Source organism: Pocillopora damicornis, chromosome 9 (genome assembly GCF_964200805.1).
Source record: "Pocillopora damicornis chromosome 9, jaPocDami1.2, whole genome shotgun sequence".
NCBI classification, from domain to species: Eukaryota; Metazoa; Cnidaria; class Anthozoa; order Scleractinia; family Pocilloporidae; genus Pocillopora; species Pocillopora damicornis.
In genome coordinates, this window is record NC_142678.1 from 1755219 (window position 1) to 1826150 (window position 70932).

General features: G+C 39.4%; 4 protein-coding genes and 3 long non-coding RNA genes across 8 annotated transcripts; all 7 read right to left on the bottom strand.

Moving 5' to 3' along the window:
* Nucleotides 1–229: 229 nt before the first annotated feature.
* Nucleotides 230–11233, bottom strand: LOC113681095 (sperm-associated antigen 16 protein). Its single transcript, XM_027198165.2, has 20 exons — nucleotides 11142–11233; nucleotides 10640–10686; nucleotides 9742–9772; nucleotides 8699–8766; nucleotides 8396–8431; nucleotides 8200–8285; nucleotides 7514–7582; nucleotides 6937–7005; nucleotides 6699–6806; nucleotides 6063–6123; nucleotides 5831–5887; nucleotides 5626–5686; nucleotides 5032–5129; nucleotides 4433–4566; nucleotides 3959–4036; nucleotides 3294–3359; nucleotides 2679–2864; nucleotides 2043–2169; nucleotides 1525–1590; nucleotides 230–821 (listed from the first exon to the last, which is right to left on the bottom strand). The coding sequence occupies exons 1-20, from the start codon at nucleotides 11173–11175 to the stop codon at nucleotides 519–521; spliced, it is 1785 nt and encodes a 594-aa protein (XP_027053966.2). The 5' UTR covers nucleotides 11176–11233; the 3' UTR covers nucleotides 230–518.
* A 344-nt stretch (nucleotides 11234–11577) lies between these two features.
* Nucleotides 11578–18770, bottom strand: LOC113680972 (uncharacterized). 2 transcript variants are annotated; one of them, XM_089182935.1, is made up of 9 exons: nucleotides 18607–18770; nucleotides 16881–18382; nucleotides 16269–16306; nucleotides 14661–16144; nucleotides 14089–14341; nucleotides 13725–13791; nucleotides 13133–13231; nucleotides 12722–12787; nucleotides 11578–12638 (listed from the first exon to the last, which is right to left on the bottom strand). In XM_089182935.1, the coding sequence occupies exons 2-9, from the start codon at nucleotides 18340–18342 to the stop codon at nucleotides 12355–12357; spliced, it is 3753 nt and encodes a 1250-aa protein (XP_089039061.1). In that variant the 5' UTR covers nucleotides 18343–18382; nucleotides 18607–18770; the 3' UTR covers nucleotides 11578–12354. The 2 variants fall into 2 exon arrangements, with proteins under 2 accessions (XP_089039061.1, XP_089039062.1); XM_089182936.1 differs by lacking the exon at nucleotides 13725–13791.
* Nucleotides 18771–26481: 7711 nt separating this feature from the next.
* On the bottom strand, nucleotides 26482–28537 carry LOC149039574 (uncharacterized). The gene is made up of 2 exons (XR_016179868.1): nucleotides 28392–28537; nucleotides 26482–27021 (listed from the first exon to the last, which is right to left on the bottom strand). It is a non-coding gene; the product is annotated as an uncharacterized LOC149039574 (long non-coding RNA).
* Nucleotides 28538–32012: 3475 nt separating this feature from the next.
* Nucleotides 32013–35065, bottom strand: LOC149039575 (uncharacterized). The gene is made up of 2 exons (XR_016180053.1): nucleotides 34878–35065; nucleotides 32013–33995 (listed from the first exon to the last, which is right to left on the bottom strand). It is a non-coding gene; the product is annotated as an uncharacterized LOC149039575 (long non-coding RNA).
* A 2380-nt stretch (nucleotides 35066–37445) lies between these two features.
* Nucleotides 37446–44403, bottom strand: LOC149039576 (uncharacterized). Its single transcript, XM_089182937.1, has 9 exons — nucleotides 42129–44403; nucleotides 41484–41521; nucleotides 39873–41359; nucleotides 39308–39557; nucleotides 38947–39013; nucleotides 38577–38624; nucleotides 38353–38454; nucleotides 37927–37995; nucleotides 37446–37841 (listed from the first exon to the last, which is right to left on the bottom strand). The coding sequence occupies exons 1-9, from the start codon at nucleotides 42343–42345 to the stop codon at nucleotides 37558–37560; spliced, it is 2562 nt and encodes an 853-aa protein (XP_089039063.1). The 5' UTR covers nucleotides 42346–44403; the 3' UTR covers nucleotides 37446–37557.
* A 13097-nt stretch (nucleotides 44404–57500) lies between these two features.
* Nucleotides 57501–60494, bottom strand: LOC149039577 (uncharacterized). The gene is made up of 2 exons (XR_016179584.1): nucleotides 60322–60494; nucleotides 57501–59438 (listed from the first exon to the last, which is right to left on the bottom strand). It is a non-coding gene; the product is annotated as an uncharacterized LOC149039577 (long non-coding RNA).
* Nucleotides 60495–63323: 2829 nt separating this feature from the next.
* LOC149039578 (uncharacterized) lies at nucleotides 63324–68681 on the bottom strand. Its single transcript, XM_089182939.1, has 5 exons — nucleotides 67639–68681; nucleotides 66991–67028; nucleotides 65383–66866; nucleotides 64484–65063; nucleotides 63324–63462 (listed from the first exon to the last, which is right to left on the bottom strand). Exons 1-4 carry the CDS (start codon nucleotides 67853–67855, stop codon nucleotides 64724–64726), a joined length of 2079 nt encoding a protein of 692 aa, XP_089039065.1. The 5' UTR covers nucleotides 67856–68681; the 3' UTR covers nucleotides 63324–63462; nucleotides 64484–64723.
* Between the last annotated feature and the right edge of the window lie 2251 nt (nucleotides 68682–70932).

Below are 70932 nucleotides of genomic sequence, written 5' to 3' on the forward strand. Positions count from 1 at the left end.
GGGATACCGGCACCGCCTAGAATTGTTCTCTGACTTACTGAAACTTATCCTCAATATTACAGAGGTGCAAAAAATATTATCTGTCCCTTATAACAGACAAAAGGCGTTTACATGTAAGGGCATGCAGTCTAAGGTAGATAAGTATACAAGTAACCAGACTTTTTACAAATGATCTCTCAGCTTTTCTGATGTAAATTATGGTTATGATTACAAACCTTGTCAACAGGACTCGTACGCAATAAACCAATATATTTATTTTAAAAAACTCCGTGCAACACAACAACAATATAAAGATATATCGCCTTTGATAGCCTGCCGTGTTTTTAATCACATCACCTTTGAAATCAAGTTCACTAAACTGGGCACGGTTTTTATTTCAACGTGCTGTAAACATGACAACAATTTACTGTTAGCCGCTTACAAAGGAAACAGTCCTCTTAAGTGCAGATATCTCAGTTATTATCAGCGACTATCGAAAATTATATACAGTAGTTACAAGTTGATTTTCGATGTTCGCTCTATGACCATATTCGTACAGTTCCGTCTGATCCACCGCTAACCAAGAACTCTCCTACACGATCAAACAATACACTTTGTACTGCATCCTCATGCGCAGTGAGCTCAGGAGCCTGGCCTGTCGCCACTTCAATCATCTTGACCGTCCCATCATTACTTGCGACTCCAAGGACTGTGCCGCTAGGGTCAAAGTCTAGGCGGTTGGCCGGGTGGGGCCCGAGATCTACAGTTTTCATGCAGGCCACAGTTCGCACGTCCCACATTTTGACAACACCATATGCATCACACGAGGCAACGGTATCACCCTGAGAAGCGTTCAAAAATGGGGTTTAATTATTATACAACCTAATCCTGGGAGAATATATAATTTGTATATTTGTTTGTGTGTGTGTAAGTTTTTGGTCTGTTTGTATTTTCTTTTTCTTTTTCCACGAAGAATCCATCAATAAACCTATCGGGAACCTGGCAACAACAATGTAATTTTTTTCTCTACTCGTTCAAATGACAGAAAACTTTATCCGACGGATAAATCACTACCTCGCGTATTTGTTAACAAAAACCACTGCGTTATCCACTGGGTGGTGATTTATCGAGTGGATAATTTTATCCACCCTTTGAACAACCAGGTCCAAAACTATTCCCGTTTTCTCGGTTTTGTAATAGCGCAAAACAAGAACAATTACCCTCTTACAGTTGTCCGCTTAGAACAACAGATCGTGCCATCTGGCGTTGGAGTTTTGCGGCTATACCTTTCTGTGGACTATCTTAAATTTGCAAAATAAAATGTTGCAGAAAGCTATCACCTACAGTCTTGAAAAAGAAATCGAGGAAAGTACGCAGAGGATAGGGGAAGGCTTGTGGTTTAGTATGGTTGCGTTTTTAGTCCTTTGGGTTAAAGAACTTTAAGATTTGATAGAGTTCAGTAAAATGTCTCTGGTAACCCTAATTATCTGATTATAATACCAATCGTATAGAGCATAGAAATACAATCAATCTGTATCCGCTTACCTTCAGATTAAACACCACGTGATTGCAGGAGTGCATGTGTCCGTAAAACGTCTGAGCGCAGAGTCCCTAAGGAAAGCAAGCCACGTCATGAACTTTCCGTGAAAAGTTTAAGGTGCAGGGCAACGTCAACTGAATAATCATTTAAATGAAGTACATTGCAAGAATTCAGTTAGCTAGCAAGAACTTCATGTCCCTTAAAATTAAACCGGTCAGTTAAGAGAACAGAGAGATATTGTTTGGCCGAACTGCTAAGTTCTTTAAGCAATGGCAGAAATTCTTCACGCTCCGACAATAACTGGTTAGGAGGCGTGCGAAGGATCGCAAACAACGGTGCAAATTATAGCTCTCACCATCATTGCTTCACAAATACATCGCGAACTTCTTACAAATTCTACCGTGTCGAGTTGGGTAACTCCGCTCGCCTACCGGAGGAACGAACTTGCATGTAAGCCTGATCTTTAAGTTGCCTTTGCGTGTTACTTGTTCATAAATAAATATAAACAAAGAAATTTCCTTACCGTTCTGGCGTCCCACAAAGAGAGCGTTTTATCAGCAGAGCAGGTCAGCAACGTGTTAGAGTATGGAAGGAACACTATACTATTTACAGAGTCAGCGTGACCGCGCAAAGTGTGTCGGCAGCGCTCACTGTGACAAGGAAAAAATTTTGACTTTCTGTCAAGCAAAACTTTTCTCAAAAATCACTTTAACCCTTTCACTCCCATGCGTGACCAAAACAGAATTTCTCCTAACTATATCTATACAATATCATACAGACAAGTGATGGGAATAGAGAGAAATTTCAATTGTGGGATTACTAACTGATTCGATACCATATTCTTCTAACTAATATAATGAGAATCGTTTGGCAGACAGTAAGGAGAATTACTAAGGAGATCTTGGGAGTTAAAGGGTTAGGGTACGTCTATTTCTTGATTGTAAGCCTTAGTTTAATCAACCTTTGCGAATTGCTTCTCAAGCCCCCATTTTGAAGTTTGCGTGAAGTACTTCCAATCAGCCAAGATAGTTTTTTTGCCTAAACCCTTAGTTTTGCAGCTAGTATCATTAGTCTTGCCACAAAATCTATTCCATATTGAAAGCTTAAACTTTACGGTAATTACTATGTCGCAGCGTAAGTTAGAGGAGTGAGAAATTACCTGTTGACATCCCAGACTTTAGAGGTGTTATCCATGGAACACGAAGCCAGAAAATCACCACACGAGTGCCAGGAACAGCCCCACACCGCATGGGTGTGGTCAGTGAAGGTCAGCACACATTCCGCTTTGGAAAAATCCCAGATCTTAACTGTCCCATCACCGGATGAAGTGGCCAGACGAGCGCCCCTGCAAAGACAACACGGCTCATGAAAAGGGGACTGGTTATACGGCCAGCAGTGCATGCGCAGCGCAAGTGCATTTACGTGAGCGCGAGCTAAGAAGTTTTTACTGTGAAAGTAAAGTGTTTACATTGACCGGCCAAGTTTCGAACCCAGACCCCTCAACCCAGAGTTCAGCGCACCGACCATTAGGCCACTTGTTCTCCCACGAAACACTCAACAAATTTTCTATGCTTCCAACTAGAGGCACGTCCAGCACCTATCATTTTCTATATCGCCTGTCAAAGTAGTATCATCATTTAACATTGCTTTTTTTCTTCAGGCAGCTTCTATCACACTCCATTTACTTGGTTAACAACGAAATTCCAACTCAAAATAAAAGTAAAACGTGGAAATAAGAAATAAAAAGATAAATAACTCAATTGTCAGGTCATACCCGGGGTGAAAGTCACAGTCGGAGAGCCAATCCTTGTGTCCTTCACCTGTCATAATGATGTCACCACTGAAACAAAATTTCAAAATTGAATAAAACAGATAACATTTTTTGACGGTGGATAACATTTAAGAGAACAAACGACCCTTCCAAGTGAGCTGTGGTTCATGGAATTGCACAAAAAAAAGCCCAAGAAAATTCCGGGTCCTTCAACCACATACTAATTGGCGCTACCACCGACTGTACTACGAAGACATATTTTGAGAGCGATGAAAATTCTAAAGGATTCTCCAAAACCGTGAAGGACTCAGATCTCTTTAGAGAGAACGAAAAACCCTCTGAAACAGGGTAACTGTTATTCGAAGAGTTTAAAGATAATTTCTTCTTTCAGTGCACGTAAATAAACATCACTTTATACAAGCTTCATGCGCCTATGAATCGAAGTTTTCCGCATACGCAAACAGTTGTCCACAAACGCGGTGGCTAATGCGTTGACATAAAAGTGTATTGGTTTTCTTCGGGTCGACGCGTTTGCAACCCGATTGAGTATTCGTTTATTTTCAGCGCAGTACCATCGACTCTGTACTTTTAAGGAGCACTGCTCACAGAATTCCATTTTCGACGACAAAAAAATTACAAAATTGATGATGCCCGAAAAGGCAGTTCACCTTGGCACACCCCACATCTTCCAGCTCCAGTCATCACTGACTGTGGCCAACACTTGTTTTCTAGGATGCAGAGCAAGTCTGTAAAAGGAACCAAGAGATGTGTCAAGGCTTGAAACCAGAAATTTAAACATAAGAATTCTAATACTGCAAACGAGGAACGATACCAGAGGCTGCTTTTCGGTTGAGGATTATTGAAGAAGCATTAAGAGGAGCAGCCTTGAGTGACAAAATCACACGTCCCTGTACTATAAAACCAAGTTAACGAGATGAGCACGCGATTGGCGTGTTTGACAAAAGGTGGTTCCCTTCGTCGTGGTAGTACTAGTCTCCCACGACCTCATAATTTTGCATCTGATTGGTTAAGACATGGCGTAAGACTTTTCTTGACTAACCACAGAGCAGAGTAAAGAAAAACTATTCCACCCCGGAACACTTTCGGCAGTGGATTACATATTGCCATGAGAAAGTTCTTACCCGCTGACTGGTAGGTTATGAGCACTGATGGTATGCGTCAATCTAAAGCCACCTGAACGAGTCAAATGCGCAGACGGGCCCCTGTGATGTGCAAGCTGAGGATTGACTCGACTGTCAGCAGGGAATTCTGAATCCTGAAATTAAACAAGAATTACATTTTGTACCTTGCAGTATGAAACATTTTCGTCAATTTTCATTGTAAGGGCACATACAGTAGCTCTGTAAGGTGACGCGAACATCAGGAAGAAAATGTATTTAGTTAACTGCTAAAGAACAAGAGAATATTCTCTTAAAGATAATTATTGCCGTCTAATTCAACTCAACACGTCCACAGACAGTCGTGAGTATATCAACAGAATAATTAAAGGATCAGCGAGTCATAAGACCCAAGACCATACAGGTCTGCATTATCTCACTAGCTGTAAACGAGATTCTGAAACAGCTCTCTTGTTAATATTGACATACTATACATGTACAGTCCCATCGTCTCGATTTTTTGTGGTCTGCTAATTTTAATGTTGTGGAGCCTTTCATAAAGTATTTATCATTATCCAATTGTCTAACTCCGAAAAAAGGGTCCTGTTTTAGTGAAAATATACCTTTGGATGTTTACTCTGCACCATCAGATGAGGATCAGCTTCATCTCTGCGTCCAGCTGAGGGGCGATACTGTGACACTTTTTTCTGAACCTCTCCCCCTTCAGTTGAACAAAACAAGATTAAAATAAAAAATAATTTAGATTTTAGCATTAGCACTTCCATGGGTAGCTCGTTGTCCAGTGTTTCCCACTTAAATTTGAAGTTGGAGGGTTTGTTTAAGTAGCCAGTGTACAAAACCAAAGAACCGGAAAAAAAAAAAAAAAAAAAAAGGAAACCCGTAGCAGGGAAGTGAACTGATAACAAAGTTTCACACAATCTTCAAGTTACTTTTATGTTGTGTGGGTCTGAAAATCGAACCCAGGCCACAACAGGGATGGGTGAGTTCTCATGCAATGGTACTATCCTTCTATCCTTGTACATCCAGTATGCAGTTCTTTGTCAAGAGCGGTTTTTTTTTTCTTGTTTTAGGTCTTGTTTTTCCAGCTTGATTTGTTTTTGTCCTGTTTTGCACAAGGTGTAAGTGCAGTTTCTTGAGACAAGAACCCCTTCATGACAGATTGGTAAATTAACGCTTTCATTTTTAACATCACAAACCTTGAGTGACCTCTGATTGGTTCCCTCCAACTTGATGAAGAGTTGTCTGAAGCCCAGTCATCTAAAAGAAAAAAAAAGGGGTTGGGTAAATCACTTTACAAAAGAGTTTCATAAACTGTAGACAATGCACATGAGAATATTAAAAAAGGTCAAAATAACTTGACACTGCTATATGAGACAAAAAAAAAACAATGTCACAACTGACCTGTCCAACTGCTCTGTCTCTTTCAAGTTTGGTCAACATTTTCTCCTTCATGGCCACCTGCAGGAAATTAAAAATAAATAGATACATTTTTTTAAAAAAGAAAAGGAAATCACTGTATTTGAAAGCTGTTCAATTCTAAATGAGGAATCGACTTGTAAAGTCTTTTCAAAATTGAATTCAAATATTGATAAAAGCTTAAATATAATTATTATTAATAGTACAATTACAGTACCTCGTATTTGTGTTTCAGAGTCTGAAGGGTGGGCTCATAGGAGGAATAGTGCTTCTTCAGTCTAAGACACAAAACAGCATTGTTACAGTACTGAACAGCATTGTTACAGTACTGTAAATTGCAAACTTATCAGAAAAATCAGAAGTGACTGGCTTGAGATATTTTCATAACTCATGTTAGCAGTGAAACAAAGCTGTCAGACTTATGCCTAAGTGCAGTTGTTACAACATTTACGAGGCAGCCAAAATCACAGCCTAGCATTGTGCTTTTAAGTGGTTGGATCTAATTGTCTCACATCTAGTATAAAATAACCACAAAAGCATAGCTCAAATCAAAGAAATCAATCAACAGAATACCTGCAATTGGTTAACTTTAAGTTAAAGAATATTCTGTTTTTCTTTCCATTATTTTGTTTACTTTCAAAGTTTTCTACCAAGATGTCATTGTTTTGGTAAATTGAAAGTAACAAAAGTTGCTTTGAATGTTTTTATTCCTTTAATATTTTTCTTGGGGAATTAGTGCAGAGCTGACAAATAGCAACCCACCTGCATGTGTCTCACATCTGACTGCAATGTTCAGCAATATACATACAAGCTACTTTTATGTTGGTTTAAACAAGTACATGTAATAAGGTACCTTTTAATGTCAGTAATAAGCCTGTTCTTCTCTTGAACAACTCTCTTGTGGTGCATGCGATGAAAATCTCTTTCTTTTTTCAACCTGACAAATGTCTGCTTTGCCTTTCTGCCAAGTAAAAAGAGGGGTTAGGAAATAAGTAGGTAAAAGTTTCTTACACAAACCTGCCTCAACTGATAATTTTCAACAAAGAGTTTATTTAGGAAGCTGGGGGGGGGGGGGGGGGGAGTTTACTTACTCAGCAGCTTCCTTGAATTTATTTACTTCTTGACGGAGAGTAGACACCATGTCATCCAACTGCTGGTTTCTACAAAAATAAATACCGCAAAAATTTTTCGGTTATGTTATTATTGTGTATATGTCATTTGTAACAACTTCACTGTATTGCACAGTACATGCATCTCATTTGTTAAAGATTCAAAGGAGAAGTACTGTACAGCCATATGCTTTAAAATTGAGTCTTGATGAAAGAGCTCTAATGCATAAATTAATCCTAAATTGATTGATTCATAAATTTTGCATGCTGCAAACATATGGGAAATTTTAGAACATATGATATTAAAGGGTGGACTGATCAGAGGACATTAACATGAAACCAGTTTACCCACTAACATCAGCATGCAAATTCTCCATACCTTTCTAAATACATCTGCAAAGGTGCTGACAGGGAGAATTTGTTTGACAATCAAAAGCTTCTTTAGTTAATGATCATTTCCTTTATTCATGTAACCTTATTGATTGATTCAGGGTTGATGTTGTAAGGAGAATTTGGTTGTTAGTCACTCCTTGTAATCAAAGCATTTACACTAACTTACTTCACATAAATGTCTGGTACAACTCTCACATCTTCTTCATTAAGTAATCCTTTTTGCAACAACTCATACCTAAAAGTGTCACAACCAAAGATTTAAATAACCAAACATATTTTTGAAAAGAGGTAATGGTCAAAAACCAATTTTAAACTAAGATTACTGACAAATCTGTCCTTGTACAAATATTCAGCTCACCACTCAGTGTCACAACCCAAGATTTACATACCCAAGCATATTTCACAAGAAAGCAACAATCAAAAACCCATTCTTAACTAAGATTACTGACAAATCTGTCCTTGTACAAATATTCAGCTCACCACTCAGTGTTACAACCAAAGATTTACATACCCAAACATATTTTTAAAAAAAAGCAATAATCAAAAACCAGTTCTTAACTAAGATTGCTGACAAATCTGTCCTTGTACAGATATTCAGCTCACCACTCAATGACACAACCCAAGATTTACATTCCCAAGCATATTTTTAAAAAAAGTCAAAAATTAAAAACCAATTCTAAAGTAAGAATTTACTGATGAATCTGTCCTTGTATAAATATTCAGCTTACCACTCAGTGTCATAACTGAAGATTTAAATTCCCTAGCACATTTTAAAAAGGAAGCAATCAATCAAAAACCAATTCTAAACGAAGATTACTGATTAATCTGTCGTTGTATAAATATTCAGCTTACCACTCAGTCTGAAAACAATCTAGTGTTCTTGTCATTCCCATTTTAACAAGAAAATTCCTCACAAAATCTTCCACAATCTCTGGTCTCTGGTAATAAGCCAAAAAAATAAGAATTAATTGTACAATGAAACCAGTATTTGCCTTCTCTAAAACAGGAAAGTTCTAGTAATTAGTTAACATAAATTAATGCTACTTACTGTTGTAACTGTTGCTTTCACTGGCTCAGTCTTTTGCTGTTGATTAAATCATATACAAGAGTTATGTTGCTTTTCATTCAGTTACAAAACTTTAGCATGTGTACATGTACTTTCATGCCTGCACATTTGCTGAATATATATCTTTACAGGATACAAGAAAACATCTTTTCCCTTTAACTCATGGTTATTATATCTTTTGTGCACTGTCTTAAAAATTATCTCATGCGAAATTTTTTTTCACATGCACCAACACTGGGCAATCCCATTTAACAACTCACAATTTACAAGTAACTTACAACATACCGCTAACAATTCATCACTAGTCTTTTCTTGCACTGTTGTAAAAGCTGTTTCCAAATCCTCATCTCCATCTGTTCAGAGAAGCAAAGTCACCAGAACAGGAAAATTCAATACCAATACTGTATACTCATAAACAAATACAGTGGAAGGAGACTGTTATAGGATATGTACACCTGTAAAAATGCAATAGGCTACACAGATCTCTTACATTATTGACAAGCCCAATTTCTAATCTATTATATTCAAGTAAATGTGTTTTTCTGGCCTCAAATCTCCCCTTAAAAAAACAAGATCAAGAACTTAAAGCTTTGCTGAATCCATATAAATCAATAATGTCTTCCATTATGAAAGAGCCCCATACAGCTACTTGTACAAGTACCTTTCAGGCCTCCTATTTCAACCGAACTGTTAAACTCTGGAACTACGTCTGTACCTTATCACCCCCGTCCAAGTTTTCTAACCCGACCACCTTTCAAACTTTTGTAGCAAAACACATGTTCTCTCTTGTCCGTTCAGTTTTTGATGTTAATAGTCCGTGCACGTGGTCAATTGTTAGGTCGTGTCCCTCTCATTGATTTTTAGTTATCTAGCACTTTTTCACTGTAAGTTTTTACATTTTTCATTTTTTTTTTTTTTTTTTTCGTTTTTATTAAGGGTAGTGCCCCGCATGGGACTCCATGTCCCGTTCGCACTGACCCTTTTGGCGTATGTCTATCCATTTTTTGTCTCTTTCCTTGTATATGTATTCATTTTGAGCTTGTAGACGTACCCAATAAAGCTGTTAAATAAATAAATAAATAAATAAATAAATAAAAGTACATCTGTGGCTTTATGTCTGTGACAAAAATTTAGCTTAATGGGGTTTTGAAATCTTGTGAGAAAATTCCATGTGGTAGACTGAGAATTCTCCCAGGTCCCCTGTGGGATGTACACCCTAACAGATATTAATTAGACTTTTCAAGTTTTTATTTTTAAGAAATGACCTCCAGTAAGCACTTGAAGCAGGTGATCACTGAGAACAAATAAAGTAAACTTTTCATGCTTACCTATAACATAATACTCATCTTCCAAGGGAACCTAGAGCAATACAAAGTAAGACAATTCATTTAAAAAAAATGCAACAACAAAATATGAAATGCAAGGGGAGACAAAAAAATATTTTCACTTTATTTGGGGTAACAGGTGAAAGATTGATCTTCACAGGATAACAGCAAAACATTTAGGTCACTGTAGAAAAAGAAGTTTTAAAAAATTATGGCCTCAATGGGATTTAAACCCATACATATGTTTCCAAGAGACTAGTTGGGGTACTATCAATGGAAAAAGGGGGTGGTTTTCTAAAGAAACTGTGGTACTGCTTAGTGGGAGAGTATAACAAGGTAATTAAGTATTATCATCTGTGTTGATAATGTAAATTGGCCACCATAAAGAGTTTCAAGGCTGACATTATTTCATTCTGACAAAGGGCTAGCACTCGAAGCAATAGCTTTGAAACTCTTTATGGTGGCCAATTTGTGTTCTTAACTCAGTTGATAATACTAAATTACCCCATTGTACCATCAGCAGTGCCAGGGAGCCACAAGTTAGCAGCAAAGCAAGTCTAAATGGGTTCTTTGCTCCCAACAAAAGAATCCGACTTCTAATTTGACTTGCTTCCAACAAGTGGCTCTGTAGCTTATTTGTTCAAGGCAGTCAACAAGGCACATGTTTGCATCCCATCAAAGTTACAAATTTCAGACTTCTTTCTCACCAATGACTCTAATTACAGTTGACCTCTGAGGTTCAATTTGTCAATAATAAGCACAGTTGAGATCTGCACTCAGAGATTAAGATCTCTGCTGTAAAAGAATATATCAACCACATCATTTGAAACAACTGGAAAAGAAACCTGACAGGTTTGAAAAATTGTGAACCATGGCAAAAACTTTAAACCACAAGCGTTACCTCTTCATAAGCAAACTCGTCATCACTGTCTTCCGCTACTGTCACCTCTGATTAAAACGTTAAAGATAAAAATATTGCAAGAATTGTCTCATTGTTTCCAAATTCAATACAAGTTACGAGGTAAAATTAAACGTTTAAGATTACAACCACAAGAACTACCGATAGTTTCAGTGTTTTCCTACTGTAATACCCTGTCCAAACTACAAATGAAAGCTGAGCAAATTTACTTGACTGCTTTGACAGTAGCAAGGACCATTTTAAGGCAAGTCACTCAAAAGTTGCTTCAGTGCAGTATGAACTCAGCCTATTAACAGTTCACTAGTGTTTGAGCTCAACACACATCATCACCTAGACGTTTTTACGACAATAAAAATTGACATTATCGGCGTATTGCGTCACGTCAATTGCGAACACACTTCACTTTACCACACATTCGAGTCTTCATCATAATTCTAGCGGGGGAAATAGTGGAGGAGAGTACAAAGGCACACAAAAAGGATACGTTCAAGATAGAAGACTCCTTGTTCGTCCGCCATTTTTGTTTCTTGTCGTTGCTAAGGGTGACGTCGATACACCATCAACTGACCAGCGGTTCTGTTATCGACCTTGCACTATTTCATGTCAAGGTCACTAAGCGAAACCTAAGGTTAACGAGAAAGGGGCGCCCACTACGAAGTGGAAATAGCATACTTGTGTGGAAGTAGCATAAAAAGCTGCGTTCACACAGAAATATAACAAAGACGACGAAAAGTGTGAAAAATTATACGACTGTGTAATACCGTCCGATTTTTTCATTTATCTTTTTTTTTCCCCGTTGAAAATATTGTGCTCCGTCGTTTTTGCTTCCGTACTTGCTATCCATTTCCCCATGCTGTTAGATAGAGGCTCTCCCATAAATTTCCCATAAAAGCTACTTATAATCACACCATTTATAGTCGTACATTCAAATAAATTTTATTGAAAAAAGTATAGAGTTTTACATGCGATTCAACACTAATTAACGCGCATTACACCTAATACCTTTCAACACTACATGTATTTGCGTTGCACCAATGTTTATGGCCAACTAAACCATTTTAATACAAAGAAGAATTGTGATGTTTCCATATGGTTCGAAACTCTTTTTAACGTATTTTTATAAATTGCGTAATAGACTTTTACACTATCTAAATTTGTCAGTGAAGTTTTTCGCGGGTTTTAAGACTAGAAAATATCTATTTTTAAATGTTAATACCTTACATTATTACATTCCAAGCTCAAAAATTAAATTAGGCAAATAGTACTGAAAATTTTGGGGCTACAAATAAATGGAAAAACATCCGTATAATTCTAATTATAATCACTCGCCGTACGTCTGATAAGTTACAGATGACAGATGACGTCATGATGCGGTAACTGAGTTTGTCATTGATGTTCTGACCACATATTGACGTCTTCTTTGATCTTTTACTGTACAGACCCACGGCAACATGGAATCTATTTACATCATACAATGATAAAATAACATATGTTTGTAACGATGACGTCATCTTTGCGTCAATCCTCCAATAGTTTGAAAGTAAAAAGCAATCAAAACGCGTGTATAATTCAGCTTACTATGGAAAAGTCAATGAAAGCCCTTTATTACACACATGAAGTTATAAACATAGCTTCCGCTGGTGAGAAAGAAGTCCATTTCCTAATTATCAGTCACTCTCATAACGAGGATAGTATTCTTAGCGAAAGCAAAATCTTTCAGCTAAGTCTCTTCGATTTAAACACTCGTGGCACAATGCTTGGCACAGAAAACGATACGTGGCATTCGAAGCGTTTTTTTCCTTCCACAAACGTAACATTTGATGAGCCTTATCAAAATAATCACGTCTCCTTTGATCAATGTTATCAAGGTCTTCCACGCGAATACCCAGCAGGAGTCCAAGCCTCCTCCAGTCTTCTGAGATGGAGTTCGACAGTCCCGCGTGATCATCTCTACTTAGAATGCCTTCTTTTAAAATTTTCCCTAAGAGTATTGAAAGGAATGTCATAAAAGAGCGCGGTGGAAGAATGGAAAAACTAGAATTTTATTAGAGAATATTAACATACCTGCGAGAGACACTTCCTCGGGAATGAACGTCTCCCCTCCTTGGTATATCTCTGGTCTTTCGAAATCTGCAAATAAAGAGTGTATGATTGGATTCAAACTTGACCGCGTTGAATCTTGGTTAAACGAGGAAACAATGGAAAGAAATCAAAGCTATGGAGACAAAAGAACTCTTTAAGTAAGGTGGGGGGGGGGGGTAGGAAGGGAGGGGCTTCTAAAAATTTTAGGGGGTAGAAGATGGGGCGTTCATTCGAGGTTAAACATTTAAATGAACTTTCAGCTGATAGCAGGGGTGCTCGAGGGGAGGCACTGATTCGGAGATCTTCGGCTTGAACTCAGTCCCTTACGTGCCTTTGAATTTTACATTGTTTATAATCTGTACCATCGTGACCTAAAAATGTGACATCTCTTACCTGTGCGAGAAACCTGAGCAGGAACCACTGATTGCCCAGTCTGGTGCGGTAGATCTTGCTTTCCGAAATGAACAGAACTGCATTGTGCCAAAGAGATCCCTGAGGAATATAAAAAACCATCAGTTCTGTTTCATTCTCCAACATTCCTGATCAAGTCCCTCGGTTATCGGAGACGAGAAAAAAAGCAGGCACCCCAAAACGAGTGAGGGTCACGCAACCTGTTTGTTGCTCTCCAGCTCTTTCACTCCTCTCCACAGATTGAGAGCCTAGTTAAGGCAAAAGTATGTGGCTCAAGGGGCCTACGAGTTTTGAAAAACACTCATTGCTCAGATATTATTTGATTTCACAGGAAAATGAGCTTGTCTACTTGCCTTCAACTTAAGAATGTCGGCCATAAAGTGTATACGCACTCTAAGCTCCACAATGTATCAAATTAGTTCGCTTGTCCTAATGACGACAGGGGCAATAAAAGCATAACTTCGTCCTCTTGGTCAGTAAATCTTGAGTTTTTGTGACAAACGTAAGACAACCAAGAAAAAAATTAATCAAAACTTTGCGCACGTTTCAAGCAAAACTAGTTATAATTAGTTACCCTCAGTCTGAGGAAAGCTTTGTAAAGACTTGCCATTGTGGTTTTTACCATTGATATCGTCCAAGACCTAAAGGCAAATAAATTACTCGCAGTGTAAGTATTCTCCAAATAATCATACAAAGGGGAAATTCGGCCACTATGAGGACAAAAAAGCTTTCGGGCAAAGTCCTGAGAGTCCTGAGATCAACTGAAACGTCAAATAGGAAACAAAAGGAACGTATTTCTTCGAAGTTTTGAATATTATCATTTTCCAGTCTTTAGGCCACTCGGTGTCATATCAAGGTCTGACCAAACCTGATTCCAAACCCCTTCGCTGGTTAAATACAACGAAAACCTGATCGCAAGGAACTTGGATTAGCTTTACCTGACTCCAAGTCTCGGGCGGACAAAACGTTGGACCCCTCAGAGTACGCGAGCAAACGAAAGGCTTTCTAGTCAAGGAAACATAATGCGCACAATCATCATGGCAACATTCTACTTCCGCATGCCAATAACACTTTCCGGTTCCACGAACAAACTGGCGCGGACACAAACTGCATTTAGCGCAGAGATCCCATGATACTGTTTGCAGCCAATGACACTCCTCGTGCAGCCTCTCCAAACTTGTCTTCAAAAAGCTAAAAGAGAGGGAGAGACTTTTGTCAAAGGGGTTGATATCTTTTCTTACAAATCTTTCACGTGGATACGTTAATCTCCAGAAAGTTCGTAATGTACAAAATGTTCACCTGAGAGAAATGAAGTAAACTGTAGCCTCCGTTAAAACAACATCTTGAGTATGACGTCCATTACACTATCAAAGGGTTAACGATGTTATGAAAAAACCCTAACTTGTCGGATCAATTCACATCGCATCAAAAACCACTTCCGATTTCACGAACTGGAATTCATGTAAAAGTTACCAACCGAATATAGAATGACTCACTTACGTGCACCTACCTTAAGACCTCTGAGCAAACTTTAGGCTCGATCACAACAGGGTCCAGACTTGGATCGGTGTAATTCCAAACGTGTACTTTGATCACACGCTTGTAGCAAACAAAATCAACTGCAGTGTGATCTCCCACAAAGAAACGAGCAAAGTTTGCCCAGAGCTTTGGTTGATCACAGGCAATTCGTCTTTGTACAAATTCGAAGAAAAAGACAACCATTCTTGAAAATAGACCACCAGGGACGTACTGAGTGGTGAATGTGACATAAACGGGTGCAGGGCCTGAGTTAACAGAAACGTTCGGCATAAAGGCGTCGTCAGGTGTGGAGGTCAACATGCACGGAACAAGATACACGGAACCGCCATCTTTTCCCGTATATTCACAAAGAAGGTTGAACTTCTTCATGAGAAAAAGTAAAGACTCTTTGATGTCGCCAACGCCCAGTTTTGTGCAAGAGTAATCAAGCAGTTTTGCATCAAGAATGCCGTACTTGCCAAGATCTTTGCGGAGATTAGAAATGAGTGTTTTCTCTTCTTTCTGTTTTTCAACCGTTATTATCTGACACAAAACATCAATCAACCACTTTGGACTCAAAAAAACCAGACTATCTGGATCGTCAGCCCTACCATGATAAACCACTGAACCACGATCGTGCAAAAACTGTAAAAGTACTTCATAGTCATCTTCGACCTCAAATTTGCAAATTTCGTCACAGATATTCTTTCGGAAGTCTTGCCTTGTGACATAATTAGTCCCCGCGCTTACTAGATTACGAACTACATTTTCCACTTGAAGCCACTTTAAAGGAACCACATCTTTTGTATGTGGCAAGGTATCTGCAACCTTCAGAATCTCTTTCCGTAAGGCAACAACTTCGGGATCTTCTTCCTCTAGTTCCTTACCAGCAAGAGTGTTGTTCACTGCAAATGTTTTTCCGATTATGTGTTCACTAAACTCTCTTGCTGTGTCACAAATAATGTCCTTTACACTCGTAGTCACGATTTCGGGGTCTTTTACAAGGTCGGCGCGTGTTCCAACCAAAATGACAGGTGGTAATACGTCGCCGTTCTTTTCGTGTTTGAAGGAATTCACCATGTCCATCCACCTCATAATGTGATCTAGGTTTGTGTCATTCTTGTCAGGAGATGAAATCTTAACTTCGTCGCAACCAGGCTCTTTCACCAAACATTGGGCTATGGCAGAAAGATCTTTGGTAGGATCAACCACTAGCAGATAAACTGCTTCACGCGAAGCGAGAATAGGATGAATAGCACGGTAAATGGCTTGACCACCAAAATCCATGCAAACTGGCCAAATGCCGTCATCCTTCACTGACTCTATCCCCGAGAGGTTTTCAGTGGTAAGTCGCACCACTTCATCGGGCATGTCACTGTTTCGCTTCTCATTATGCCCGTTGTCCCCTTGTCTTGTCGGAGAAGTTTTATCTGAGTTCACCCGAGTCCTCGGTTCTCTGTCATGATCCTGCTTTCCCTGAATTGAACCGAAAACACAAACATGTCAATTCAATTCGCAAAGTTGGAATGGAAGTTGGCCATTCATAAAAAGCTTAAATATCACCTTTTAATATGAATGAATAATAAAATGTATTAAAAACCTTTGGTGAGCTCTTTGGTCCAACCTCATTGAAGGATTCTGAAAAACAATTAGCTTTGATTAACTCCAGTTAACCTAGCAATACTTCGCTGTTGTGCTGTGGTTGTCGTTGCCGTCTTTTTCCCCCCCTTTGTCTTTTGCTTTACTTTGACGGCTTGTTTTTCAGGTTTAAAAACGTAAGATTATAATTTTGCGTGTCGCGTAAAGTTGTAGAATACTCGAAAAAATTCCGTACGGATCTGCTGTTTTCCTTGTTACGATGAAGTCGTGAGCTTAGCCATGCATACTGATTTACAAATAACATGATGTGATCAAAGATTGTTCTAGAAGCATATCTACATGAGTGAAACTCATGTCAAGCTGTTGTTGGTATCACTCGATAAGCCGTAAACAAAGATGTGTTGCAGACCTGCCGAGAAAACGGGTTAAATAACGACGTAAAAACCTATTTTAAAAAAACGTCGTTACTTGTGTGCGAGGTGTTGAATTTTAAAACTCCAACGATAAGCTATCTCCTTCCGGTCTTAGTAGCAACTTGTAAAAGGTAATGTAACGTGCTACCTCCGTGATTTGCTAGCGGAAAGTTTTTCAACAACACAAAAACCATACATACCCAGGTTTGATCCTATTTCACCGATCATTCCCTCAGTTCTCTGTGTCTCATCAGTCTCCGTATTCTTCGTAACTTCGCTGTCCACGTAAATTTCGTTTGGTGGTTCAGTTAATAATTGGTTACTAATATTTAGAGCACATTTGTAATGGAAGGTACTTTTTTCTTGTTCCTCTTTGGAATTCTTCCATGGATTTTCACTAACATGTTTTAGAGGCATGTCTATTTGCACCCCCAATGTGCTCGATTCATCTTGTCGGAATAGTTCACCTTTCAGAGAACGTAACACACTAGTTTTGCCAACCCGGTCTTGGCCAATCAACAAGATTTTAGCCCGCTTATCGAATGTCTTTCCCGTTTCAAGAGCTCTCTGATAAGCGGTCTTCGCGATGGATCCTCTGGCCAAAATATAAGGCGGGACTGAGTGCACAGTTTGGAACTTGCTTAAAGAAGGGAAATCAGCTCTTTCAGTCCTATTATTTGTGCGAAGAATGGTTTGCACTCTCTCCTTTGCCTGTATAGGGATACCAATGACAAGATAGATGTTGTCCAGACTTCTGTAACACCCTGCCAGAATTATATTTTTAGGTCCCGACCTCTTCGCAAGAATGTAATGCGCAAGCCCAAAGTTATCCTTTGCTCGCACAAGATCACCAAGGAAACTACATACGGTCCCCAAGCCAGAGTAAGAAAGAGCCACGAGAACGTGCTCAGGTCCAAAATTCTTCAAACAAATATTTAGCGCACGACTATAACAGTCCTTTGCTTCCTGAAATTCACTACAGGCAAGAAATACGTTCCCTAAGCCATGGTAAGAAAGAGCCACGAGAACGTGCTCAGGTCCAAAATTCTTCAAACAAATATTTAACGCACGACCATAACAGTCCTTTGCTTCCTGAAATTCACCACAGGCAAGAAATACGTTCCCCAAGCCATGGTAAGAACATGCCACTTCAACATGCTCAGGTCCTAAATTCTTCAAAAGAATATTCAGCGCACGACCATGATAGTCCTTTGCTTGCTGTAATTCACCAAGGACACCACATACGTTCCCCAAGCAGTTGTAAGAAGTTGCCACATCAACATGCTCAGGTCCTAAATTCTTCAAACGAATATTCAGCGAACGACCATGATAGTCCCTTGCTTCCTGAAATTCACCACAAGCAAGAAATACGGTTCCCAAGCCGTAGTAAGAACATGCCACTTCAACATGCTCAGCTCCTAAATTCTTCAAAAGAATATTCAGCGCACAACCATGATAGTCCTTTGCTTGCTGCAATTCACCAAGGACAATACATAAGGTCGCCAAGTCACGGTAAGAAGCTGCCACGTAAACATGCTCAGGTCCTAAATTCTTCAAACGAAAATCCAGCTCACGAACACGATTGTATTTCGCTTGCTGAACATCACCAAGGAACCCAGATACGGTTCCCTTGATACTGTAAGAGGTTGCTGCGACAGTCATGCTCAGGTTCACCCTTCTTCAAAGGAATCAAGAGTTTTTTCTGAATAAAAAGATGAGAATAGAACACAAATAGTGAATGGTTTTGACTGAAAAAGAAACAATATTACTGAAGAAATTCTTATCTGACAATTGTTAGGAACGACCTCCTAGGCCAGTTACCTGAAGGGTTACAAATTCTACAACTTTCAAGAGGAGACAACGAAGGCTTTGTGTCATTTGAGAAAAGCAAAAAAGTTAACGGAAGTTTTAGATGCAAAAGATTACCTGGTGGAGATGGGTTTACATTCGAGTTCTGCTCGTCTTTTTTTAAGCTTACTAGCACTGAACTCGCAAATTCTCTCAATACTGGCCGTGAAGATACTTAACCATCAATTTCGCAACGAAGAGTGGTAATAAGTCTCGGTTATACCAACAGACACCTCTGAAAACTGCAAAAGAACAACTTAGTTAGCGTTTACACAACGGACAGTCACGATTTTTCACGCGTTTGGCTTATTTTCCTTGACACAAAAATATTAGAGAAATGTTTCCGGTGTTCACGATTCCTTGTATTCCACAAGTCAGATCTTACATATAACACTTTCTCTGTAGATTCTATAACTCTATCATATAGAGAGATCTCTCAAACATGCTAAAATAATTATGAAGAGATTAAACAACGAGAATTTCCTTTCAAATTTTTTCACAAAATTATCGTACTGACAGAAGAACTTTCCCATTTCCAAACATTAAAATTGATTTGTATTAAGATGGTGAATTTTATTATTTAAGCCCAGCCTTTAAATGGAAGATGATACAAGCATACTCAGAAAAAATAATAACTCCGAGAGATGTCAATAGGGGTCGACCCGACAACCTTTCGATAAGTAGTTCGAAAGTTTGTCACCATGGACCTAGTTTAATGGCCAAGCCTGTCACGAGTCTCCTATAGCTCAGTGGTAGAGCATTCAAAGAACTAATCGGAAGGTCGTATGTTCCACTCCATTTGGAAGCACTTGTAGTTCTTTTACTCCAAGTACGCCTGTGTCATTCACCACATAACATCTTGTTTGATTAGTATTGTTTGTCAATTGTAGAGATGATTACAATGATCACGGCTTCATAAGTGAAGACAAATGACTGACGTAAAACTATACGCAACAAACTGGATAAAATGTAATGTATGTATTACCACAATTTGTTCAAAATTATGCAATTTTACCGTAATAAGGAAATGGAATGGGCAAAACATGCCACGTTCCACTGTGTAACAGAGCAAAAATATTGACAGAAGACGGTCCTAACCTTGAGTTTGTCTTTTGTTTTGGGCTAATGCCTGCGAGCCTGCCTGCAGTCTCTTAATGGTGCTGATGAATAAAGTAGGTAATTTTCTACAAAAACTTTAGTGCTGTGTCAGTGGGAGAGCATAACAGGGTATTTTAATATTATGAAGAAGGTTTATTAAAAGTATTCAAAAATAGCACCCAAGTGGTGAAATACATGTGAATTTACAAGCATACTTCAAATATTTAAAAAATACGAAAATCTTACATTTGACTTCAAAATTAAGAGTCTAAAGGGACTGGGAATTACAAGAGTCAGTAGTTATATACCAATGAAAAAACGCTTAGGTTTGCTTGACTACAAGGACTGGGCGTTAGACGCCATTGTTGGAAAGAAAGATTTTTTAAATCTTTCGGTCCGGCATTTAAAGAGTGATACATGGTTTTTGTTGCGCAACTCATAAACGTGGCAATCGGCGCGCTTTGGTGGAATAAGGTGGTACAGCCGTGACCCAGGCACACAGATACCGTCCCAAACTTTCTTGCAGAGTTCGTCTCTTCTCACATTTAAGCGAGTGGAGTTTGCAGCCACAATGGCGTCTTTGTAGCTCAGCGCCGGAAATAATATACGCAGAGCTCTTTTCTGAACTCTTTCGATCATGTCCTTGAGGTAAATTGGTAGGCTAGTAGACCAAGTGACGCAGGCGTATTCGAGGACCGATCGTACCAAGGCATAAAATATGTTAATAAGGTCTTCGGGTGGAATTCCGGACCGCTTGAGCACTCTTAAGATGTAAAGACGTTTTGAGGCTTTGGAGACAATCTCACGCACGTGCTCATTCCACCCAAGAGTGTCGCTGATAGTGACTCCAAGGACCTTGTGTGAGGAGACCCGTTCTAAGGGACGTCCATTGACGCACAAAGGGCCAAGATCTGGCCGTGTTTTAAGCGAACAAATCACAAGTTCCTTGCACTTCTTTGGGTTGAGGTTCATATTATTGCGCGACGACCACTGTGCAATGGCGTCAAGATCTTTCTGAAGGGACGATGTACCGCCTGATGGGATGACCTCGGATATTGTTAGGTCATCTACATATTTCCAGTGGCTCGATAGTAATGGAGTTTCAATCGCGAGATCGTTAATCATCAGGAGGAACAGGATGGGGCCAAGCTTAGTGCCCTGCGGGACTCCAGCGTGCACGGGCAACCAAGGGGATACAATGTTCTTAATCTTAACTGCTTGGCGACGGCCATAAAGAAAACTGCAAATCCAACGGATAATAAAACCACGGACCCCAAGGTGGATGAGTTTATTGACTAAGATAGTGTGGTCAATATGGTCAAAAGCCTTACTAAAATCCAGGAAGCAGGCCCTTAAGAACATACCTGGTTTGTCAATAGAGGACAACCAGTTGTGCATCATATCCAACAGGCAATAGATGGTTGAAGTTCCTTTGAGGCAGCCGAATTGGCTGAAATCGATGAGGTGCACAACATCCTCAATTAGCCATTCAACTACGAAATCCTCCAGGACTTTAGAGACGATTGCTGTTAGAGATAGGTCTTAAATCTTCCCTACCGGTTATGGGCGTAACCTTGGGTACCGGTGTGACATTAGAGTCTTTCCATGCAGTAGGGAAGGAGCCTGATGCAATAGAGGTGTTGAATATTCGCGTGATCGGCTCAGCGAGCTCAGCAGCATATTCTTTCCAAATACGAGTCGGAATCCCATCAGGCCCAGGGGCCTTAAAGGCGCTGATGGCAAGTAGCTTTTTGTAGACCCTTTGTGTCTCGATCACGGGCGGTTGAGGGGATGGTAAGTAGCAGGGCAGTGCACTTGTATCAAGTGGCTTAATGTCAGATATTACAGATACAAAAAACTCATTAAGGCGTGATGCGAGAGTCGCGCCAGAGATAATTCTGCCTTCCTCGTCAGTATAACTGAGTTCGTTAGGGCTGCTAGCCTTCCCTGCAAGCTTATTCACCATACTCCACCATTTCCTCGGGTCAGTGCTCTTGAGGTTATTAACTTTGTTTTTATAGAACTCGCATTTCCGGCGGGTGATAACCTCTCTGACCTTATTTCTAAGGCGACGCCATTTCTCCTCCGGGCCATTTAGATAGGCGCGTTGGCGCTCTAATATGAGAGCCTTAATCTCAGGTGACATCCAAGGCTTGTCCATTGGATGAATCTTCACGTATTTGGACGGAAAGTAGATATCGCTGGCTGATGAAAGATCCTTAGTAAATGAGTCAGTGAGAGAGTCAACTGATGGTGAGTCACCGTCTACTTCTAAATCACTGAACCAACGGTGTGAACACGCCCACCTCCCAAAAGCGCTTATTGCCGACTGAGGAAAGCGACGCATCGGGATCCTTTTCTTTTCAACGCACAGCGGGTTTAGTTGGTTCATTGAAAGCGGATTCCAGTGAACAGAGCCATGGTCCGAAGACCCTAATTGCGCGCTGACAATTGGTTCGCTATAGTATTCACTAAAATCCGTTAAAATAAGGTCTAGTATGCTATTGCCCCGAGTGGGTCTGATAACTACTTGTTTTAGGTTATGATTGGCTAACATGTCTGTGATGTCCTGGGTGTTAAAATCGCCTAATAACACTACACCACAGTCTGGATAAGAAGTCTTTACGGAGTCTAGTGTTTCTATGATGTACATTGTGCGATCTCGCTGCACTTGCGCAGAGGCCACAGGAAAATACACCACCCCACATATAATACCAGATAGTGGGCGTGGTAGACGATGAGGGCGTAACCATAGCCACAAACACTCGTGTTCTGGAGACTCCAAGTCAGATCTACGCTTGAAAGGTATCTCTGAAGACACGAACGCGCACACGCCACCCCCTATTCGGTTGTGGCGGTCACGTCTCGCGATGTTGTAACCTGGAATGGTAAGGATGTTATTATCGATGTAGTTATGCAGCCAAGTCTCCGTAATAATTGCAATATCCATGTGAAACGTTAAAAGCTGAGCAGTCAACTCGTCCAGTTTGTCCCTGACCGATCGAGCATTTGCCATGTAGAAACTTGGGAAGCTGTAATTGGGGCGTTTTTGAGAAGTAATCTTAGTTAAATTGATTACTTTCACTGCTCGTTGACGATTTACTGGTTTACTGGGTCCACGCACTGCGCTGCGAGGTGTGATCCTGACCGGAATCGATCGTGCGTCCTCTCCTATTGTTCGCGGAACAAAAGGACAGCTACGAGAATTAACATAATCACCAGTAAAGATGGAGACACAATTATTTAAATTTCTTGATCTTGAGTTGTAAATATTCCTGGATTGACAGGGTCTTGAAATCACAGGAATCGGCATGTGTTTTTGAGTGAAGGTATTCCGAAAGCGTAGAATGCCCAGGTCTTGGAGTCGGTGTTTTAATTCAGGACACAAAGAGACGCTATTAATAGAGGCAGCCAAATTACGCAAAGCCGAAGGAGAATACGCAATTGTTGGTCGGGTTCGGTCAGAAGTCCTTTGCTGGTCTTGAATTAAACAGGGTCCAGGTAGAGGGTGAACGTCACCACTTCTAATGATGTTTTCTAGTCCGACGGGCCGCAGGACAAACGCTGCTTCGGGCAGACATATCATAACAGGCCCATGTTTAGTAGTCTTCTGAACAGCGAACTTAACTCGATGTTTCCGGCGAAATTTAACCAGTTCCAGTTTGAGAGATGGTCCGACTGGCAGGTTAGTATCTTTAGCCGTCCTGTAGATCAAGCTGGTGAACCTAGGCTCCGCTAGATGGGCTAGAAGAATAAGAAATACGAAGAGCCTAATGACGGTGCGTGTGTCCGCCATTAGACCCCAGTCCCCTCCGACAATTATCAATTGAGTTGATAACATAAATTGGCCACCGTAAAGAGTGACATCAGCACAAGTGACGTGAGGCCTTTGAGATTCGAGCCAGCAAGCAAAGCCAGTGTGGTATAGGTCTTTTTTGGGGTGGGTTCATTTCCTAGCCAGAACCCTTAAGGACCTTGCACGCACTTGCGTTGCCGCAAGACGGAAACCTACAAGCTATCCCCACTCTCACTGCAATACCGAGGAGTGGGCTGCAAGCAAGCCCCATAACAGCATGCTTCCAGAACAGGAGAGACAAAGATTACTTCCAAGTAAGTAAGGGGGACTATGAAGATCAAAAACAGATTCCACGAATTTAAACAATTTCACAGAATGTGTGGTGGTCTTCATCTTAAATATCCCCAAAAGATGGGGGTAAATGTATCACCCACATAGATAACTTTCAACCCAACCCCTAATGCCTAAGGGCATTAGATTGCATTCCTAGAAGGCAGAGGTAGGCTGCCATAGTTGGAAAATCATTCCTTAATGCCCCTGAAAGGTTTCTGACCCAGAGGCCAGAATCCCAAGGAGAAATAACAGTAGTCCCTGCATGTAAACATATATATATGTAGAATTGATGAAAAATTAAGAAAGAAAATCACCTGTGTATAGTGGGCTAAATTATCCTGATTTGAAAAAAACTAGGTAAGCTTAGTCATATTGGGCAGTTTCTTATGGGTAACTACAATGTCTCTTCCTTTCATTATATGTCACTCGCAGAGAATTTACAGAGGTGAGTATATTTCATTGTATTTATCTCTTTAGATGCAGAAGTCATTCCTCAGTGCCAGATAGAATTGTTTGATAGGCAATTACTCGATATTTCAGATAAAAATAAGGAACAAAATCAACATACTCTATCCAATTTCATGATAGTGTGATCAGTGAAATCAGAAGTCAATTAAAAAAATATAAAATATCAACCAGTCATATGGATGAGCATCTCCTTAAGAAACTTCATAGTGTAGTATTTAATAAACCCAGCTCCTTCCTTTAGCTGAAAAAAATGGTTGAGTGAACAAGATAAAAAAAAACCTGAAAATATTTGATGTTGTCCAGATTTTAGACATCTGCATTGGCACACATTCTATAAGTAACCACTAGGACACCAGCTATAAAATGCTATTGAAAATCCACACCTTCAATGCTTCCTTTGAACCAGCCAAGCAAAACAAACAAACCAATCAAAAAGGATAGACAAAAGTGCAACTGTTATGAAATACAATCTGTTACAAATGGTATGCATGAAAAGAGAGATAAATTTGGATACTAGGGGCTGTTATTTCAAAAAACAAAGTTTAACCCTTGCTCATCCAAACTGTGCTCTCAACAATCTTAACCCTTTCACTCCCATGATCTCAGAAGCAATTCTCCTTACTGACTGCCATACACTTCTCAAAATGTTAGTTTGGAGAATTTGGTTTTGGATCAACTTATAATCCCTTAATTGATATTTTTCTTTATTCTCATTACTTGCCTGCTTGATATTGTATTGATATTGTAAGAAGAAATTCTCTCTTGATCACTCATGGGAGTGAAGCAGAAAATATCACCTAAGCAGCAAAGTTTTTGCAAAACTGTCAAAAGGGCTTGTTTTAGCACTAAAAGAAAGATCTAATTACCTCAAACCCCCCTCCCCCCCTCCATGACAAACTTTCAGATTCCATTGATCATAAAAATCTGCTGCCCAATTCAGACTTTATACCAATAATGAATCCTAACTGTTTCCATATCATATCTTTTCACAAGAGAATGTAAATTAAATGTTACTTAATGGTTTCAAGTTATCTTACTGAGTGTAAGACTCGCCAACAGTAAATTTGCCACCAAGCTCACTGGCTAATTAGGAAAAAATTGAAAGCTTTCAGCAACTCTTAAGTTTGATCTGAGTCTCATGAACATCACCATAAGAATGCCATGAGCAATACCACAGAGCCAAGCTGAAAGCTTGATAGTTCTTCAAGATGGCAGAAGATGAGTCAAATGCACGTAACAATCAAAATGCAACCAATCTGTTCCAATCAAAGAAATATCAAACGGATCATTGAACAACAAAGTCAAGCCTGTAAATATTTAAAATGTTCATCAAAGAAAAAGTAAACCAAATTTATTGTAACTTTTTATTTAAAAAAACCAAATGACAAGATCAACAAGAAATGGTTTCAATCCCACACATTTATTTTTGTCTACAAAAAAAGTGCTTTAAAAGCTCTAAAGGAAATCCTGTTAAGTTTTTTACCCATAACAGCCACAAGCAATAAGCTATAGCTCAAGCAAACATATAGTTATTTAATCAAACATTTAATGGCTATACTTAAGATGGCTCCATAGAGTTTTTTGACCACATGATTTTCACCAAGCAAAACAAATATGGCAGCTCAATACAATCACACGATTTATATCAAAAGAGGTGTGTAAAAGATTATGGACCCTGGGAATTCCAGCAACAACACCCAACATATTTCTAGGCCTTTTACACCTTAAAAAGGCCAATACAACACTCGCGCACGTTCAGTTGCTTAAAGAAGACCTCAAAAATAAAGAAAACAATGAGGAAATCATCTAGTAAAGGCTACAAAATTTGGCAGGTAATTTAGTGTTAACAACTGAGTTGAAAACATAAATTAGCCACCGTAAAGGGTAAAAAAGCTTTGAGCGTTAGCCCTTCGTCAGAGCGATTGGAGGAATTGTGGGTTGTGTGTGGGTTTATATGCAGAAAGTGGAGCTACGCCATTGGTGGGAATATGGTGACAAGCTACAGAATTTGGTCATGGAAACCTGAATTACAAAGACAGCTGCAAGGAAAAGGAACCACCTACAAAACAGACTCTAAGGTTATTTTGGGTAAGTAACCTACGATGTTCAGGATGTTTGGGTTTTTTCACTCCTCAGAAGACAAAAATTAATGTTTTGATCAATCGCAAAGTTTAGGTCTCAAAAGTGGCTCTGATTTCCACCAAAAGACAGCAGCTAAAGATCTACAAGGGACTCGAGTTGTTGACATACAAACATTTGCACAAGGCCTTGAGGAATGTTTATTTTGTAAGCATGGTAAATATGAATAGTTTTTATTTTTACAACAATAATAACCAAGTGACAAACACTATGAGAATTATGTTTGCTGTACTGCAGCATTTCAATGATGCTTGCAAGGATTCCTTTAAATGAATCACTTAAAGTTATGTGTATTATTATCTTTCATGGAACAACTAAAGAATACAGGTTTCCTCGAAATGAATCGCAAAAAGGTATGTACCTTATTATCTTTCATGGAACAACTAAAGAATACAGGGCCACTGATGTCCAGTAGAGCTTGTCTTCCATGTCCAAGAATTTCATTAGTCCAAAATAAACATGCCAAATTAATACATATGATCCATGATTTAAAAGTCTACACATGCTCAGATACGAATCTTGGCAAATTTCTATTCCATTAAGTAATGTTTTGCAACAAAGAAAATAGAGATCTTTTGAGTAAAATTTATCATGTTTCCTTCAGTGGAATTTCCTAAGATTTGCTGGACCATTAAGCATATTTGTGTCCTTCCTAGTACCTGTCAATAAAAAAATTCATATGACCAAATTTGAGATAGAAAAAGAAAAGACAAAACTGCAAATAACAAGAAAATTGTATTTCTTAGCCCATTTTTTTTTGGCTTTTAAATGATCAGCAGGACAATTTTCACAACTTGGGAAAATTTTCAGAGATTCCAACCGAGAAGATTGAAGAAAATCAAAGGCAAAGCCAAATTATCACTGGCGAGCCCCTCCTTTTGTGGATCCCTAGCTTGCTAATGAAAACAATTTTCTTAATATATACTGCAGCAAACAATAGTGCAATCCTTGCTCATTACCTTTTGAATGCTTTTAATGACATAGAAAAGTGAAAACATAAAAAATTTCCTAGGAAAAAAACACACTAGTGCACACACCAACGTTGAGCCAAAACCCTATGGAGCCACCCCAATATAATTATAACAATCACCACTGGATGAGTGTCTGGTGGTGAGGTGGCAAAGTCAATAATTTAACACAAAGTTGTTCAATTATAGATATTCTGTTGATTGACTGATTTGATTTGAGCTTTATCGAAAAACTTGTATGTTTTAAAAAAACCCTGACTTACTGGTTTTTGTAGTTATTTTAAACTCTATTAGACAGTTGGATCTGGCCACTTAAAAGCACAAATTTTACACTTTGGTGCCAAGCTCACTGATGGCCAGTCTTCCTGATGGCAAGATGATTGGGTACCTATGTAATTACTGACTGATCAAAACTGTGAGTATTACAAATGCTCTGAAGACATATGTGATCTACATGTAGCTTTGGACGTTTGATGGTTTGTTCAACCCCCAAAGCTATTAAAAACCGCATGGCCGCCGAAATTACCCAAACTATCTCAATGACTCTTCAAATGCTATGCACCTTTTGTTTACAACATTTCATCATAAGCTACAAGCTCAGACTGATAAAATTAATCTTCCTCAAACCTGTTAATATTATTTCTAAAAAGAAAACTTAATATCACCAAAAATTGGAGGCAAGTATAGTGAGAATTATTACTAGATACAAATATATTGCACTAGGAAATGACGTTTATCAATGTTTGTCTCGACAAAATCAGTTGTAATAAAAACGCATGAAAATACACACTAATATAACGGAAGCTGACATGATCAAAAACTCATGTGGAGTGCTGAGATTACAAAAGCTGCCCTCTTTGTGATAATAAGGTATTTTAGAGGCCGATTCGTCTTACTTTTGATCCCATGTGACTAATACAAGAGTACAAGTCATAACAGCAGTCTGCACCGATCAAATAGGGTAACCAATCTGTAAATCTTCATTGACTCACCTTGACCGACATATCTGGCGGCTAATTAATCGGTACTGATCATTAGCAAAGGTAGTATGGTGTACTTACCGGCTTACGACGTTTTATACAGATTCACTGCTAGCCAACTTCAGCTTTCAGCGGCCGATCGAAGTTGTAAATTTCCTCAAGCAGGAATTAGAATGAGGAAGTTAGTTGATCACGAAACCAGTCGTAGGGAGGCTCACGGGAAGGACAGAGCTAACTAACGAAATGTTACGTCACATTTATGCGGTAAATAACGCGGGCACAAGCACACGAGATTTTCAATTCTTCGAAATGTGCGGAGAAAATCAATTTTTGAAAATATTGAGGGGGTGTACAATGTTTTTGGAGGTTTTTCTGTAAAACAAAAGCGACAAGGGAAACAACACCTAGAAGCAACAGCGTATAAACACCGCTGATTGGCTATTTCATGTAAGATGAATTGATTCATCCTGTAATGCCAGATTTTCTCAATAGAGCACTGCCTTCGACTTGAAGTATACACCAAGTCAAAATAATGCCGTCTTTTATTCGATGCTTATAAGAAAATGAGGTAACTAGTGCGCAACAACTCGGTAATCTGCGCCATCTTTAGAAATTTCTGGCGAAAAAACGAGACACTGGAACGTTCAACTAGTTTCTTTTTGAATACAAATATCTACATATGATTTACTGTGATTATTGTCAGTGAATGAAAAATCTGATTTTCAATAAAAGTCTTCCTTAAAAGGACGCCAAATCATTAATGCCAGCGAAGGGTTGGTATTTTTAAACGAAGTCTAACCGTTGTTTAACAAAACAGCTTCATAAACTATCTTCTTCTAGAGAATGTCAAAGGCCCAGACAGTTTAATTAGCGCTACGGTGTTCACTTCAGCAAATACATTAAATGTAAGATATCTTAAAGTTCACAAGGCAAACAGGTGGACAATCAGACATGGTTTGATGCTAGCAACTCCGGTTTAAAGATTTAATTAATGTAACCGAGAATTTACAATTAATAGCCCCAACGTTTCGACACTCCTGTCTAGTGCAGGGGTGATCTGATCGCGTTAAATGTACTTGCCTGACGTTCCTTGACAGACACGTTCTTCTGATTTTAGGAGTTCTCTCATTCAATTTGAAAGTCCCCCCTTGGATGGGCTAAGCTATTCGCAATTCAGCTAGTCCATTTCACAATCTCATGTTCCAACTCGACATGGGCAACTAGACCTGAACTAGACCGTTTATTATTTGGCTAAGCTATCCATGTTTAGGGTGTTTTGTTTCACGAAGGAAAACTAAACCGTCTATAATTTGTCCATGCCATTCCTTTATTAGCTATTCTATCCTGCAGCTGATCTTTAGACCATCTTTGTATTTGCTGATCTATTTGACATCCTTGTATTTTTGGTGGTGACAGACGCCCATAGGGCAGAGCTGAATAGAATAATTATGATATGTCAAATTTATGCGGTCAATAACGCGTACCCAAGCGCACGAGGTTTAAAATTCATCAAAATTTGCAGAGACAAACAGGGCTGGCATTTGAAACCGAAGCATTTTCCTCTCTCCAGCTTTTTTGAGGAAAAATTGAATTTTTTTTCAAAATATTTTGGGGTGTACAAAGTTTTTGGAGGTTGTCCTGTAAAAGAAAAGCGACAAGGGAAACAACACCAAGAAGTAACAGAATGGAAAATCGAACATGCAAACAACTCAAAATCTGTTTTCTGCGGGCTTTTCCGCGCCAAAGCCAAGCGCTTGCCCAGACGTTATTCAGCTCCGTGCAGGAAGTAGTCCGGGATTGGAGACCGCGCGCTTAAGATCAGCGGAAAAACGCCGCAAATCAACTATGTCATCTAAGATGAATTAGTTCATCCTGTAAGACCAGATTTTCTCAATAGAGCACCGCCTTCGACTTGAAGTAAACACCAAGTCAAAATAATGCCGTCTTTTATTCGATGGTTGTGAGAAAATGAAATAACTAGTGCGCAAAAACATGATAATCTACACCATCTTTGGAAATTTCTACTGGCAAAAAAAGCAAGACTCCTGGAACGTTCAACTAGTTTACCGAGATTATTGTCAGTGAAAGAAAAATCTGATTTTGCTATAAAAGCCTTCCTTAAAAAGACGCCACATCGGTAATGCTGGTGAAGGGTCGCTTTTTTAATCAAATATTAGCCATTGTTTGACAAAACCGCGTCTAAACTATCTTCTGAATAGCTGAATCTTTTATCTGAACATCTTCTTTTTGCAAACAGTGTCAAGAGGGCCAAAAGTTAGCAGTCGAAAGTCGTTTATTTCATGAAAACAACCCTCTTATAGAGAATATGAAAGGCCCAGTGCTTGCGTAAAACCGTGTAAATAACCGGCCCAAACAGTTTAATAAGCACTACGGTGTTCACTTCAGTAAATACATTAAATATAAGATATGTTAAAGTTCACAAGGCAAACAGGTAGACAATCAGACATGGTTTGATGCTAGATACTCCGGTTTAAAGATTTAATGAATGTAACCGAGAATTTATAATTTATAGCCCCAACGTTTCGACACTCCTGTGTAGTGCCTTCATCAGAGGTGATCTGATCGCGTCATAAATGTACTTGCCTGACGTTCCTTGACAGACATATTCTTCTGATTTTAGGAGTTCTCTCATTCGACTTAGAAGTTCCCCTTGGGTGTGGGGAGGAGGAGGGCAACGCCTATACAATCCATTTGGTTTTATCAACTGAGATGATAACGAAAATTGGCCATCGTGAAGACTCCGGCTCTAACTCGTAACTGCAAGCATTAGCCCCTTTTAAGAGCGAACCGACGACTGACGGTCTAACGGTCGAAACGTTAGTTTTGGGAACTCTTTACCGTGACTAATTTAAATCATCAACTCATTTGATAAAAAAAATTTTTTTTAACAACCCCACCCCCAATTTTATAGAATACAGTCCCGTGGAAAATAATCAAGAGTGCTAAACGTTTACATCTAATTGTGTTCACCGCGTAACAGTCAATAGCGAGGTTAAGATCCAAACGACGGGGCTTGTCTACGACGGCTGACTTGGTCGAGGGGGAATGGAGAGAGGTCACCGTTGCAATGCCAGGAATATTACTTCACAGAATGCAGAGTGGTAAATATGTCATGAGAAAGGCATCTCAAAATTTCCATTGTCTTTTTCCACCATCCCCTCCCCCGCACCCTATTGCTGGTGTATACCTCACAAATTTATTACCGGAGTTTGACGCGCGAATAGGTTTACAATCACATAAGGCGCCGATTCGCGAACGAGAGGTCTTCAATTTTGACGAGACGGCTGAATTCGTATGTAAATTGATCATCCAGTTTCAAAATGCCATAGAGCAGCCCATCAGATTATAACGTGACTCAACCATATCCCAGCACCTTAAGGTATAACCCGAAAGCGTTATCATGGAATTCGCTCACAGAAAGGGAATGTTATCTCGAGGGGAGGGGAATTTCGGTAGGGGCGTGCCGCTTGGTCCTCCAAAGCTGACCCTACGTTAAACCAAAACTTATGATTTTCCACACCCAATTTAGAACTGACCCCTCAGATCCATTCCCGTTTTCATGCCTACTCTCCTCTAGTTTTGAGTAGGGAAATGAAGATGAGGTTAAGAGTTTGGTACCGGGGTGAAGAGTTGGTTAAGTCTATCCGAAAAAATATCTCGGTTATTTCCCTTTCTCTTGTATTTATTTTAACTTGATAAATAAAACACAATACCCATACTCTAAGATCACAATAACGGACATCTTTTCCCGGCTGTTTACAGACAAAACGGCACAAAACGAGTTCCCCTCCCCCTCCCCCTCCCCCTCCCCCTCCCCCTCCCCTTAGTTGTTAACAGTCGCTTTCCAAAACTTCTTATGCTTCCAGCTTAACTCTGTTCTCCGATGAAAATATTTTTATGAATCATTCCGTGCCACACCTACGCTAATAGCAAAAACAGATCGCAGACATCAGCAAGGTTCTCATGGTGTGGCTAAATATAAAATGCTGCTATTACAAATCGATTAACCAGCTAAAGAAAGTCGTCTCATCTGCCAGCTACAGAGCTCTGCAGAATCAACAAAATATTGCGTAAAATTTCTTTTCTCTTTGCTGGACGTTGCATTAAGTATGGCGGTATTTCACGAGCCCTGATTTTAAAATTGAGCTTCCTATGCGTGCTAAGCTGTCGGCCAGGCTTAGATCTTGCTGTCTCCGGTGCGGAGATTGCCTCACCTTAACATCGGCCGCGGCATCCGAAAGCAACTTTCCGTCAACATTTCCGGCTTCGATTTAGCGAGCTCTTGCAAGAATACTAGCACTTTGAAGATCGTTATTGAAAAATTCCTAATCGTTTATAATCGCTAAAGGAAACGAAGCTAGGGAGAAAATAAAGAACTGCCTTTTCTGAACAGCAACATTTGAAAAATCTCGGTCTTGAGAACCAGAAAACCTTTGCAAGTTTAATGTGAGGCATCGTTCACATCAAAACCTTTACAATATATTCATTACTCCGATTAGAGCTAAGATAGATCTTACGCTACGAAATGCAAATTTCCCGCTCCATTATGTCTTATTAATCATTGTCATAGAAAAGTTTGGGGTTACAACAAATATCCTAAGCTTGAGATACTTCGTTATCTACTTCTCGTAAATCCGTGGCAGCAGCTCTCGCGATCTGCATAGACAGCTTTCTTCAAAAGTCTGAGAAAAATCCGAGGTAAGTGACTCCTTTACTTAAGAACTTCTTTACCCCTTTTTTTTCTGACTGAGGACAAGATTGGTTTATTTCGTATGGAATCCGACAAGCCTAGGATAGAGCTAGTCATGGCTAAACAAAAAACATGAAAATGATAATTTCAGATCTGATTCCTTCAAGAAACAGACGTTACCATTTCGAAGGCAAGTTTAAATATTTCCACGTCAACTCAGCGAGCTCATGTGATGACTGAGTCATGCTTTTGACTTGATCCCCTGGTAGTCTTACATTAGTAACTCTGCAAACTTTACTCAAGGAACTGATATCCTTTCGCCTCAACTGACAATGAATAGTAGTATTTTCGTCACTGCTGTGTTTCCTGCACAACAGATGTGACCAGAAGGGAACAATATACTTAGAATAAAACGTTTTAAACAATTCTCGGAACTGTGAGCGCCACTATTTGATTACAAAAGAGTCTGACCATAAGAGTTAATAGAAGCAATATGACGGATTAAGCAAGATTGCATCGAGACAGGACGTTTCTCAACCGAAGGAAAAGGAACACATCATTGCCTTTTCAATATATATACTTGTTTTGTGAATAGCATTGTGCTTAAATCTTTCAAAAACTATTCAGTAACCTTGACATGCTGTGGCTTTTTTCTGCACATATATAAAGAACAAGCAAGGAGCGTTTGACATTCTTCACTTGATGCAGTCGGCACAAGATTGCACTTCGCTTCAGTTTTCACAACAATGCACAGGAGTAATCTCAGAAGATCTTCTCCTACGTTTCCTTCACTTTACAACAAAACGCTCCCTAGTTAGCTGAGCAAACGACTGCATGAGTGCTGAGCCCACTAAGCTTCATTCGGTTTTCTATCTGTGACGTTTGTATTACTATCTGAGGTCGAGTGTGGCTCCTCTCGCAGCCGATCAGAACCTTTGAAGAACAAAGGGTTGTATACAGTTGAACCTCTTGCCCTAATAAACAGTCAAAGACAGAAAGCTAAGTTAAAATAGGAAATGCTTTACTCCTGGTAAAGCCAAACTCGTTTCATTCAACCCCTTTTGAGGGTTACAACAAGCAGCCGAGTGCACTGGAATTTACATCAATACCAAAGATGGCAAACAATAGCGATCGATTCCGAAGGGTTTTCTCGCGGTTCTCCAATATTCCTCCCTGCAAATTGAAAATCTCTCCAAACCCAAATTTTACTTGGAGAACAGATGACACGAAAAGCTCCTTCGTGATGGTGCCACTGCTAAAATCCAAAACATATTTCATGCCATGTCTGCTCTGAATCAAGATTGTACAAACTCTAATCAGTTCACCACTTAATTGTTACGGCAGTTGAACGATAAAATGTTATACTAACGTCGCCATTCGTGTGACAAATTAAAACTTTGGTAAGTTTCAGCCCAGCCAGTTTATAATTCAGATTCGGTACAAACCAACAACAAGAATAAATCAATAAATCTCTGCCTTAAACTATAGTTTAAGGTTATCACTTAGAGTCACCCATTCAGCTGCAAGCGAGGCGTAATTTTGCATCACTTTCTATGATTCCTGAGACGGACTCAATGAAAAAGGATATTTATGGCTCAATCTAAATGGCAAAAGTTTTCCAAATGCGTGAAAAATAACTATGGAAGGATCCGTGAGTTCTCCCCCTAATCGTAGGAATACCACACACTGTGATCAAATTAAAGGGACAAACTTTGGCGTCCAAATAAATTGGTACATGACATTACAAATTGCGTTATAGGCTCACTCTTTTCCAAGACTCTGCAGACACAACACTGGGGAATCTTCACAGCTGCCTGTTTGTTTTGTGCACCCTAAAAGAAACATGGATAATTTACCTCTTATCTCAGTTTCGGTACTTGACCATCAATCCAAATATTTGCATTGCTTTTTAGGACTTGTCCCTGATTTCTTCGTACGTTTGCTTTGCACTTTCAAACAAGAAGTTCTAGCGAACCGTATTCCACTACAAACAATACTTCTATTTAGGCGCTTCCCGTAGAATCTAAACGCAGCTGGAGTAATTGTATTTTCTGTAAATTCTTCGTCTGAAAGTGAGATTTATAAGTTTTGTTTGTAAATAAAACATGTCATCGAATGAAACCTTAACAAAATATTTTTATTCGACCATCTTATCCACGTAAAAGTTTTCATAAATGATGTATGGGTGTCAAGTCGGATTTCGTGTAAACCAAGTGTCAAGTGCTCTTAATACGTCGGCGAGGTTGTTGAAACACGGAGAATTCTGCTCCACATAAGGAACACATTAGATACAAAGGAATATTTTAATTAGTTCGGATAGGGAAGGCGGCGTGAAGCAATATGCATAGGCTCTAACAGTGCGGCTTGTTGAAACTCAGGCTTAAGATCGCTATCAACTTATGAGGGGCCGATGAAATCCAATCTAGTGGCGATTAAAAGATTTTACCACATGCCATTTGCTTTTAATTAAAACTGGAATAGTTGAAAAGCAATTAGATAAGAATTCTGTCAAGATTTTACGAGCTTTCCGTCCAGAAATTGAGTCTGGTTTTCCGAAGGGTGGTCTGAAATGTAAGAATTGCTTGCCAAACGCACGAGTTTGTGTCGTTACAGTAATTCTCTCATTGCTTCATTTAGTTTCTGTCGTTGTTTGTCTGACCTACTATCAACGAGGCCATTTTCCAAAGGAAACAGCACTTAGAAGCCACTTGGCGGTCAGAAGTTTGTCACTACTTACAAAAATTTAAACAGAGCCACAAAATAAAATCACCAAAATATTTGTGATCGATCGCCACGTTCAAGTTACCAGGGAAGAAGCTATTTGAATTCACGTGTGTACCCTTAGAAAACGTTTTACGCAAATTTCGCGACCGTGGTCCGATGTGAGCTACAAAGGAATTATTACATTGATCACTTTATAATTGCAAAATAAATACTATATTGTGCACATATGATCAGCTTATTTAACTTTTTAACTGGAATCTCAAGAAAAAGTCAAAACTCTAACCTATATTATAGAAAGAAATCTCAAAGACACCATAACAGCGGATTTCTTGACGCCAGTGTAAGGTCTTACTTTGGTTTGAACCGCGTATGACTGCCTTCTTAACTTGGTATAAAAACCGTCGACCGCGCTCGTCTACACGGCACGTTTATACGCGCGCACAAAATTTAACTTTGTCAATCCGTTGCTTTTCTTCTACCCCTGATAAATAAAGCGAAGAAAAAACGCACAAGCACAGAGTAAATGATACACCATCAACTGACCAGCGGTACTGTTATCGACAGTGGAGATCATCATGTCTGAGTCACTAGGCGAAGCTAGAGGATAAAGAGAAAGGTACGCCTAATATTTCCGGGAAACAACGTAGTTTTGTGAAAGTATAATCTGTTCATGTTGTCCTTCAGCAGCATAATTAAAAATATAAAACTGTTCTAATGAGGTCTTAAACTGCTGTTTAAAAGTAAAATCTAAAATGCAAGCTTTCGCCGATCAACGGCGTCATCAGGGATGAGAAAATACTTCGGGTGCACTACATATCCAAGGTCACAAAAGTAGCATAAAAAGCCGCGTTCACAAAGAAATGTGACAAAGACAACGAAGAGTGTGGAAAATTATGTGACTGTGTAATACCGTCCGACCGTTTCGTTTATGGTTTTGTTTTACAGTAAAAATATGGTGCTCAGTTGTTGTTGCTTCCGTATTTGCTATCCATTTCCCTATGCTGTAAGATAGTGGCACACGAAATTTTCCGATAAAAACAACTTATAATCATACCATTTATTGTGGTAAATATAAAAATGTTATTGAAAAAACTGTAGAGTTTTCCGTGCGCTTCAACACTAATTAACGCGCATTATACCTAATACCTTTCACCACTACATTTACTTGCGTTGAACCAATGGTTGTCACTAACTAACAAATTTTACTACACAGCAAAATTGAGTTGTTTCCATATGGTTCGAAACTCTTTAACGTATATTTACATTGCGCAATGTTTACAATATTTAAATTTATCAGTGAAGTTTTTCACGGGTTAAATAATAAACAACATCTATTTTTAAATGTCATTGATTTACATTTCAAGCTCGAAAATTAAATTGAGCAAATGATATTGAAAAATTTGAGGCTACAAATAAATGTAAAAACATCCGTATAATTCTAATTATAATCACTCGCTGTGCGTCTGATAAGTTACAGATGACAGATGACGTCATGATATGGTAGCTGAGTTTGTCACTGATGTTCTTACCACATATTGACGTTTTCTTTAATCCTTTACTGTACAGACCCACGGCAACATGGAATATATATACATCATACAATAATAAAATAACATATCTTTGTAATGATGACGTTTACATCAATCCTCCAATAGATTAAAAGTAATCAAAACGCGTGTATAATTCAGCTTACCATGGTAAAGTCAATGAAAGCCCTTTATTACATACACGAAGTTATAAACATAGCTTTCCATGGTGAGAAAGAAGTCCATTTCCTAACTATCAGTTATTCCTCTACCGAGGATAGTATACTTAGCGAAAGCAAAATCTTTCAGCTAAGTCTCTTCGATTTAAACACTCGTGGCACAATGCTTGGCACAGAGCACGATACGTGGCATTCGAAGCGTTTTTTTCCTTCCACAACCGAAACATTCGATAAGCCTTCTCATACAAATCATGTCTCCCTTCATCAATATTATCAAGGTCTTCGTCGAGAATACCCAGCTGGCGTCCAAGCTTCCTCCAGTCTTTTGAGATGGAGTTCGACAGTCCCTGGTGATCATCACTACGTAGAGTGCCTTCTTTCAATTTTTTTCCTACGAGTATTGAAAGAAATGTCATAAAAAGAGCGCAGTAGAAGAATGAAAAAACCAGAATTTGATAAGAGTATATTTAACATACCTGCGAGAGACACTTCCTCGGGAATGAACGTCCCCCCCCCCCCCTGGTTTGTCTCTGGTCTATCGAAATCTGCAAATAAAAAGTGTATGATTGGATTTAAACTTGACCGCGTTGAATCTTGGTTAAACGAGAAAACAATGTAAAGAAATCAAAGCTATGGAGACAAATAACTCTTTAAGTAAGGTGGGGGGGGGGGGGGTAGGAAGGGAGGGGCTTCTTAAAATATTAGGGGGGCCTTCATTCGAGGTTGGACATTCAAATAAATTTGACCTGATAGCAGGGGTGCTCGAGGGGAGGCACTGATTCGGAGATCTTCGGCTTGAACTCAGTCTCTGAAGTGCCTGAACCAATTACGATGTTCTCGACATTTTAATATTACATTGTGTAACCTGTAAGATCGCGACCTTAAAAAGTGACATTTGTTACCTGTGCGAGCAATCTTAGCAGGAACCATTGATTGCGCAGTCTGGTACGGTAGTACTCGCTTTCCGAAATGAATAGAACTGCACCGCGCTAAAGAAGAGACCCCTGAGGAATACAAAGAAACCATCAATTCTGTTTCATTATTCAACATTACTTAGCAAGTCCCACGGTTAACGGAAACGAGGAAAAAGAAAGCAGGCACCCAAAAAGAGTGAGGGTCACGCAACCTGTTTTTCGCTCGCCAGCTCTTTCACTCCTCCCCACTGATTGAGAGCCTGGTAAAGGCAAATATATGTGGACCCCCGGAGTTAGCGAGTTTTGAAAAACACTCAAGGCTATAATTTCATTTTTTTAGTCCAGATATTATTTTATTTTCGGGAAAATGAGCTTGTTTCGTTGCGTTCAATTTAACATTGTCGGCCATAAGGTAACAAATTACTTCGTTGGCTTGTCCTAATGACGACAGGGGCAATGAAAACATAAATTTTTTTTCTTGGTCAGAAAATGTTGAGTTTTTGTGACAAACGTAGGACAACCAAGAAAAAGTTTAATCAAACTTTGCGCACGTTTCAAGTAAAATTAGTTATAATTAGTTACCCTTAGTCTGAGGAAAGCTTTGTAAAGACTGGCCACTGTGGTTTTTACCATTGGCATCGTCCAAGGCCTGAAGTCAATTAAATTACTCACAGTGTTAGTATTCTCCAAATAATCATACAAAGGGGAGATTCGGCAACTATAGGGACAAAAATGCTTTCGGGCAAAGTCCTGAGAGTCCTGAGATCAACTGGAACGTCAAATAGGAGACAAAAGGAACGTATTTCTTAGACGTTTTGAATATCATTTTCCAGTCTTTAGGCCGCTCAGTGCCATATCAAGGTCTGACCAAACCTGATTCGAATCCCCTTCGCAGGTTAAATACAACGAAAACCTGATCGCAAGGAACTTGAATTGGCTTTACCTGACTCCAAGTCTTGGGCGGACGAAACTTTGGACCCTGTGTACGCGTGCAAACGAAAGGCTTCCTTGTCAAGGAAACATAATGCGCACAATCATCGTGGCAACATTCTACTTCCGCATGCCAATAACACTTTCCGGTTCCACGAACAAACTCGCGTGGACACAAATTGCATCTAGCGCAGAGATCCCATGACACTGTTTGCAGCCAATGACACTCCTCGTGCAGCCTCTCCAAACTTGTCTTCAAAAAGCTAAAAGAGAGGGAGAGACTTTTGTCAAAGAGGTTGATATATTTTCTTGAAAATCTTTCACGTGGATACGTTAATGTCCGGAAAGTTCGTCATGTACACGATGTTCACCTGAGAGAAATGAAGTAAACTGTAGCCTCCTTTAAAACAACATCTTGACTATGACATCCATTACACTATCAAAGGGTTAACGATGTTACGAGCAAACCAAACTTGTCGGATCAATTCACATCGCATCAAAAACTACTTCCGATTTCACGAACTGGTAATGTAAAAGTTACCAACCGAATATAGAATGACTAACTTACGTGCACCTACCTTAAGACCTCTGAGCAAACGTTAGGCTCGGTCTTAACAGGGTCCATACTTGGATCGGTGTAATTCCATACGTGTACTTTGATAACACGCTTGTAGCAAACAAAATCAACTGCAGTGTGATCTCCCAAATAGAAACGAGCAAAGTTAGCCCAGAGCTTTGCCTGATCACAGGCAATTCGTCTTTGTACAGATTCGAAGAAAAGGACAACCATTCTTGAAAAGAGACCACCAGGGACGTACTGAGTGGTGAATGTGACATAAACGGGTGCAGGGCCTGGGTTAGCAGAAACGTCCGGCATAAATGCATCGTCAGGTGTGGAGGTCAGCATGCACGGAACAAGATACACGGAACCGCCATCTTTTCCCGTATATTCAAAAAGAAGGTTGAACTTCTTCATGAGGAAAAGTAAAGACTCCTTGATGTCGCCAACGCCCAGTTCTGTGCAAGAGTAATCAAGCAGCTTAGCATCAAGAATGCCGTACTTACCAAGATCTTTGCGGAGATTTGAAATGAAAGTGTTCTCTTCTGTCTGTTTTTCAACCGATATTATTTGACACAAAACATCAATCAACCACTTTGGACTCAAAAAAACCAGACTACCTGGATCGTCAGCCCTACCATGATAAACCACTGTGCCACGATCGTGCAAAAAGTTTAAAAGTACTTCATAGTCATCTTCGACCTCAAATTTGCAAATTTCGTCACAGATATTCTTTCGGAGGTCTTGCCTTGTGACATAATTTGTCCCCCTGCTCGCTAGATTACAAACTTCATTTTCCACCTGAAGCCACTTCAAAGGAACCTCAACTTGTGTATGTGGTAAGGTATCTGCAACCTTCAGAATCTCTTTCCGTAAGGCAACAACTTGGGGATCTTCTCCTACTAGTTCCTTACCCGCAAGAGTGTTGTTAACTGCAAATGTTTTTCCGATTATGTGATCACTGAATTCTCTTGCTGTCTCACAAATGATGTCTTTAACATTCCTAACCATGATTTCAGGGTCTCCTTGTACGAGGTCGGCGCGTGTTCCAACCAAAATGACAGGTGGTAATACTTCGCCATTCTTTTCGTGTTTGAAGGAATTCACCATGTCCATCCACCTCATAATGTGATCTAGGTTTGTGTCATTCTTGTCAGGAGACGGAATCTTAACTTCGTCGTAATCAGGCTCTTTCACGAAACATTGGGCTAGGGCAGAAAGATCTTTGGTAGGGTCAACCATTAGCAAATAAACTGCTTCACGCGAAGCGAGAATAGGATGAATAGCACGGTAAATGGCTTGACCACCAAAATCCATGCAAACTGGCCAAATGCCGTCATCCTTCACGGACTCTATCCTCAAGAGGTTTTCACTAGTTAGTCGCACCACTTCATCCGGCATGTCACTGTTTCGCTTCTCGTTATGCCCATTGTCCCCTTGTCTTATCGGAGAAATTTTATCTGAGTTCACCCGAGTCCTCGGTTCTAAGTCATGATCTCGCTTTCCCTGAATTGAAACGAAAACAGATAAAAGTCAATTCAATTAGCAAAGTTGGAATGGAAGTTGACCATTCATAAAAAGCATAAATATCACGTTTAAATATAAATGGACAATAAAATGTATTGAAAACCTTTGGCGAGCTCTTCGGTCCAACCTCATTGAAGAATTCTGAAAGAAAATTAGCTTTGATTAACTCCATTTAACCCAGTAATAGTTCGCTGTTGTGCTGTGGTTGTCGTTGCCGTTTTTTTTTTTCCTTTTTGTCTTTTTCCTTACTTTGACGGCTTGTTTTTCAGGTTTAAAAACGTAAGATTATAATTTTGCGTGTCAATAAAGTTGTAGAATACTCGAAAAAATTCCGTAAGGGTCTGTTGTTTACCTTGTTACGATGAAGTCGTGAGCTTAGCCATGCATACTGATTTACAAATAACATGATGTAATCATAAATTGTTCTAGAAGCATATCTTCAGGAGTGAAACTCGTGTCAAGCTGTTGTTGGTATCACTCGATAAGCCTTCAACAAAGATGTGTTGCAGACCTGCCGAGAAAACGGGTTAAATAACGCCGTAAAAATCCATTTTAAAAAATCGTCGTTACTTGTGTGCGAGCTGTTGAATTTTAAAACTCCAACAACAACCTGTCTCCTATCACGTCCCCTTCCGGTCTTAGTAGCACCTTGTAAAAGGTAATGTAACGTGCAACCTCTGTGATTTACTAGCGTAAAGTTTTTCAACAACACAGAAACCAAATCAACATTTTGTAATGAGGTACATACCCACGTTTGATCCTATTTCACCGATCATCCCCTCTGTTCTCTGTGTCTCATCAGTCTCTGTTTGCTTCGTAACTTCGCTGTCCACGTAAATTTCGTTTGGTGGTTCAGTTAATAACTGGTTACTAATATTTAGAGCACATTTGTAATGGAAGGTACTTTTTTCTTGTTCCTCTTTGGAATTCTTCCATGGTTTTTCACCAACATGTTTCAGAGGCATGTCTATTTGCACCCCCAATGTGCTCGATTCATCTTGTCTGAATAGTTCACCTTTCAGAGAACGTAAGACACTAGTTTTTCCAACCCGGTCTTGGCCAATCAACAAGATTTTAGCCCGCTTATCGAATGTCTTTCCCGTTTCAAGAGCTCTCTGATAAGCGGCCTTCGCGGTGGATCCTCTGGCCAAAATATAAGGCGGGACTGAGTGCACAGCCTGAAACTTGCTCAAAGAAGGGACATCAGCTCTCTCAGCCCTATTATTTTTGCGAAGAATGGTTTACACTCGCTCATTCCAATCCTTTGCCTGCTTAGGGATACCAATGACATGACAGATGTCGGCTAGGTTTCTGTAACACTCTGCCACAATCAAATTTTCAGGCCCCGACCTCTTTGCAAGAATGTTACGCGCACGCTCAAAGTTATCCTTTGCTTGTGCAAGATCACCAATGGAACCACATACGGTCCCCAAGCTACTGTAAGAATAAGCCGCGAGATCGTGCTCAGGTCCCAAATTCTTCAAACAAATATCCAGCGCATGACCATAAAAGTCCTTTGCTCCCTGAAATTCACCGCTGGCAAGAAATAAGTTCCCCAAGCCATAGTACCAAAATGCCAAGTCAACATACTCAGTTCCTAAATTCTTCAAACGAATATTCAGCGCACGACCATAATAGTCCTCTGCTTGCTGCAATTCCCCAAGGGCACCACATGTGGTCCCCAAGACATTGTAACAAAATGCCAAGTTAACATTCTCAGGTCCTAAATTCTTCAAAAAAATATTCAGCGCACGACCATAATAGTCCTTTGCTTCCTGAAATTCACCAAGGGAACAACATGTGGTCCCCAAGCCATAGTAACAAAATGCCAAGTCAACATTCTCAGGTCCTAAATTCTTCAAACGAATATTCAGCGCACGACCATGATAGTCCTTTGCTTCCTGAAATTCACCAAGGGAACAACATGTGGTCCCCAAGCCATAGTAACAAAATGCCAAGTCAACATTCTCAGGTCCTAAATTCTTCAAACGAATATTCAGCGCACGACCATAATAGTCCTTTGCTTGCTGCAATTCACCAAGGGAACGACATACGTTCCCCAAGCCATGGTAAGAAAATGCCAAGTCAACATGCTCAGGTCCCAAATTCTTCAAAAGAATATTCAGCGCACGACTATAACATTTCTTTGCTTTTTGAAATTCACCACAGTCATAAAATGCGTTCCCCAAGCCATGGTAAGAACCTGCCACGTCAACATGCTCAGGTCCTAAATTCTTCAAACGGAAATCCAGCTCACGAAGACGATTGTCCTTCGCTTGCTGAACATCACCATGGAACCCAGATACGGTTCCCATGATACTGTAAGAGGTTGCTGGGTCAGTCATGCTTAGGGCCACCCTTCTTCAAATAAATCTCCAGCGCACAATCCTGAAAGATGTTTCCTTGCTGTGGTTAACTTAATATGGTTTCCATGATGGTTCTTCGCCGGCTTGAGGTTATCAATGATTCCATAAATGGTAGTTATCTATGTAACTGACAACAAACTTGTTTTATTACAGCGACATGATAATCTAAAAAAAAGAGTTATAAAGGCTTGAAGATATCACAGGTGAGGAAGTTGAGTTTAGATTTAAATGTTAGGTTTAAAATAGAAAACGTTGATGCCCAGGATGAAAAAACCGTGTCGTGAATTAATCACTAAGCGAAAGGTTCGTTCAAGTCTCTAAACAAAACTTTCTGTCGCTCCTTCAAGCTCCAAATTCGTCTCTGAGATGCTAAGCCTTAACCGCCCCAGTCCCCACGACTAATCCCAGACTCTGACTCAGAGTCGTGGAGACTCCGCGACAAACGGCCTTACAAGTTCACTTTTTTTATAGAGAAAGACGAAATTACAAGAGTTTTCTTTGAGTCAAAAGATGAGAATAGAACACATATAGTGAATGGTTTTGACTGAAAAAGAATCAATATTACTGAAGAAATTCTAACCTGAAACAATTGTTAGGAAAGACCTCCTAGGCCAGTTACCTGAGGGGTTACAAATTCCACAAATTTCTCCTTCAAGAGGAGAGAACGATGGTTAACGGAAGTTTTAGATGCAAAAGATTACCTGGTGGAGATGGGTTTATATTCGAATTCTGCTCGTCTTTTTTTAAGTGTACTAGCAATGAACTCGCAACTTCTCTCAATGCTGCCGTGAAGATAGCTAACCATCAATCTCGCAACGAAGGGTGGTAATAAGTCTCGGTTATACCAACAGACACCTCTGAAAACTGCAAAAGAACAACTCGATTAGCATTTACACAACGGACAGTCACGATTTTTCACGCGGTTGGCTTATTTTCCTTGACACAAAAATATTAGAGATATGTTTTCGGTGTTCACGATTTCTTGTATTCCCTAATAACACAATACAGTCCAATTCATAGTCAGATCTTACATATAACACTTTCTCTGTAGATTCTATAAATCTACCATATAGAGATCTCTCAAACATGCTAAACTGAATTATTATGAAGAGATTAAACAACGAGAATTTCCTTTCAAATTTTTTTACAAAATTGTCCTACAGACAGAAGAACTTTCCCATTTCCAAAAAAAATTGATTTTTATTAAGATGGTGAGTTTTATTATTTAAGCCTACTGTTTAAATGAAAGATGATGTTATTTAGTGAATGGCACAGGTATACTCAGAAAAAATAATAACTCCGCGAGATGTCAATAGGGGTCGACCCGACAACCTTTCGATTAGTGGTTCGGAAGTTTGTCACCATGGACCTAGTTTAATGGCCAAGCCTGTCACGAGTCTCCTATAGCTCAGTAGTAGAGCATTCAAAGAACTCATCGGAAGATCGTATGTTCCACTCCTATTGGGAGCACTTGTAGTTCTTTTACTCCAAGTACGCCTGTGTCATTCACCACATAACATCTTCTATGATTAGTGTAAGAAACATTGAGACGTCCCACGCGAGAACGATTAACGTAACGAGATATATTGTTTTGTTTGTACAGTGCAGAAGTGATTTTGTTGATTGACGGACACGTGAGCCAAGTAATATAATCACATGTGCATAATAGACTTTGATTAGCACCCTTTTCGAAGCGAAGACGAGTTTTATGCGAAGTTACAAGGTTTTAGGTTTTACGATACGAATTAGATGTGGTAGTAAGTACGAATCAATAAAGGGAATCAAGAAATTACGTCTCGAAGTTTACAACAATTAGTATTGTTTGTCAATTGTAGAGATGATTACAATGATCACGGCTTCATAAGTGAAGACAAATGATTGACGTAAAACTTTACGCAACAAACTGGACAAAATGTATGTTTTACCACAATTTGTTCAAAATTATGCAATTTTACCGTATTACGGAAATGGAATGGGCAAAACATGCCATGTTCCACTGTGTAACAGAGCAAAAATATTTACTGAAGACAGAGCAATAAAATGGCCAAACTCAACGGTCCTAACCTTGAGTTTGTCTTTCGTTTAACTTTTGGGCTTATGCCTGTGAGCCTGCCTGCAATCTCTTAATGGTGCTGATGAATAAAGGGGGTAAATTTCTACAAAAACTTTAGTGCTGTGTCAGTGGGAGAGCATAACAGGGTATTTCAGTGTTAGCAACTGAGTTGATAACGTAAATTGGCCACTGTAAAGAGTGACATCAGCACAAGTGGAAAGAGGCCTTTGAGATTCGAGCCAGCAAGCAAAGCCAGTGTGGCATAGGTCTTTGGGGGAGGGGGGGGGGTTCATTTCCCAGCAAGAATCCTTAAGGACCTTGCACGCTCTTGTGTTGCCGTGACACGGAAACCTACAAGCTTCCCCACTCTCATTGCAATACCGAGGAGTGGGCTGCAAGCAAGCCCCATAACAGCATGCTTCCAGAACAGAAGAGACAAAAATTACTTCCAAGTAAGTAAGGGGGGCTATGAAGATCAAAAACAGATTCCACGAATTTAAACAATTTCACAGAATGTGTGGTGGTCTTCATCTTAAATATCGCCAAAAGAAGGGGGTAAATTTATCACCCACTTAGATAACTTTCAACCAAGCTCCTTAATGCCTAGGGGCATTAGATTGCATTCCTAGAAGGCAGTAGTAGGCTGCCATAGTTGGAAAATCATTTCTTAATGCCCCTGAAAGGTTTCTGACCCACAGGCCAGAACCCCAAGGAGAAATAACAGTAGTCCCTGCATGTAAACATATATATATGTAGAATTGATGAAAAAATTAAGAAAGGAAATTATCTGTGTATAGTGGGCTAAATTATCCTGATTTGAAAAAAGCTTAGTCATATTGAGCAGTTTCTTATGGGTAACTACAATGTCTCTTCCTTTCACTATATGTCACTCTCAGAGAATTTACAGAGGTGAGTATATTTCATTGTATTTATCTCTTTAGATGCAGAAGTCATTCCCCAGTGCCAGATAGAATTTTTTGATATGCAATTACTCAATATTTCAGACAAAAATAAGGAACAAAATCAACACACTCTATCCAATTTCATGATAATGTGCAAAGTGAAATCAGAGGTCAATTAAAAAAATATAAAATATCAACCAGTCATATGGATAAGCATCTCCCTAAGAAACTTCATTGTGTAGTATTTAATAAAACCTAGGTCCTTCCTTTAGTGGAAAAAAATAGTTTGAATAAGAAAAAAAAACCTGAAAATATTTGGTGTTATCCAGATTTTAGACATCTGCATTGGCACACATCTTATAAGTAACCACTAGGACACCAGCTATAAAATGCTATTGAAAATCTACTCCTTCAATGCTTCCTTTGAACCAGCCAAGCAAAACAAACAAACCAATCCAAAAAGATAGACAAAAGTGCAGTGTTATAAATTACCATCTGTTACAAATGGTATGCATGAAAAGAGAAATAAATTTGGATACTAGGGGCTGTTATTTCAAAAAACAAAGTTTAACCCTTGCTCATCCAAACTGTGCTCTCAACAATCTTAACCCTTTCACTCCCATGATCTCAGAAGCAATTCTCCTTACTGGCTGTCATACAGTTCTCAAAATGTTAGTTTGGAGAATTTGGTTTTGGATCAACTTATAATCCCTTAATTGATATTTTTCTTTATTCTCATTACTTGCCTTCTTGATATTGTATTGATATTGTAAGAAGAAATTCTGTCTTGGTCACTCATGGGAGTGAAACAGAAAATATCACCTATGCAGCAAAGTTTTTGCAAAACTGTCAAAAGGGCTTGTTTTAGCAAGAAAGATCTAATTACCGGTACCTCAAACCCCCCTCCCTGACAAACTTTCAAATTCCATTGATCATAAAAATCTGCTGCCCAATTTAGACTTTGTTCCAATAACAAATCCTTACTATTTCAATGTCATATCTTTTCACAAGAGAATGGAAATTAAATGTTATTTCATGGTTTGCATTTATCTTACTGTGTGGAAGACTCGTCACCAGTAAATTTGCCACTAAGCTCATTGGCTAATTAGGAAAAAATTAAAAGTTTTCAGCAACTCTTAGTTTGATTTTGAGTCTCATGAGCATCACCACAAGAATGCCATGAGCAATACCGCAGAGCCAAGCTGAAAGCTTGATAGTTTTTTCAAGATGGCAGAAGATGAGTCAAATGCACGTAACAATCAAAATGCAACCAATTTGATCCAATCAAAGAAATATCAAATGGACCATTGAACAACAAAGTCAAGCCTGTAAATATTTAAAATGTTCATCAAAGGAAAAGTAAACCAAATTGACAGTAACTTTTTGATTAAAAAAAAAACAAACGACAAGATCGACAAGAAATGGTTTCAATCCCACACATTTATTTTTGTCTACAAAGCAAGTGATTTAAGAGGCTGTCTCTCTTATTTCCACCCGGTCAATTTTGCGTCAAAAATAATTTTGCCTGAAACTCTGTTAACAGAAAGACTTTACCTAGGAAAGAACTAAATTAGATTTGGTTTGATTCGAAATAATTTTCTGACTGCATTACGGGCCATAATTATTTCCCAGTCCGTAGGGACCGTCGCAACGTCTCTAAAATTGAAAAATAGGCATATTTTGTAACGTTGTAAAATATTTGATTCGCATAGTTAAGCCACAGAATTTATATCAGATTGCTTAAAAACCTTTCTAGTTTGCCAAGAAAGTTAGAATTTGCCCTCTCAACAAATTTGAAAAGGCGAATTTTAGCATATTCTGACCACTAGAAATCGCCATCGGCCGATGGCCGTAAATAACCTTGATTAAGACGCTAAGTTTTGGGATTTGGGACCTGGTTGACGATTCTATCCTACACAGCCGTTAAGTTTAGACCTTTATAGGCAAAAATATGCAAAAACCCCTGTACGTTTTCGATTTTTTAAAAGTTATGACCGTTTGAATCAGCACATGTACGAGCATTCGCGATTTTTTCGCCTACACCAAAATCGAACCACTGGAGCAGATTTCGTCATAAATACAGCTTACCCGCTTTGCAGCCCGGCTTCATGGCTCACTTCAGAATTTTTCTAATAACCAAACTGGTGAAATCCATGATAACTTCAACAAATAGCTAGGTATTGCCTTCGAAAAGTAGGCGGCATCCATCGTGATTCGTGGTATCAAAACAATTGCCGGAATTGGCCACATTTCGCGGTGAATCACCCATTTAACATCGCTGCAGAGCTGAATTTTTTCCAAAATCAGAATACAAACTCTCCATGTCTGGAAGCTGAGGGAGAAATGAAGGTTTTAGGCTTCTGAAGTGAAGAATTAATCGCTTAAATTTAGATCCAGTTCGATGTTATACTGTTCTCACAAAGGTCCGCACAAAAGAGAAGACCGCTGATAGCTTGTGCCGTACGTTGTGCCATGTGGTTTTGTTTTGTATCCCAAAGTAATATTTGGGCAGAAAAATTTTGGATGAAAAGAATAAATGCTTTTACCTGGAGTTTGATATCATATAATGAATAAATCAATTTCAAATATCCTGAGCTTGCTTCTCTCGGTTCCGCGTCGATTGTGTCCACAGAACAGCAACCTGTCAATAGCCGGAGAAATCGGCTACCAACGTGTTAAAAACTTGACACATGCTTCGTATGAATAGATGTTATAAGTTTTGCTTTTGGTAAATTTTCAATCGATTTCATCAAAACATTTCACCGACTACTAGATATTATAATATATTACACTATAACAACGCCGTCAGAAATTGATATCGGAAGTAAAGGTAGTTTGTATCTGTAGAGCATATTCTACACTTTCAGCCACCGTATAAGACATTGTCTACATAAGTCTACTGAGAAACACACTGACAATCACTAATCACGTCCGACAGTTTGTGTATGAGGATCTGTTTTTTGTATCTCAATTTTACAGGGATCTCAAAATGACTACAGATGGCTCTCAACAAAACCACATTGAATTTCTGAAGTGTGTTATTGTGGTAACGTTCACAGAGGTCCTACGTATCGTAGCAGATTGGATGTGAGACTTTGATCTCTTTGTTAACTTTGTCTACCAGATCTTATCTCTCGGAATTTTCCTGGACGCATTGGATATCTTCCTCCTCATCCAGTGATATCCCGATCACACCCTGATCTTTTCGCCGCATTGCTGCTAGCCGGGAGAAAAAGCTCTAAACTTGGTTCTTTGTCAGCTACTGTTCTCTAGTGAACAAACGTGCATTTGATTCATTTTTCGCATTTCGCATGTACACTGCAACTTGGGCGGGGTCGGCCTTTCGCCCAGTTCTTTCTCCAAGTGTAAACCGTGCCGTTAGGTATTCTTTTACCTTCTCTGAAAATCTAACGCTGCCCCTTGGTTTGCTCACGGCCCATCCTGTTCGTAAAGACAAGTGGGGCGAATTATCCACGGAAGAAGTGAGTGGTGTACTAGAATCTAACGAACAGCTCGAACACTCGATACCAGCGGTATCTATCGACGAGAACTTAAGGGCCCAGTCCCTTTTGATTGCATCATACTGGCTTTAACCTGCTGACTGTATGCTTTCCAACGTCCAGGTGCAGCTCCAGCTGCGAAAAGGTTTCGAACACTTCAACACATCCAAACACAGAGCATTCAAACAATGGCGTTCTACTCTCTGTTTCCTTGCTGCCCTTTGAACGACGCTTGACCAAACGTTTTTCAGGAGGATCATAAAACCCTTGAGATTCTATGGTTTGAAGGGACGTTTGACCTTGGTGCTTGATATAAATTACGTCATATGGAATGTACTTCCCTTTACCGATGCCATAACATTTCCAAACTCTCAGATATCTCCATATTCGAATCGAAGTTGTGGAAGCTACTAAAATGCTCGATCTTATTTATACAGAGTGTTCTTTGATTCGTCTACTATTCTTACTGCAGCTGTTGTTCCCTTCACTGGGTGTTTCGTCAATGCGTATCCTCTGTCCAATGAAAGCTTTAACAACCTCGCTGAAGACTCGCTACAGACTGAAGCCTCTCTGGTTTCGAAAAAGCACTTGCATGCCATATTACACTTGCAGGCCTTCCAAAAAAAAAATAAAGGGTTAGCGGGTTCGCCCGCAATGATTAATGCGGACCTTTGTTATGCGCGATAGTGCAATCGTTCAGCTTTAAATTCCAAAACGCCAAACTTTGACACATAGACTTACAAGGGGAGTTCTATGACTGATTCTTGAAGAGAATACAGCTGCAATCCAAAGTTTCAACGGGACATTAAGCGCGAAACATGGCTTTAGTTTTCGAGTTTAGTTCGCAACAACGAGTCAAAGAAGAGTATCGACAGATGCCGACCGCTTAATTTTGGAGGTATTTGCTTGAGTTATCATAAAGTCCAGTTCACCAGTTTGGGAAGGGAGGAATATCTGAAATTTCACATAAACCCATGATTTCTCTGGCTATTGACAGGTTGCTGTTCTGTGGACACAATCGACGCGGAACCGAGAGAAGCAAGCTCAGGATATTTGAAATTGATTTATTCATTATATGATATCAAACTCCAGGTAAAAGCATTTATTCTTTTCATCCAAAATTTTTCTGCCCAAATATTACTTTGGGATACAAAACAAAACCATATGGCACAACGTACGGCACAAGCTATCAGCGGTCTTCTCTTTTGTGCGGACCTTTGTGAGAACAGTATAACATCGAACTGGATCTAAATTTAAGCGATTAATTCTTCACTTCAGAAGCCTAAAACCTTCATTTCTCCCTCAGCTTCCAGACATGGAGAGTTTATATTCTGATTTTGGAAAAAATTCAGCTCTGCAGCGATGTTAAATGGGTGATTCACCGCGAAATGTGGCCAATTCCGGCAATTGTTTTGATACCACGAATCACGATGGATGCCGCCTACTTTTCGAAGGCATTACCTAGCTATTTGTTGAAGTTATCATGGATTTCACCAATTTGGTTATTAGAAAAATTCTGAAGTGAGCCATGAAGCCGGGCTGCAAAGCGGGTAAGCTGTATTTATGACGAAATCTGCTCCAGTGGTTCGATTTTGGTGTAGGCGGAAAAATCGCGAATGCTCGTACATGTGCTGATTCAAACGGTCATAACTTTTAAAAAATCGAAAACGTACAGGGGTTTTTGCATATTTTTGCCTATAAAGGTCTAAACTTAACGGCTGTGTAGGATAGAATCGTCAACCAGGTCCCAAATCCCAAAACTTAGCGTCTTAATCAAGGTTATTTACGGCCATCGGCCGATGGCGATTTCTAGTGGTCAGAATATGCTAAAATTCGCCTTTTCAAATTTGTCGAGAGGGCAAATTCTAACTTTCTTGGCAAACTAGAAAGGTTTTTAAGCAATCTGATATAAATTCTGTGGCTTAACTATGCGAATCAAATATTTTACAACGTTACAAAATATGCCTATTTTTCAATTTTAGAAACGTTGCGACGGTCCCTACGGACTGGGAAATAATTATGGCCCGTAATGCAGTCAGAAAATTATTTCGAATCAAACCAAATCTAATTTAGTTCTTTCCTAGGTAAAGTCTTTCTGTTAACAGAGTTTCAGGCAAAATTATTTTTGACGCAAAATTGACCGGGTGGAAATAAGAGAGACAGCCTCTTAAACGCTCACAAGGAAATCATCTTAACCTTTTTACCCATAACAACCACAAGCAATAAGCTAATGCTCAAGCAAACATGCAGTTTTTAATCAAACATTTAATAGCCATATTTAAAGTGGCTCCATAGAGTTTTTTGACCATGCGAGATCTGGACCCAAACATGGTGGAGCTTTAAAAATATCGCCAAACAAAACAAATATGGCAGTTCAATACAACTGCATGACTCAGATCAAGAGGTATGTAAAAGATATATATCCACATTATGGACTCTGAGAATTCCAGCAACAACACCTAAGATATTTCTAGACCTTTTACACCTGAAAAAGGCCAATACAACACTCACTGCATTTTCAGTTGCTTCAAGAAGACCTCAAAAATAAAGAAAACGATGAGGAAATCATCAAGTAAAGGCTAAAAAATTTGGTCATGGAAACCTGAATTACAAAGATGGCTGCAAGGAAAAGGAACCACCTACAAAACATGCTCTAAGGTTATCTCAGGTAAGTAACCTACAATGTTCAGGATGTTTGGTTTTTTCTGTCCTAGGAAGATAAAATTATTGTTTTGATCAATCATGAAGTTTTGGTCCCAAAAGTGGCTCTGATTTCCACCAACAGACAGCAGCTAAAAATCTTCAAGGAACTCAAGTTGTTGACAAACAAACATTTGCACAAGGTCTCAAGGAATGTTCATTTTGTAAGCACGGTAAATATGAACAGTTTCTATTTTTACGACAATAATAACCAAGTGACATGCACTATGAGAATTATATTTGCCATACTGCAGCATTTCAATGACGCTTGCAAGGATTCCTCAAAATGAATTGCTTAAAGGTATGTACTTTATTATCTTTCATGGAACAACTACAGAATACAGGGCCACCACTGTCCAGCATTGCTTGTGTTCTACATGTATGTCCAAGAATTTTGCAAGTCCAAAATAAACATACCAAATGAATACACATGATCCATGATTCAAAAGTCTACACATGCTCGGATACCAATCTTGGCAAATTTCTATTCCATTACGTAATGTTTTGTGACAAAGAAAATAGGGATCTTTCAAGTAAAATTTATCATATTTCCTTCAGTGGAATTTCCTAAGATTTGCTGAACCATTGAGCATATTTGTGTCCTTCCTAGTGCCTGTCAATAAAAAAAATTCATAGGACCAAATTTGAGATAGAGGAAGAAAACACAAAATTCCAAATAGCAAGAAAATTTCTTTTCTCACCCTATTTTTTTTCAGCTTTTAAATGATTGTCAGGACAATTTTCACAACTTGTGAAAATTTTGAGAGATTTCACCAAAGAAAATTGAAGAAAATCAAAGGCAAAGCCAAATTATCACCAGCAAGCACTTCCCTTTGTGGAACCCTAGCTTAATAATAAAAATAATTTTATTAATATATACTACAGCAAACGACAGTCCAATCCTTGCTTGTCACCTTTTGAATACTTTTAATGACATAGAAAAGGGAAAACATGAAAAATTTCCTAGAAAAACAATACACTGGTGGACACACCAATGTTGAGCAAACACCCTATGGAGCCACCTAAATACAATTACAACAATCACCACCAGATGAGTGTTTGGTGGTGAGGTAACACACTTTAGTGGCAAGATTAATAATTTAACACAAAGTTGATCAATTACAGATATTCTGTTGATTGACTGCTTTGATTTGAGCTTTACCAAAACTTGACAAAACAAGACTTGCATGTTTTAAAACACCCTGACTTACTGGTTTTTGTAGTTATTTTAAACTCTGTGAGACAATTGGATATGGCCACTTAAAAGCACAAATTTTACACTTTGATGCCAAGCTCACTGGTGGCCAGTCTTCCTGATGGCAAGGTGACTGGGTACCTATGTAATTATTGACTGATCAACAGTGTGAGTATTACAAATGTTCTTAAGACAAGCGATCTACATGTAGCTTTGGACGTTTGATGGTTTGTTTGAACTCCAAAGCTATTAAAAACCTCATGGCCGCCAAAATTACCCAAATCCATCTCCACAACTCTTCTAATGCTGAGCGCCTTATTTTTTAACGTAAGCTACATGCAAATTGAGAAATTGATCTCCCTTGATAAATCATTTCTATAATGAAAACTTAATATCACCAGAAAGCGGAGGCAAGTATAGTGAGAATTACTACTAGATACAAATGTATTCGCCAAGAAATGACGTTTATCAATGTGTATCTTTAAAAAATTAGTTGTAACAAAAATGCATGAAAATACACACTAACATGACCACAAAATTATTACGGGATATTTTTGAGTGCTGAGATTGCAAAAGCTGCCTCCGTCGAGATAATAAGGTATTTTAGAAGCCGATTCGTTTTGATTTGGATTCCATGTGACTTAAACAAGAGTACAACTCATGACAGCAGTCTGCAGCGATCAAATAGGGTAACCAATCTGTAAATCTCCGTTGACTCACCTTGACTGAAATATTTGGCGGCTAAGTTATCTGTACTGATCATTAGCAAAGGTAGTATGGTGTACTTACCGGCTTAGGACGTTTAACACGGATTAAGTGCCAACCAACTACAGCTTTCAGTGGCCGATCGAAGATGTAAATGGTTCGTCAGCAGGAATCAGAATGAGGATGTTACGATCAACGTTAGGACACCGCGCATAAACATAACTCAACAAAGTTAATGGCTGCTAAACGGAAGACCAGGAGGTTTAACGTCATGATAATTAAGTCACGTGATACGGAAATACAAGCCAATTTATGCAGAAGGTGATCACGCCACCGATCACGGGGAGGCTCACGGGAAGGGCAGAGCTAAATAAAATTATGCTACGTCAAATTTATGCGGTCAATAACGCGGACCCAAGCGCACAAGGTTTAAAATTCATCGAAATTTGCAGAGACAAACGGGGCTGGAGGCATTTCCTCTCTCCAATGTTTTTAAGGAGAAAATTACATTTTCAAAATATTTTGGGGGTGTACAAAGTTTTTGGAGGTTTCCCTTTAAAAGAAAAGTGACAAGGGAAACAACACTTAGAAGTAACAGAATGGAAAATCAAACATGAAAGCCACTCAAAATCTGTTTTCTGCGGACTTTTCCGCGCCAAAGCCAAGCGCTTGCCCAGACGTTATTCAACTCCGTCCAGGATGGGAAGTGGTCCGGGATTCGAGACCGCGCGCTTAAGATCAGCGGGAAAACGCCGCAAATCAACTATGTCATGTAAGATGAATTAGTTCATCCTGTAAGAAAATCTCAATAGCGCAGCGCCTTCGACTTGAAGTAAACACCAAGTCAAAATAATGCTGTCTTTTATTCGATGGTTATGAGAAAATTAAGTAACTAGTGCGCAACAACATGATAATCTACACCATCTTTGAAAATTTCAACTGGCAAAAAAAGCAAGACTCCTGGAACGTTCAACTAGTCTTTGTTTCTATACAAATATCTGCGAATGATTTACCGTGATTATTGTCAGTGAAAGAAAAATCTGATTTTGCAATAAAAGCCTTCCTTATAAAGACGCCACATCGGTAATGCTGCTGAAGGATCGCTTTTTTAATCAAATATTAATCATTGTTTGATAAAACCGCGTCTAAACTATCTTCTGAATAGCTGAATCTTTTATCTGAACATCTTCTTTTTGCAAACAGTGTCAAGAGGGCCAAAAGTTAGCAGTCGAAAGCCATTTATTTCATGAAGACAACCCTCTTATAGAGAATATGAAAGGCCCAGTGCTTGTGTAAAACCGTGTAAATAACCGGCCCAAACAGTTTAATAAGCACTACGGTGTTCACTTCAGTAAATACATTAAATGTAAGATATGTTAAAGTTCAAAAGGGAATCAGGTGGACAATCAGACATGGTTTGATGCTAGCTACTCCGGTTTAGAGATTTAATGAATGTAACCGAGAATTTATAATTTATAATTTATAGCCCCAACGTTTCGACTTTCCTGTGTAGTGCCTTCATCAGGGGTGATCGAATCGCGTTAAATGTACTTGCCTGACTTTCCTTAACAAACACATTATCTGATTTTAGGAGTTCTCTCATTCAATTTAGAAGTCCCCCTTGGGTGTGGGGAGGAGGAGGGCAACGCCAATACAATCCATTTGGTTTTATCAACTGAGAAGATAACGAAAATTGGCCGTCGTGAAGACTCTCTAACTAGACTCTGCAAGTATTAGCCCCTTTTCAGAACGAACCGACGACTGACGGTCTAACGATCGAAACGTTAGCTTTGGGAACTCTTTACCGTGACTAATCTAAATTATCAACTCAGTTGATAAAACAAAATTATTTTTTAATACTCCCAGCTCACCCTCTTAACTGACGTAGCACCACAGTTTCTTTAAAAACTTACCCATTTTATTGAATAAAGTCCCGTGGAAAATAATAAAGAGTGCTAAACGATTACATCTAATTGTGTTCACCGCGTAACAGTCAATAGCGAGGTTAAGATCCAAACGACAGGGCTTGTCTACGACGGCTGACTTGGTCGAGGGGGAATGGAGAGAGGTCGCCGTTGCAATGGCAGGAATATTATTGCACAGACGTCAATGTGGTCATTATGTCATGAGAAAGGCATCTCAAAATTTCCATTGTTTTTTCCCACCATCCCCTCCCCCGCACCTTCTTGCTGATGTGTACCTCACAAACTTATTACTGGAGTTTGACACGCGAACAGGGTTACAGTCACATAAAGCGCCGATTCGCGAACGAGAGGTCTTCAATTTTGACGAGACGGCTGAATTCGTATGTAAATTGATCATCCAGTTTCCAAATGCCATAGAGCAGCCCATCATATTATAACGTGACTCAACCATATCCCGGCACTTTGAGGTATAACCCGAAAGCGTTATCATGGAAGTAGCTCACAGAACGGGAATGTTCTCTCGAGGGGAGGGGAATTTCGGTAGGGGCATGCCGCCTGGTCCTCCAAAGCTGACCCTATGTTAGACCAAAAGTTATTATTTTACACACCCACTTTACAACTGACCCCTCAAATCCATTCCCGTTTTCATACCTACTCTCCTCTAGTTTTGTAGTAGGGAAATGGAGATGAGGTTAAGAGTTTGGTACCGGATTGAAGAGTTGGTTAAGTCTATCCGAAAAAATATCTCGGTTATTTCCCTTTCTCTTGTATTCATTTTAACTTGATAAATAAAACACAATACTCATACTCTAAGATCACAATAACGGATATCTTTTCCCGGCCGTTTACAGACAAAACGGCACAAAACGAGTTACCCTCCCCCTCCCCTTAGTTGTTAACAGTCGCTTTCCAAAACTTCTTATGCTTCCAGCTTAACTCTGTTCCCCGATGAAAATATTTTTAAGAATCATTCCGTGCCACACCTACGCTAATAGCAAAAACAGATCGCAGACATCAGCAAGGTTCTCATGGTGGGTCTAAATATAAAATGCTGCTATTACAAATCGATTAACCAGCTAAAGAAAGTCGTCTCATCTGCCAGCCACAGAGCTCTGCAGAATCAACAAAATATTGCGCAAAATTTATTTTCACTTTTCTGGACGTTGCATTAAGTATGGCGGTTTTTCACGAGCCCTGATTTTAAAATTGAGCTTCCTATGCGTGCTAAGCGGTCGGCCTGGCTTAGATCTTGCTGTCTCCGGCGCGGAGATTGCCTCACCTTAACATTGGCCGCGGCATCCGAAAGCAACTTTCCGTCAACATTTCCGGCTTCGATTTAGCGAGCTCTTGCAAGAATACTAGCACTTTGAACATTGTTATTGAAAAATTCCTAATCGTTTATAATCGCTGAAGGAAACGAAGCTAAGGAGAAAATAAAGAACTGTTTTTTCTGAACAGCAACATTTGAAAAATCTTGGTCTTGAGAACCAGAAAACCTTTGCAAGCTTAATTTGAGGCATCGTTCATATCAAAACCTTTACATCATATTCCTTACTCCGATCCGAACTAAGATAGATCTTACGCTACGAAATGCAAATTTCCCGCTCCATTATGTCTTATTAATCATTGTTATAGAAAAGTTTGGGGTTACAACAAATATCCTAAGCTTGAGATACTTCGTTATTTACCTCTCGTAAATCCGGGACAGCAGCTCTCGCGATCTGCTATAGACAGCTCTCTTCAAAAGTCTAACAAAAATCCGAGGTAAGTTACTCCTTTACTTGAGAATTTCTCACCCCTTTTTTTTCTGACTGAGGGAAAGAGTTGTTTATTTCGTATGGAATCCGACGAGCCTAGGATAGAGCTAGTCATGGCTAAACAAAAAAACATGATCAGATCTGATTCCAGACGTTACCATTTCGAAGGCAAGTTTAAATTTGTCCACGTCAACTCAGCGAGCTCATTTGATTACTGAGTCATGCTTTTGACCTGATCCCCTGGTAGCCTTACATAAGTAACTCTGCAAACTTTACTCAAGGAACTGATATCCTTTCGCCTCAACTGACAATGAAATAGTGGTATTTTCGTCACTGCTGTGTTTCCTGCACAACAGATGTGACCAGAAGGGAACAATATACTTAAAATAAAACATTTTAAACAATTCTCGGAACTGTGAGCGCCACTATTTGATTACAAAAGAGTCTGACCATAAGAATTAATAGAAGCAATATGACGGATTAAGCAAGATTGCATCGAGACAGGACGTTTCTCAACCGAAGGAAAAGGAACACATCATTGCCTTTTCAATATATATATACTTGTTTTGTGAATAGCATTGTGCTGAAATCTTTCAAAAACCATCCAGTAACCTTGACATGCTGTGGCTTTTTGCTGCACATATTTAAAGAACAAGCAAGGAGCGTTTGACATTCTTCACTTGATGCAGTCGGCACAAGATTGCACTTCGCTTCAGTTTTCATAACAATGCACAGGAGTAATCTCAGAAGATCTTCTCCTACGTTTCCTTCTCTTTACAACAAAAGGCTCCCTAGTTAGCTGAGCAAACGACTGCATGAGTGCTGAGCCCACTAAGCTTCATTCGGTTTTCTATCTGTGACGTTTGTATTACTGTCTGAGGTCGAGTGTGGCTCCTCTCGCAGCCGATCAGAACCTTTGAAGAACAAAGGGTTGTATACAGTTGAACCTCTTGCCCTAATAAACAGACAAAGACAGAAAGCTTAGTTAAAATAGTAAATGCTAAACTCCTTGTAAAGCCAAACTCGTTTCATTCAACCCCTTTTGAGGGTTACAACAAGCAGCCGAGTGCACTGGAATGTGCATCAGTACCAAAGATGGCAAACAATAGCGATCGATTCCGAAGGGTTTTCTCATGGTTCTCCAATATTACTCCCTGCAAATTGAAAATCTCTCCAAACCCAAATTTTACTTGGAGAACGGATGACACGAAAAGCTCCTTCGTGATGGTGCCACTGCTAAAATCCAAAATATATTTCATGCCATGTCTACTCTGAATCAAAATTGTACAAACTCTAATCAGTTCACCACTTATTTGTTACGGCAGTTGAACGATAAATTGTTATACTAAAGTCGCAATTCGTGTGACAAATTAAAACTTTGGTAAGTTTCAGCCCAGCCAGTTTATATAATTCAGATTCGGCACAAACCAACAACAAGAATAAATCAATTAATCTCTGCCTTAAACTATAGTTTAAGTTTATTACTTAGAGTCACCCATTCAGCTGCAAGCTTTGCGTAATTTTGCATCACTTTCTATGATTCCTGAGACGGACTCAGTGAAAAAGGATATTTATGGCTCAATCTAAATGGCAAAAGTTTTCCAAATGCGTGAAAATAACTATCGACGGATCCGTGAGTTCTCCCTCTAATCTTAGGAATATCACACACTGTGATCAAATAAAATGGACAAACTTTCGCGTCCAAATAAATTGGTACATGGCATTACAAATTGCGTTATAGGCTCACTCTTTTCCAAGACTCTGGAGACACAACACTAGGGAATCTTCACAGCTGCCTGTTTGTTTCGTGCACCCTAAAAGAAACATGGATAATTTACCTCTTATCTCAGTTTCGGTACTTGACCATCAATCCAAATATTTGCATTGCTTTTTAGGACTTGTCCCTGATTTCTTCGTACGTTTGCTTAGCACATTCAAACAAGAAGTTCTAGGGAACCGTATTCCACTACAAACAATACTTCTATTTAGGCGCTTCCCGTAGAATCTAAACGCAGCTCGAGTAATTGTATTTTCTGTAAATTCTCCGCCTGAAAGTGAGATTTATAAGTTTTGTTTGTAAATAAAACATGTCATCGAATGAAACCTTGACAAAATATTTTTATTCGACCATCTTATCCACGTAAAAGTTTTCATAAATGATGTATGGCTGTCACGTCGGATTTCGTGTAAACCAAGTGTCAAGTGCGTTTAATACGTCGGCGAGGTTGTTGAAACACGGAGAATTCTGCTCCACATAAGGAACACATTAGATACGTAGGAATATTTTAATTAGTTCGGATAGGGAAGGCGGCGTGAAGCAATATGCATAGACTCTAACAGTGCGGCTTGTTGAAACTCAGGCTTAAGATCGCTATCAACTTATGAGGGGCCGATGAAATCCAATCTAGTGGCGATTAAAAGATTGTACCACATGCCATTTGCTTTTAATTAAAACTGGAAAAGTTGAAAGGCAATTAGATAAGAATTCTGTCAAGATTTTACGAGCTTTCCTTCCAGAAATTGAGTCTGGTTTTCCGAAGGGTGGTCTGAAATGTAAGAATTGCTAGCCAAACGCACCAGTTTATGTCGTTACAGTAATTCTCTCATTGCTTCATATAGTTTCTGTCCACACAATAAATCCGTTGTTTCTCTGACCTACTATCAACGAGGCCATTTTCCAAAGGAAACGGCACTTAGAAGCCACTTGGCGGTCAGAAGTTTGTCAAACATACTTACAAAAATTTAAACAGAGCCACAAAATAAAATCACCAAAATATTTGTGATCGATCGCAACGTTCAAGTTACCAGGGAAGAAGCTATTTGAATTCACGTGTGTACCCTTAGAAAACTTTTTACGCAAATTTCGCGACCGTGGTCCGATGTGAGCTACAGAGGAATTATTACATTGGTCACTTTATAATTGCAAAATAAATACTATATTGTGCACATATGATCAGCTTATTTAACTTTTTAACTGGAATCTCAAGAAAAAGTCAAAACTCTAACCTAAATTATAGAAAGAAATCTCAAAGACACCATGACAGCGGATTTCTTGACGCCAGTGTAAGGTCTTACTTTGGTTTGAACCGCGTATGACTGCCTTCTTAACTTGGTATAAAAACCGTCGACCGCGCTCGTCTACACGGCACGTTTATACGCGCGCACAAAATTTAACTTTGTCAATCCGTTGCTTTTCTTCTACCCCTGATAAATAAAGTGAAGAAAAAACGCACAAACACAAAGTAAATGATACACCATCAACGGACCAGCGGTACTGTTATCGACAGTGGAGATCATGATGTTCGAGTCACTAGGCGAAGCTAGAGGATAAAGAGAAAGGTACGCCTAATATTGCCGGGAAACAACGTAGTTTTGTGAAAGTATAATCTGTTCATGTTGTCCTTCAGCAGCATAATTACAAATATAAAACTGTTCTAATGAGGTCTTAAACTGCTGTTTAAAAGTAAAATCTAAAACGCAAGCTTTCGCCGATCAACGGCATCATCAGGGATGAGAAAATACTTCGGGCGTACTAAATATCCAAGGTCACAAAAGTAGCATAAAAAGCTGCGTTCACAAAGAAATGTGACAAAGACAACGAAGAGTGTGGAAAATTATGTGACTGTGTAATACCGTCCGACCGTTTCGTTCATGGTTTTGTTTTACACTAAAAATATGGTGCTCAGTTGTTGTTGCTTCCGTATTTGCTATCCATTTCCCTATGCTTTTAGATAGTGGCACAAGAAAATTTCTGATAAAAACTACTTATAATCACACCATTTAATGTTGTAAATTTAAAAAATGATATTGAAAAAACTGTAGAGTTTTCCGTGCGCTTCAACACTAATTAACGCGCATTATACCTACTACCTTTCACCACTACATGCACTTGCGTTGAACCATGGTTGTCGCTAACTAACAAATTTTACTACACAGCAAAACTGAGTGGTTTCCATATGGTTTGAAACTCTTTAACGTATATTTACATTGAGTAATAAATGTTTACAATATTTAAATTTCTCAATGAAGTTTTTCACGGGTTATATAATAAACAACATCTATTTTTAAATGTCATTGATTTACATTTCAAGCTCAAAAATTAAATTGGGCAAATGATACTGAAAAATTTGAGGCTACAAATAAATGGAAAAACATCCGTATAATTCTAATTATAATCACTCGCTGTGCGTCTGATAAGTTACAGATGACAGATGACGTCATGATATGGTAGCTGAGTTTGTCACTGATGTTCCTACCACATATTGACGTTTTCTTTGATCTTTTACTGTACAGACCCACGGCAACATGGAATCTATTTACATCGTACAATAATAAAATAACATATCCTTGTAATGATGACGTCATCTTTACATCAATCCTTCAATAGATTAAAAGTAATCAAAACGCGTGTATAATTCAGCTTACCATGGTAAAGTCAATGAAAGCCCTTTATTACATACACGAAGTTATAAACATAGCTTTCGATGGTAAGAAAGAAGTCCATTTCCTAACTATCAGTTATTCCTCTACCGAGGATAGTATACTTAGCGAAAGCAAAATCTTTCAGCTAAGTCTCTTCGATTTAAACACTCGTGGCACAATGCTTGGCACAGAACACGATAAGTGGCATTCGAAGCGTTTTTTTTCCTTCCACAACCGTAACATTTGATAAGCCTTCTCATAAAGATCACGTCTCCTTTCATCAATGTTATCAAGGTCTTCCTCGAGAATACCCAGCCGGCGTCCAAGCTTCCTCCAGTCTTTTGATATGGAGTTCGACAGTGCCTGGTGATCATCACTACATAGAGTGCCTTCTTTTAAACTTTTTCCTAAGTGTATTGAAAGGAATGTCATAAAAAGAGCGCAGTAGAAGAATGAAAGCACTACAATTTGATAAAAGAATATTGACACACCTGCGAGAGACACTTCCTCGCAAATAAACGACTCCCTTCCTTGGTTTGTCACTGTTCTATCAAAATCTGCAAATAAAGAGTGTATGATTGGATTCAACCTTGACCGCGCTGAATCTTGGTTAAACGAGGAAACAACGGAAAGAAATCAAAGCTATGGAGACAAAATAACTCTTTAAGTAAGAGGGGGGGTAGGAAGGGAGGGGCTTCTAAAAATATGAGGGGGGGGGTAGAACTTAGGCCGCTCATTCGAGGTTAAACATTTAAATAAATTTTAGCTGATAGCAAGGGTGCTCTAGGGTAGGCACTGATTCGGAGATCTTCGGCTTAAACTCAGTCTCCTAAGTGCCTGAACCAATTACGATGTTCTCGAAGATTGAATTTTACAATTTCTATAATCTGTAACATCGTGACCTTAAAATATGACATATGTTACATGGTCGAGAAACCTTAGCGGGAATAACTGATTGCGCAATCTCGCACGGAAGATCTCGCTTTCCGAAATGAACAGGACTGCAATGCGCCGAAGAGGAGATCCCTGACGAAATATAAAAAACCCTTAGGTCTGTTTCATTCTTCAACATTCCTGAGCAAGTCTCTCGGTCAGTAGGACCAAGAAAAAAAAGCAGGCACCCAAAAAGAGTGAGGGTCATGCAACCTTTACGTCGCTCGCCAGCCCTTTCACTTCTCTCCACAGATTGAGAGCCTGGTAAAGGCAAATATATGTGGCTCACGGAGCTTACGAGTTTTGAAAAATACTCATGGCTATAATTTCATTTTTTAAGTCCAAATATTATATTATTTTTGAGGGAAAACGAGCTTGTTTAGTTGCCTTCAACTTAAGAATGTCGGTCATAAAGTGTATTCGCATTCTGACCTCCACAAGGTATCAAATTAGTTCGTTGGCTTGTCCTCAAGACGACAGGGGCAATGAAGGCATACATTTTTCCTCTTGGTCAGTAAATGTTGACTTTTTACGAGAAACGTTCGACAACCAAGAAAAGGTATAGTCGAAATTTTACGTACTTTTCTAGCAAAACTAGTAATAATTAGTTACCATTAGTCTGAGGAAAGCTTTGTAAAGACTTACCACTGTAGTTTTTGTCAGTGGCATCCTCCAATACCTGAAACCAAATAAATTGCTCATAGTGTTAGTATTCTCCAAATAACCATCCAAAGGGCAAACCCAACCATTATAGGAACAAAAAGCTTCCAGGCAAAGTCCTGAGTCGTGAAATCAAGTGGAACATTAAATAGGAGGCAATAGGAATGTACTTCTTCAGCGTTTTAAATGTTATCATTTCCAGTCTTAAGGCCACTCAGAGCTTTATTAAGATCTGACCAAACCTGATTCCAATCCCATTTCCAGGTTAAATGGAACGAAAACCTGATCGCAAGAAACTTGAATTAGCTTTACCTGACTCCAAGTCTTGGGTGGACAAACCTTTGGACCCCGCAGTGTACGCGAGCAAACGACAGGCTTCCTTGTCAAGGAAACATAATGCACACAATCATCATGGCAACAATCTGCTTTCGCATGCCAATAACACTTTGCGGTTCCGGGAACAAACTGGGGCCGACACAAATTGCACCTCGCGCAGAGATCCCATGATACTTTTTGCAGCCAATGATTCTCCTCGTGCAGCCTCTCCAAACTAGTCTTCAAAAAGCTGAAAGAGAGGGAAAGACTTTTATCAAAGGGGTTGATATTTTCTCTTAAAAATCTTTCACGTAGATACATTAATGTCCGGAAAGTACGTAATGTACACAATGTTCACCCGAGAGAAATGAACTAGACTTAAGCCTCCCTTAAAACAACATCGTAACTATGACACGTATTACACTATCAGAGGGTTGACAATGTTATGAACAAACTAAACTTGTCGGATCAATTCACATCGCAACAAAAACCACTTCTGATTTCACAAACTAGTAATTCGTTTAAAAGTTACCAACCGAATATAGAATGACTCACTTACGTGCACCTACCTTAAGACCTCTCTGCAAACGTTAGGCTCAGTGTACACAGGGTTCATACTTTGATCGATGTAATTCCAAACTTCTACTTTGATCACACGCTTGTAGCAAACAAAATCGACTGCAGTGTGGTCTCCCACAAAGAAACGAGCAAAGTTAGCCTGGAGCTTTGGTTGATCACAAGCAATCCGTCTTTGTGCAAATTCGAGGCAAAGGACAACCATTCTTGGAAAGAGACCAATTGGGACGTACTGAGTGGTGAATGTGACATAAACGGGTGCAGGGCCTGGGTTAACAGAAACGTCCGGCATCAATGAATCGTGCGGTGTGGAGGTCAGCATGCACGGAACAAGATACACGGAACTGCCATCTTTTCCCGTATATTCGCAAAGAAGGTTGAACTTCTTCATGAGGAAAAGTAAAGACTCTTTGATGTCGCCAACGCCCAGTTTTGTGCAAGAGTAATCAAGCAGTTTTGCATCAAGAATGCCGTACTCGCCAAGATCTTTGCGGAGATTTGAAATGAGAGTTTTCTCTTCTTTCTGTTTTTCAACCGTTATTATCTGACACAAAACATCAATCAACCACTTTTGATTAAAAAAAACCAGACTACCTGGATCGTCAGCCCTACCATGATAAACCACTGAACCACGATCGTGCAAAAAGTGTAAAAGTACTTCATAGTCATCTTGGACCTCAAATTTGCAAATTTCGTCACAGATATTCTTTCGGAAGTCTTGCCTTGTGACATAATTTGTCCCCGCGCTTGCTAGATTACGAACTTCATTTTCCACTTGAAGCCACTTTAAAGGAACCACATCTTTTGTATGTGGCAAGGTATCTGCAACCTTCAGAATCTCTTTCCGTAAGGCAACAACTTGGGGATCTTCTTCCTCCAGTTCCTTACCAGCAAGAGTGTTGTTCACTGCAAATGTTTTTCCGATTATGTGTTCACTAAACTCTCTTGCTGTGTCACAAATAATGTCCTTTACACTTGTAGTCACGATTTCGGGGTCTTTTACTAGGTCGGCGTGTGTTCCAACCAAAATGACAGGTGGTAATACGTCGCCGTTATTTTCGTGTTTGAAGGAATTCACCATGTCAATCCACCTCATAATGTGATCTAGGTTTGTGTCATTCTTGTCAGGAGACGGAATCTTAACTTCATCGTAACCAGACTCTTTCACCAAACATTGGGCTGGGGCAGACAGATCTTTGGTAGGATCAACCACTAGCAGATAAACTGCTTCACGCGAAGCGAGAATAGGATGAATAGCACGGTAAATGGCTTGACCACCAAAATCCATGCAAACTGGCCAAATGCCGTCATCCTTCACTGACTCTATCCTCGAGAGGTTTTCAGTTGTAAGTCGCGCCACGTCATCAGGCATGTGACTGTTTCGCTTCTCATGATGCCCGTTGTCTCCTTGTGTTATCGGAGAAATTATATCTGAGTTCACCCGAGTCCTGGTTTCTATATCATGATCTTGCTTTTCCTGAATAGAACCGAAAACACACACAAGTCAATTCAATTAGCAAAGTTGGAATGGAAGTTGGCCATTCATAAAAAGCTTAAATATCACGTTTAAATATAAATGAATAATAAAATGTATTAAAAACCTTTGGTGAGCTCTTCGGTTCAACCTCATCGAAGAATTCTGAAAAAAAAATTAGCTTTGATTTACTCCATTTAACCCAATGATATTTCGCTGTTGTGCTATGGTTGTCCTTGCCGGTTTTTTTTTCCCTTTTTGATTTTTTGCTTTACTTTGACGGCTTGTTTTTCAGGTTTAAAAACGTAAGATTATAACTTTGCGTGTCGAGTAAAGTTGTAGAATACTCGAAAAAATTCCGTAAGGGTCTGCTGTTTTCCTTGTTACGATGAAGTCGCGAGCTTAGCCATGCATACTGATTTACAAATAACATGATGTGATCATAGACTGTTCTAGAAGCATATCTTCAGGAGTGAAACTCGTGTCAAGCTGTTGTTGGTATCACTCAATCAGCCGTCAACAAAGATGTGTTGCAGACCTGCCGAGAAAACGGGTTAAATAACGACGTAAAAACCCATTTTGAAATATCGTCGTTACCTGTGTGCGAGGTGTTGAATTTTAAAACTCCAACGACAACCTATCTCCTATCACGTCCCCTTCCGGTCTTAGTAGCAACTTGTAAAAGGTAAAGTAACGTGCGGCCTCTGTGATTTGCTAGCGTAAAGTTTTTCAACAACACAGAAACCAAATCAACAGTTCGTAATGAGGTACATACCCACGTTTGATCCTATTTCACCGATCATCCCCTCTGTTCTCTGTGTCTCATCAGTCTCTGTTTGCTTCGTAACTTCGCTGTTCACGTAAATTTCGTTTAGTGGTTCAGTTAATAACTGGTTACTAACATTTAGAGCACATTTGTAATGGAAGGTATTTTTTTCTTGTTCCTCTTTGGAATTCTTCCATGGTTTTTCACTAACATGTTTCAGAGGCATGTCTATTTGCACCCCCACTGTGCTCGATTCATCTTGTCGGAATAGTTCACCTTTCAAAGAACGTAAGACACTAGTTTTGCCAACCCGGTCTTGGCCAATCAACAAGATTTTAGCCCGCTTATCTAATGTCTTTCCCGTTTCAAGAGCTCTCTGATAAGCGGCCTTCGCGCTGGATCCTCTGGTCAATATATAAGGCGGGACTGAGTGCACAGCTTGAAACTTGCTCAAAAAAGGGGCATCAGCTCTTTCAGTGCTATTATTTTTGGGAATAATAGGGATAGCAATGAAATCACAGAAATTTTTATTCGCAAGAATGTTACGCGCACGCTCAGAGTTATCCTTTTCTCGCTCAAGATCACCAAGGAAACTATATACGGACCCCAAGCAATCGTAAGAACATGCCACGTCAGCATGCTCAGGTCCTAAACTCTTCAAACGAATATCCAGCGCACGATCATGATAGTCCTTTGCTTGCTGCAATTCACCAAGGACACCACATACGTTCCCCAATCTATTGTAAGAATTTGCCACCTCAACATGCTCCGGTCCTAAATTCTTCAAATGAATATCCAGCGCACGACGACAATAGTCCTTTGCTTGCGGCAATTCACCAAGGACATCACATACGTTCCCCAACTCACAGTAAGACCATGCCACGTCAGCATGCTCAGGTCCTAAATTCTTCAAACGAATATCCAGCGCACGACCATGATAGTCCTTTGCTTGCTGAAATTCACCAAGGGCATAACATACGGCCCCCAAGCTAAAGTAAGAATCTGCCACGTCAACATGCTCAGGTCCTAAATCCTTCAAACGAAATTCCAGCTCACGAAAGTAATTGTCCTTTTCTTGCTGAACATTTCCAAAGAACCGAGATGCTGTTCCCATGATACTGTAAGAGTTTTCTTTGAGTTTTCTTTGAGTCAAAAGATGAGAATAGAACACATATAGTGAATGGTTTTGACTGAAAAAGAATCAATATTACTGAAGAAATTCTAACCTGAAACAATTGTTAGGAACGACCTCCTAGGCCAGTTACCTGAGGGGTTACAAATTTCACAACTTTCCCCTTCAAGAGGAGAGAACGAAGGTTTCGTGTCATTTGAGAAATGCAAAAAAGTTAACGGAAGTTTTAGATGCAAAAGATTACCTGGTGGAGATGGGTTTATATTCGAATTCTGCTCGTCTTTTTTTAAGTTTACTAGTAATGAACTCGCAAATTCTCTCAATACTGGCCGTGAAGATAGCTAACCATCAATCTCGCAACGAAGGGTGGTAATAAGTCTCAGTTATACCAACAGACACCTCTGAAAACTGCAAAAGAACAACTTGATTAGCATTTACACAACGGACAGTCACGATTTTTCACGCGATTGGCTTATTTTCCTTGACACAAAAATATTAGAGAAATGTTCCCGGTGTTCACGATTTCTTGTATTCCCTAATAACACAATGCAGTCCAATTCATAGTCAGATCTTACATATAACACTTTCCCTGTAGATTCTATAAATCTACTATATAGAGAGATCTCTCAAACATGCTAAACTGAATTATTATGAAGAGATTAAACAACGAGGATTTCCTTTCAAATTTTTTCACAAAATTGTCCTACTGACAGAAGAACTTTCCCATTTCCAAAAAAAAATTGATTTTTATTAAGATGGTGAGTTTTATTATTTAAGCCTACTGTTTAAATGAAAGATGATGTTATTTAGTGAATGGCACATTCAGAAAAAATAATAACTCCGAGAGATGTCAATAGGGGTCGACCCGACAACCTTTCGATTAGTAGTTCGGAAGTTTGTCACCATGGGCCTAGTTTAATGGCCAAGCCTGCCACGAGTCTCCTATAGCTCAGTGGTAGAGCATTCAAAGAACTAATCGGAAGATCGTATGTTTCACTCCTATTGGGAGCAATTGTAGTTCTTTTACTCCGATTACGCCTGTGTCATTCACCTCAAAACATCTTCTTTGATTAGTATTGTTCGTCAATTGTAGAGATGATTACAATAATCACGGCTTCATAAATGAAGACAAATGATTGACGTAAAACTATACGCAACAAACTGGATAAAATGTAATGTATGTATTACCACAATTTGTTCAAAATTATACAATTTTACCGTAATAAGGAAATGGAATGGGCAAAACATGCCGTGTTCCACTGTGTAACAGAGCAAAAATATTGACTGAAGACAGAGCAATAAAATGGCCAAACTCAACGGTCCTAACCTTGAGTTTGTCTTTCGTTTAACTTTTGGGCTTATGCCTGCGAGCCTGCCTGCAATCTCTTAATGGTGCTGATGAATAAAGGGGATAATTTTCTACAAAAACTTTAGTGCTGTGTCAGTGAGAGAGCATAACAGGGTATTTCAGTGTTATCAACTGAGTTGATAACATAAATTGGCCATTGTAAAGAGTGACATCAGTACAACTGGCAAGAGGCCTTTGAGATGCGAGCCAGCAAGCAAAGCCAGTGTGGCATAGGTCTTTTGGGGGGGGGGGGGTTTTCATTTCCCAGCCAGAACCCTTAAGGACCTTGCACGCTCTTGTGTTGCCGTGACACGGAAACCTACATGCTTCCCCACTCTCATTGCAATACCGAGGAGTGGGCTGCAAGCAAGCCCCAAACAGCATGCTTCCAGAACAGGAGAGACAAAAATTACTTCCAAGTAAGTAAGGGGGACCATGAAGATCAAAAACAGATTCCACGAATTTAAACAATTTCACAGAATGTGTGGTGGTCTTCATCTTAAATATCGCCAAAAGAAGGGGGTAAATTTATCACCCACATAGATAACTTTCAACCAAGCCCACTAATGCCTAGGGGCATTAGATTGCATTCCTAGAAGGCAGAGGTAGGCTGCCATAGTTGGAAAATCATTTCTTAATGCCCCTGAAAGGTTTCTGACCCACAGGCCAGAACCCCAAGGAGAACTAGCAGTAGTCCCTGCATGTAAACATATATATATATATGTGAAATTGATGAAAAAATTAAGAAAAGAAAATATGTTTATAGTAGGCTAAATTATCCTGATTTGAAAAAAACTAGGTCAGCTTAGTCATATTGAGCAGT

Coding starts and splice junctions, on each gene's coding strand:
- LOC113681095 (XM_027198165.2), bottom strand. CDS start 11,175: ATGGCGGACGAACAAGGAGTCTTCTATCTTGAAC. Junction 4,037..4,432: donor CATAACCTACCAGTCAGCGG/GTAAGAACTTTC, acceptor TTCCTTTTACAG/ACTTGCTCTGCATCCTAGAA. Junction 2,170..2,678: donor AAAGTCTGGGATGTCAACAG/GTAATTTCTCAC, acceptor TCCTTGTCACAG/TGAGCGCTGCCGACACACTT.
- LOC113680972 (XM_089182935.1), bottom strand. CDS start 18,342: ATGACTGTCGCAGCAACCTCTTACAGTATCAAGGGAACCGTATCTGGG. Junction 14,342..14,660: donor GTTTGCTCAGAGGTCTTAAG/GTAGGTGCACGT, acceptor CCTCTCTTTTAG/CTTTTTGAAGACAAGTTTGG. Junction 13,232..13,724: donor AAGCTTTCCTCAGACTGAGG/GTAACTAATTAT, acceptor TATATTCCTCAG/GGATCTCTTTGGCACAATGC.
- LOC149039576 (XM_089182937.1), bottom strand. CDS start 42,345: ATGCCTCTGAAACATGTTGGTGAAAAACCATGGAAGAATTCCAAAGAG. Junction 38,455..38,576: donor AGCTGGCGAGCGAAAAACAG/GTTGCGTGACCC, acceptor TGTATTCCTCAG/GGGTCTCTTCTTTAGCGCGG. Junction 37,842..37,926: donor CGAGGAAGTGTCTCTCGCAG/GTATGTTAAATA, acceptor CAATACTCGTAG/GAAAAAAATTGAAAGAAGGC.
- LOC149039578 (XM_089182939.1), bottom strand. CDS start 67,855: ATGCCTCTGAAACATGTTAGTGAAAAACCATGGAAGAATTCCAAAGAG. Junction 67,029..67,638: donor TGAAATAGGATCAAACGTGG/GTATGTACCTCA, acceptor TTTTTTTTTCAG/AATTCTTCGATGAGGTTGAA. Junction 65,064..65,382: donor GTTTGCAGAGAGGTCTTAAG/GTAGGTGCACGT, acceptor CCTCTCTTTCAG/CTTTTTGAAGACTAGTTTGG.